The sequence below is a fragment of the Maylandia zebra genome, linkage group LG8, assembly GCF_041146795.1.
Source record: "Maylandia zebra isolate NMK-2024a linkage group LG8, Mzebra_GT3a, whole genome shotgun sequence".
In the NCBI taxonomy this organism is placed as follows: domain Eukaryota; kingdom Metazoa; phylum Chordata; class Actinopteri; order Cichliformes; family Cichlidae; genus Maylandia; species Maylandia zebra.
The window spans coordinates 17,879,135-17,949,442 of record NC_135174.1 but is presented as its reverse complement, the minus strand read 5'-3'; the positions used below and the strand labels follow the sequence as shown (position 1 = coordinate 17,949,442).

At 40.4% G+C, this 70,308-nt stretch overlaps 4 protein-coding genes across 9 annotated transcripts in view; 1 reads left to right on the top strand and 3 right to left on the bottom strand.

Annotated features, from left to right (window-relative positions):
* Nucleotides 1-12,997: 12,997 nt before the first annotated feature.
* On the bottom strand, nucleotides 12,998-38,129 carry LOC101470273 (BRCA1 DNA repair associated). 6 transcript variants are annotated; one of them, XM_023153819.3, is made up of 21 exons: nucleotides 37,855-38,129; nucleotides 36,794-36,882; nucleotides 36,610-36,663; nucleotides 36,447-36,527; nucleotides 36,277-36,365; nucleotides 36,151-36,187; nucleotides 35,935-36,059; nucleotides 33,121-35,673; nucleotides 32,868-32,944; nucleotides 31,422-31,557; nucleotides 30,963-31,020; nucleotides 28,157-28,260; nucleotides 27,715-27,917; nucleotides 27,537-27,624; nucleotides 25,210-25,287; nucleotides 24,997-25,037; nucleotides 24,366-24,449; nucleotides 20,442-20,499; nucleotides 17,536-17,609; nucleotides 16,700-16,760; nucleotides 12,998-13,241 (listed from the first exon to the last, which is right to left on the bottom strand). In XM_023153819.3, the coding sequence occupies exons 2-21, from the start codon at nucleotides 36,865-36,867 to the stop codon at nucleotides 13,147-13,149; spliced, it is 4,170 nt and encodes a 1,389-aa protein (XP_023009587.3). In that variant the 5' UTR covers nucleotides 36,868-36,882; nucleotides 37,855-38,129; the 3' UTR covers nucleotides 12,998-13,146. The 6 variants fall into 6 exon arrangements, with proteins under 6 accessions (XP_023009587.3, XP_023009589.3, XP_012779087.3 ...); XM_023153821.3 differs by having other exon boundaries at nucleotides 28,172-28,260; XM_012923633.4 differs by having other exon boundaries at nucleotides 27,715-27,920; nucleotides 28,172-28,260; nucleotides 37,855-38,128.
* Nucleotides 38,130-41,775: 3,646 nt separating this feature from the next.
* On the top strand, nucleotides 41,776-47,006 carry becn1 (beclin 1, autophagy related). Its single transcript, XM_004567479.3, has 12 exons — nucleotides 41,776-41,904; nucleotides 42,167-42,299; nucleotides 42,383-42,447; nucleotides 43,164-43,222; nucleotides 43,330-43,420; nucleotides 43,504-43,640; nucleotides 43,735-43,929; nucleotides 44,017-44,163; nucleotides 44,323-44,472; nucleotides 45,426-45,486; nucleotides 45,580-45,722; nucleotides 46,266-47,006. The coding sequence occupies exons 2-12, from the start codon at nucleotides 42,173-42,175 to the stop codon at nucleotides 46,432-46,434; spliced, it is 1,344 nt and encodes a 447-aa protein (XP_004567536.1). The 5' UTR covers nucleotides 41,776-41,904; nucleotides 42,167-42,172; the 3' UTR covers nucleotides 46,435-47,006.
* Nucleotides 47,007-47,126: 120 nt separating this feature from the next.
* Nucleotides 47,127-59,338, bottom strand: LOC101470965 (serine/threonine-protein kinase tousled-like 2). The gene is made up of 21 exons (XM_004567480.5): nucleotides 58,805-59,338; nucleotides 57,639-57,733; nucleotides 55,039-55,110; nucleotides 54,296-54,365; nucleotides 54,057-54,094; nucleotides 53,770-53,862; nucleotides 52,846-52,953; nucleotides 52,283-52,375; nucleotides 51,835-51,945; nucleotides 51,428-51,564; nucleotides 51,170-51,322; nucleotides 50,766-50,832; nucleotides 50,551-50,648; nucleotides 50,379-50,460; nucleotides 50,063-50,154; nucleotides 49,859-49,948; nucleotides 49,121-49,290; nucleotides 48,851-48,989; nucleotides 48,540-48,651; nucleotides 48,339-48,446; nucleotides 47,127-48,160 (listed from the first exon to the last, which is right to left on the bottom strand). The coding sequence occupies exons 2-21, from the start codon at nucleotides 57,729-57,731 to the stop codon at nucleotides 47,981-47,983; spliced, it is 2,106 nt and encodes a 701-aa protein (XP_004567537.2). The 5' UTR covers nucleotides 57,732-57,733; nucleotides 58,805-59,338; the 3' UTR covers nucleotides 47,127-47,980.
* A 3,873-nt stretch (nucleotides 59,339-63,211) lies between these two features.
* Nucleotides 63,212-70,308, bottom strand: part of itgb3b (integrin beta 3b) — a 19,707-nt gene continuing 12,610 nt past the window's right edge. The window contains exons 11-15 of the mRNA XM_004567481.4: nucleotides 67,168-67,390; nucleotides 66,993-67,093; nucleotides 66,742-66,861; nucleotides 64,106-64,272; nucleotides 63,212-63,561 (exon numbers count right to left, since the gene is read on the bottom strand). Coding sequence (XP_004567538.2) covers nucleotides 63,493-63,561; nucleotides 64,106-64,272; nucleotides 66,742-66,861; nucleotides 66,993-67,093; nucleotides 67,168-67,390 — 680 coding nt within the window. The 3' untranslated portion in view covers nucleotides 63,212-63,492. The remainder of the gene's footprint in view (nucleotides 63,562-64,105; nucleotides 64,273-66,741; nucleotides 66,862-66,992; nucleotides 67,094-67,167; nucleotides 67,391-70,308) is intronic.

Here is a 70,308-nt window from a genome sequence, read left to right as displayed (position 1 = left end):
GTGACCGAGACTCGGATAGAAGGCTTGTTAGAATAATAGCATAAAAAGCGAGTAGTTTCTTTTATAATAGAAGGACCATGAGTAAACAGGAACTAATTAGATTATAATTTCGACTACACCAGCGAAAGCACCCCTCAAGGATCAGTAAAATCAAGTGTCAGCCTTTTTCTGCTGTTTCTTTGATGCTGCACTCAATGTGAACGACGTCACGTAATAGGCTCTCCAACCTCTCGGCTGAAGTGAGTAAACATATTTAGCAAACAGTCATCTCTCCTGTCCTTGCAGCCTCACCTGGCTCTGTAACATTCCCAGAGGTGGGAAATAACAAAATGCAAATACTTTGTTACTATGCTTAAGCGAATTTTCAACCATCTGTACTTTACTTGGCTATTTATTTTTCAGATTTTTTTTTTACTTCCTAGATTTAAGAATAAATATTTTCTACTCATTATTTTTAAACACCTTGTTCCTTTAAATCCTTTCGGTGTAACACTACTTCCTGGACATACTTTCCAGTTCCTCCTGGGGAATCTCGAGGCATTTACAGGCCAGACAAAATACAAAATCTCTCCAGAGGGTTTTGGGTGTGCCTTGGGGTCTCCTCCCCTTTGATGCTGCCCAGAAAGGCTCCAAAGGGAGGAGCACAGGAAGCATCTGAACAAGATGTCCGAATCACCTCATGCTGCTCCTTTTTTTCCAAAAAAAGAGGAATGGCTCTACTTCAAGATCCCTCCGGATGTCAGAACTCCTCTATCTCCTCTGTCAGTGGTTTTATGTAAGACCATTATCAGCTGAAGATTTTAATTTGTGTAATGCTTTGGCTTACATCCAAGTTGCTGCTAAACACTCTTTGATATTTTACTAAAAAATAGAAATAAAAAAAATAGCTCTTTTTGCACTAGACAAAACAGAAAAAGTCATGAGATCACTAAAGTCAGCATGCTTTATCCTCTGGGAAACCACGCTGCTAACCTGGCTAAAGATTCCTGACTCGGGTGAAAATATCAGCTAAGCAAGCATCTGTTCTGCACACCAACCTGAATGGAAAAGGACAAAAAGCAGCATTTTCTTCTAATCTAAGGCGATGCAAATGGAAGCTGTGTGATAACAGAACAAGAGTGGCCTGCTTATGAGACCTAAATGTGTATCCCACCACTGCATGCACTGTTTTTGATGAAAGAGCACATTCAATAAAACAGAGTCCCAGTGGTTAAAGTCTGTATATGAGAAGCTCATGCTTTACAAACCTGTAGCTCATGCATGAAATGTGCAGAATCATCTTCAGAATGACAGAAATTATTCATTTATGTCTTCTTCCCGAAGGAGAAAATTCTCTTTTAGCCTGTTGTTCTAGTGACGGCTGAGCTGGTAGGCACCCGCCCTGTTGCACGCAAGATAAAAAGTAACTTTCTCAATTATGTTTAGGGGTTCTGGCGTCAGCGTGATTGAATTACAGCTCTCAGGTAGGAGGATGATTACAATTAGACAAGTGGTTCTCAGTCCTCCGTATTCAGAGGCCTGCTGTTTCCAATCTAACCGCCTAATCAAAAGGCATTTATCAACTGAAAGTGTTACACTGAGGTAAAAATGAACTCTACCAACAGCCTCTAGGTTTCGAGACGGCTTGCATTACACAAGTCCCTTGTGGAGTAAATTAGCCACATATAAAATAAAAATGTTTTTATACAGTTATGAAAACTGTGACATGTAAAATCCATTATGGTTTCATGGGAAAGTTTTTTCGTACACTTTTGAGCGAGACGGGAAACTGGTCGGGTGAATTGCTTCTCCTGCTTTATTATTATATGCACCATTATCTTGATACAAACACACTCTGCAGGGGGTCCATTTTTCATTTTAATTCTGCTATAAAGTAGCGCTGATCACTGACCACCGAGGCTCAACCCTTTTGCATCTTTAATGTCCTTCCTGCCTGCACAGTGTCAGTAGCCATAAAACTGCACCCTAATGCTCCGAGGGTGGGATGTGGCCGACAGGGCTGCTCTGTTATAAGTTCAGTTTTACTCAAATCTCTGCTTTTGAGACCACAAGGCTGGCAACAAGCATCGGCTACCTAATATAAGGCAACGCAATAACAACACTGGGGTAATGGCTGTCGTGTCAGCGGGATTCATTAAAAATGCAGGAGTCATTTAAACAGTATGTAAAATTGAGCAGATTAAAAATATATGTGCCCCGTGTCCACGAGCCGAAAGGCTGCATCTTTGCATCTCCGGCTCTGAGTGACAATGAAGGCAACGACTTTGTAAAAGCACACAGATATGCAATGCAATACATGCAGGGAGCAGGTTTACAGTAAAGACTGTGTACAGACTCGTAAAGGCATCATTAATAAATGGTCAATTGGTAGTTAATTAAATTTTAGGTAAGTCAATGAAATTATACTCACTTGGTTTGTAAAGAGAATCCAAATAATGTTCACAGAGCCTGTTAAGATATTTACTTTTGTTTTTGCTGCTTGTTTTTCATAACTTTTACAAGCTGTCTGGTTGGATTTAGATACCAAAAATATCCTTTTAACCCAAAGCAACGAGATTTCTGTTTGGACAAGTAATGAGGGAGACCTGCCAGGGACCGTTGCCAAAGGACAGCTTGTGCAGGAAGGAGGATCGTCTCACTGGTAAATAATAAAAGGCTTTATTGCAAAACAACAATAACCTTTCTTAATCATTAATGTATAGCAAGTTGTGCGCCAGTGTCACCAGCATGGAAATGTTCTTTGCTCTTATCAGCTATGCTATCATGGATATTACTAAACTCACTGACCACTGCATTAGGTATACCTGTTCAGCTGTTCATTATGAAAATATGCAAATATCAAATGATCCAATCACATGGCTGCCAATTAATACAAAAGTCTTGTAGACATAGATTGTGAAAATTAAACTGGATGAGCAATAAAAGTGGTTGAAAAGTGGTGTTGGTGACAGACTGTCAGACAGTTTGAGTGTTTCAGATCTACTGTGATTTCCCAAACAAACATTTCTAGGATTTACAGAGAATGGTTTGCAAAAGAAAAAGTGTCACTTTTCTGTATGACAATGTCATCTTGTCAGAAGTCAGAGGATGGCCAGACTCCTTTGACTTGCAACAGACATTCAAATGACTTGTTACAACCAAGATATGCAGAAGAGCACCTCTGAACACGCAACACATTGAACCACATACGTAACAGCAGCAGAAGACGCACTCGATGGCACTCCTGTCAGATAAGAACTGAGGGTACAGTCTGTGAAGGTTCTCAGTCATCCAGGTCATCGTAGTCAAAGGAGCTTGCAAAGAAAAGCGTCTGGACTTCTTTAAGCTGCTTGAAGACGTTTCACCTCTCATCCAAGAAGCTTCTTCAGTTCTAAGGTCAAATGGTGGAGAGTCCCAGATATAAACCTAGTGGGAGATAACCCCCCACAGAGGGACAAAAGGACCCCCTGATGATCCTCTAATCGCCTGAGCCAAGGTGTGAAACTGGGTGTGGGTCCCGATCAGCCAGAGTTTCGGGTGAGCTCATTGTGAAACCTGGCCCCACCTTATCATGCGAATTCCTGAGATCAGATGGCCCAGGATGTGAGTGGGCGTTAATCTCAAAACTGGATTATAGATGGCAGAGAGTTGGTGTCGTAAACCCCCGCCTCTGTTCAAAGACGGTCGCTCACAGTGGACATAGATGGCTTCTTTCACTCCTCTTTAAAACCATCTGTCCTCTCTGTCCAAAATGTGAACATTGGCATCCTCGAAAGAGTGTCCTTTATCCTTAAGATGCAGATGGACTGCTGAGTCTTGTCCTGTGGAGGTGGCTCTTCTGTGTTGTGCCATGCGCTTGTGAAGTGGCTGTTTGGTCTCTCCAATGTAGAGGTCTGAGCATTCCTCGCTGCACTGTACCGCATACACCACATTGTTAAGTCTGTGTTTTGTCTTTCGGGTGAACCAATTTTTGTCTGAGCGTGTTGCTGGGTCTGAAATGCACCGGGATGTCATGCTTGGAGAAAACTCTCCTGAGTTTTTCTGATACACCGGCTACATAGGGGATGACAATGTTGTTGCGTCTGTCCTTCTTATCCTCCCTCGCTGGTGTCTGGTCTTCGTTTTTGTGCCTCTTTGCTGACTTTAAGAACGCCCATTTAGGATAGCCGCACGTTTTGAGTGCTTCCTTTACATGTGTGTGTTCCTTCTTTTTTCCTTCAGGCTTAGAGGGAACATGTTCTGCCCGGTGGTGTAGGGTCCTAATTACTCCAAGTTTGTGTTCCAAAGGGTGATTGGAGTCAAAGAGGAGGTACTGGTCCGTGTGTGTGGGCTTCCGGTAAACTTCGATGTTGAGGTTGCCGTTCTCTTCAATGTGCACGGCGCAGTCCAGGAAAGGCAAACAGTTGTCCTTTGTGTCTTCCCTGGTGAACTTGATGTTTTTATCCACAGCGTTAATGTGCGCAGTGAAGGATTCCACTTCTTGTGTCTTGATTTTGACCCAGGTGTCGTCTACATATCTGTACCAATGGCTGGGTACTCTTCTCTTGAAATGGGTTCCCCCGTGTCACCTATTGTAGCCAACCTTTACATGGAGGAAGTGGAAAGGAAGGCTCTTGGCTCTTTCGACAACAGAAGAGAAAAACAAGAATTTAATGTAAAGCACATTAAAGCATGGATCCATCCTGTCTTGCATCAATGGTTTGAGGCAGTTGTGGTGATATAATGATATGAGGGATATTTGCTTGGTACACTTTGGGCTCCTTAATTCCAACTGAGCATCATCTGAAAACCCCATCCTACCCGAGTAGTATGTTGACCATCTCTATACCATCATGACCACAGATTGGAAGTAGTCATCAGAAGATTGGAACAAAATCTCTGAGGAATGTTTACAGCATCTTATTGAATCCATGGCATGAAGAATTAAGACAGTGCTGCAGGCAAAAGAGGGTCCAACTTTATTTCCAGTGAGTAGTGCTAATCACTGTCATTTTCACAGTTAACTATAAAATAATTATTTACTACTGTTTAAATAAATATGCTATAAATATTCCTTAAATTTATAGTAATAAAACATTTCATTGATGGTTACTATGAAGCTCTGTTGACTTCCCATTTGTGACACAGCTTTAAGGAGACAGTGTTTGTGCTGCAGCCAAGGGAGTCGGACCAAAATACAGTTTAAATGCTCTCGGAGCCAAGAGGTTAATGAGGATCACAGCGGCAAAGTGCAAAAGCAGACAGGACCATCACGGACAAGTGCGCTCGTTATTCACAGCAGCTTGACTGACATGGGAGCGCATGTAATGTGCACATGAACATCCGAATTACTAAAGCAGGTGAATTAAAGTCGATCCTGACAGGGTGCGTTACATTCACATTAGAGATCCCTGTCTGTGTCAGAGGTTCATTTTAGTGCATTAGCTCATTTGAATAAAAGCTTGAGTGAATCTTTTTAATTTGATTTTTCTTTTTAAAATCAGCTAACATGCTGTTGGTGGGTGAGTGTAATATCGGAGAACGTTAATCTAAGTTGTTGTGGTGGTTCTGCTGTTGTTTCTTTCACGACAGTGTACGTGAACAGAAGAATCTCACGCGACCACACGATCTCTTGCCACTTTAAAAATAAATAAATAAATAAAAAATAACAATACAAAAAGCAGGAACGATCTCTGCGCTTATGCCAAATTTGGCTGGGGGGTAAGTTATTGCCCTCAGGTGTTGGAAGCAAATGGAAGTCAGCTTGTACATGTTTGCACACATGCACACAGATGTGCAGTTTCACAAACAAATAAGCACACAGAAATATTCCAGATGGTCAGGCAGATTGTTTCGTGCTAATTTCCCCTGTGAAATAGGAATATCTTTCACAGCGGGATACCCTGAACTACAGTGATGCATTAAGACTCAACAACTGGATGCATTCAGAATCATCAGAATCAGAATCAGAATCAGAATCAGAAACTTTATTGTCATTGTCATGAGAACAACGAAATTAAGAATGGTCCCCGATCATTGCATCATCCCTAGCAATATCAAAATATAAATAAAACAATAAAATTCAATAAATAAAATAGATAGAATACTTAAAATACTAATAAGATATAACAGTAAAACATTCACATACATTCCCACACACATGCTTCAGACCGTGCATAGATTAACACAAGAGTGGCGTGATGGACATTTTTTTGTAGTATTCAGATGTGTTATTGCAGTTGGATAACAGCTGTGTTTGAGTCTATTAGGCCTTGCTCTGATTGCCCTGTACCGTCTGCCTGAGGGCAACAGTTCGAACAGGGAGTGGCCAGGATGTGAGGTGTCTTTTATGATGTTTTGGGCCTTTTTAAAACAGTGGGCGTTGTGTAGAACTTCCAGTGTGGGGAGAGGGCAGCCAGTGATCTTTTGGGCGGTGTTAATGATCCCTTGGAGTGCTTTCCTCTGAGCCCCTGTGCAGCTAGTGTACCAGATGCATATGCAGTAAGTTAGAACACTCTCAATGGTGGCTCTGTAGAAGGACACCAGCAGTCTCTGTGTGATGTTATTCCTCCTGAGAATTCTCAGGAAGTACAGTCTCTGTTGGGCCTTTTTCAGCAGCTCGGAGGTGTTCACACTCCAGGAAAGGTTCTCCTCTATATTGACTCCCAGGAAGCGGAAGCTTGCCACCCTTTCTACACAGTCCCCATTTATGAATAGTGGTTGGATCTCTGCCTTTTTCCTTCTGAAGTCTATTATGAGTTCTTTGGTTTTTGAAGTGTTGAGGAGGAGGTTATTGGCCTTACACCATGACGTCAGCTGCTCCACCTCGTCTCTGTACGTAGACTCGTCTCCCTTGGAAATGAGCCCCACCACTGTGGTGTCATCTGCAAATTTCACAAAGATGTTGCTGTGGTGGCGAGGAGTGCAGTCGTGTGTGTAGAGAGAGTAGAGCAGTGGACTGAGCACACAGCCCTGGGGTGAGCCAGTGCTGAGACTCAGGGCTGAGGATGTGTGATGGCCAACTCTGACTCTCTGTCTACGGCCCGAGAGGAAGCTATTGATCCACATGCAGGTGCTGTATGGAAGCCCCAGGTCTTGTAGCTTGGCCACCAGTTTGTGTGGAAGGATGGTGTTAAAAGCTGAGCAGTAATCCACGAAGAGCATCCGCACATAGCTACCATGCTCTTTCAGGTGAGTTAATGCAGCATGGAGTGCTGTGGCTACAGCGTCTTCCGTGGATCGGTTTGCTCTGTAGGCAAACTGGTGTGGATCCAGGCTGCGGGGCAGGGCTGCTGTGATGTGTCTGCGGACCAGCTTCTCAAAGCATTTCATTACCACTGGGGTGAGTGCCACCGGTCTGTAGTCATTCAGGCCGGTGATGTGGGGCTTCTTAGGCAAGGGGACTATGGTGGAGGACTTCAGGCAGAGTGGGACAGTCGCCTGTGCGAGGGATTTGTTGAAAATCCTGGTGAAGATCCCAGCCAGCTGTCCTGCACAATCCCTCAATATTCGACCTGGCACACCATCAGGACCCGCCGCCTTCCTCGGGTTAACAGCCTGCAGCATGCGCCTCACCTCGTGCTCTTCCAGGGTGAGGGTGGTGCTGCTATGGGTGGCGTGTTGCTGCTGTGGCTCCAATACCTCCGGTACCCTGGTCTCAAAGCGGGCAAAGAAGATATTCAGCTCCTCTGCCAGCTCCAGGTCACCGTCCGCAGCTCCGAGATTGATCTTATAGTTGGTTAGGTGCTGGATGCCTTGCCACACCTGCCGGCTGGTATTACTCTTCAAATGGTCCTCGATCCTCCTCCTATAGTCCCCCTTTGCCTCTCTGATGCCTCTCTTCAGGTTGGATCGGGCTGTGGTGTAGTAATCCCTGTTGCCAGACCTGAACGCAATGTTCCTCTCCTTCAGCAGCTGCCTGACCTCCCGGGTCATCCAGGGTTGGGATAAGCCCGGATCCGTTTGACTGCTGTAACAGTGTCTATGCAGTGTTTTATATAGCAGAGGACACCGTCTGTGAACATTTCCAAGTCCTGATGTTCAAAGATATCCCAGTTAGTCCTGTCAAAACAGTCCTGCAGCTGCTGAGAGGCACCCTCTGGCCATATGGTAATATTCTTTGTGATGGTAAGAGCAGTTTTCTTGAGGGGGGCATATGCAGGGATTAGAAACAGTGACAAGTGGTCAGACTGACCCAGATGTGGCAAAGGTCTGGCCCTGTAGCCCATTTTGATGTTGGAATAAACTTTGTCCAGAATCTTGTCACCCCTAGTGGCACACTTGACGTGCTGGTGGAATTTGGGGATTCGTAAAGCAACCTACTTTTTACACAAACACCTATTCACCCATGCATCCATAATTCACTGTTAAAGAGGCTTGAGCACAGAACTGCATGCTTACTATTTAATTCCTGTACTATAGTAACCTCAGCACCTGCTCTTCCAGTTCTTATTCAAAAACTGAGAATTCAAATTATGCTAATGTTCAACTAAAGGTTTTGCTTTTTTTTTTTTTTAAGTCTTGCACTTCGATGCCTTCTTGTCTGTTGGGCCACTATTGGGGCCTTGATTTAAATCTCTGGCCTGACATGGTGACTGCAGTCGGAGTGCAATCACTCTTTGCCAAACACCCTGAATGTTTCTGTCAGTAATGATGCCTCAAAATTTTATCCATCTCAACGCTGGGGAAACCGTGGCCTTTATGATTGGATGGTGGCCCACTCGCCAGAAGGACAAAGTCCACCACTAAGATTTTGGTAATGTTTTTAACCAGTATTTGCATTTTGAATCTCACAAGCTCATTTAGTTTCTTTCTTTCTTTCTTTCAACAAATTGCATTCGATTAGCAGCAATTAACTGCCACTTACTTCTTAATTCCTATGGAAGCAGTAAAGGTGTACTCACACACTGCTTCCACATCTTAGTTTAGTTTTCTTAAATAAATAATGTCACAGAATAACATGTCCTGTTGTGTAATTCACCCAAGCTTGCATTTTAATCATTTTAAGACCTAATTATTATTATATCCTTTGTCATGTCGGGTGCTGTGCAGCAGGCAGGATGAAAGACCCAAATGCAGGACTCAGAAATGAAAAGTTAAACTTAAATCACAGCTTTTATTGCTGGAAAAACTCTTCATTAACACAAGGAAACAAAACAAGAAACTCAAATCACTGAGGAAACAAGGGAAATCTAGAAAACTAAACTATGAACAGAGAACTGGAACCCTATCGTGACACAGCATGGTGAGGGTACAACACAACACAGAGCAAGGAAAACACAGGGCTTAAATACACACTGGAGCAATCAGGGAATGGGAGACAGGAGGGAAACACAGCTGGGAGAAATCAGAACTAAAAAGACAAGGGGAAGCAAAACCAGACACACTGCACACAGGACAGCGACTATCAAAATAAAACAGGAAGCACACAACAGGCACAGACTAGACTGAACAGAGGGGACAAGGAACCCTGACATCATTTTTTACCATTACTGTATAAAATCAGCCACTAACCTACAAAAATGTGCAAAAATCTAATATTTCTACTCTCGTTACCTCCTTTTTAAATGTATTATCCAGTCTTGCACAGCAAAGGGTGATTATTTCTTTTATTACCTTTTAATTAACTTCAGAATTAGTTTTACTAACACAATCCAAATTGTATTAATTAAGGACTTGCATCCCCCGTTCTTCCTGCCTTGTTCCATGGACACATGTACTTGTACAGATGTGTGCTGGTTTTTAAGTAAAATGTGAAGCACTTTATAATTTTATCAGAAAATGTACTATTAAGTTGTGAGAAGGTATCTCACAGAGAAGTAAGCATGACTGTACATTCTTAATATTGTTTTTAAAAATGCTAGAGGCTTGAATTAAATTACTAAACTAAACTTTACATTTTCAGTTAGTCAGTTAGTGGGTTCAGTTTACTGCTGACATGATACTGGAAAATCTACTTTTTGTCACCTGGCAGTCGATAAAGAGGATTAGCTTTTCTAAGTGCCACTGCCCCTTTGTCTGTCTATTAAACTGACAAGACACTAAGGCTGCAGTTATTCAGCCAGCTGTACACACAATGGCGGTAAACAGTGTCGCATTGTGTGAGCGTCTGCCGTGTGCCGTGCTGTAACCCCAGGTCCCACACAGGGAAACTGAGCTGAATGTACGCTCGGCTGCAGCTCTGCACTGAAAAATCAGCTGACTGGAGGAAAGCAGCGTCCTGGCACGCTGGCGTCTGGCACCACACATCTGGCATTTAAAAGGCCTCAGAGCAAACAAGCTGACATTATTGTTTCACGCAGGCTCCTTTTCTATTTTCAGCCACCTGGTTTTTGATATCTGTTGTTGTCATAGCGATGAATGTCAAGGAATTCAGTATTTTTATTCATTCTGCAACCAACCGAAAGTCACAAATTCGCAACACAATGCCGACGTTGGCATAAATATTCTTTTCTCGGATGATTTGTTATTAATGGAATATAAATTCAATTCAAGTTAAAGAACGCTATTACAGACTTTTGAGCCCAAAAACACCTATTATTAAGAAAACATAGGAAGGTACAATCACCACCACTTTGACCTTTAAGCAAACATCTATACGGGCTTGTTATATTGTGTAGCCGTTCAAGCAGACTCATGTCCTTGAGGCATAATTGTTTCCAGCTCAGAAAGTTGAGTGTGGCTGCAGGAGCTGAATAGGTTTTTTGTTATATCTCTGACCTTTAAACTCGCATGCCTATTTTCACGTTGATTACATTTTTCATCGGGCATGAGCTCTGGTTTGTTGTTACATCGATTACAATTGCCACAGTTAAGACCACCAACGCATCCTGATTAACTGTGAGCTAGTGGTACAAGTGCAATATTAGGGTGCTATGCTTTTCACACGGACTGCATATATCTATATATAATGGGAATTAATTAGCCTGTAAATCAACAGTTTATGCAGCTATTCAACTCCTTGAATTAAAGCTGAAAGTTTGCTTTTGATTTTCATCCTGAATGTTTAAGTCTAATTTGGTGGCCTACAGAGCTGAAATTATGTAAACTACATCAATGTGCCTGTATTTAATTTCATTCACCTTCTATTATGTTTACTACTTCTCTTGGTATTTCTCCCACATCCCAGGCAGCCTGAGATTTTTTTTACTAATATTTTAACAGCGCAAGCATATGTAACTTGTGTCCCCTGTCACTTATTGCTTTCCTCACACATCCTTGTTAAAGCATAGACGTACTGGTCCATAAGATGTTTGCCTCTGCACACCACCAGAGGGGATTTTAAATCCAGCAATTAAGAAGTGATTAAAGTCGGGACCTTCAACTTTAATTCAAGGGCTTTAACAAAAGTGTAGCATTCACTGTTACATTAGAGTCCCTGTTTTCAGAGGCTCAGAACTAATGAACAAACTAGTTACATGAAAAAGAACTGTTTTTAATAACGGGATGAATATTTTCTGAGCTCCGTCAGGCCTTTACAGCAGCCACCTTCAGTTGTTGCTTGTTTGTGGGCCTCACTGTCTTCAGTTTTGCATTTAATAACTGAAAAGCTCTCTTTTGGGTTGAGTTCAGGTGGCTGACGTGACCAATTAAGAAGTTTCCATTTCTTTCCCTTCACAACCTCTTGGGTTTCTTTTGCAGCATGCTTTGGATCGTTAGACATTTGCTCTGTGAAGTGCAGGCTGATCAGCTTTGCAGCGTTTGGCTGAATCTGAGCCGAGAGTAGAGTCCTGTGCACTTTATAATTCATCCTGCTACTCCCAATAGCACTCACATGATCAATAAACACCAGTGACCCAGTTCTACTGGCAGAAATATATGCACATGCCATCACCTTGGCTCCATCATGTTTGACAGATGATCTGGTACGCTTCGAATCATCATCTTCCTCTTTTCCCTGCATACTTTTTTCATTCTGGTACAAGTTCACTTTTGTCATTAATCTGAAGGGTGTTTGTTGTTTTAAGATGTTTTCTGTCAGATCTCTCCTTCCTGTTCTTGAGTGTAAAGAGTGGTTTGCTCCTTGTTGTAAAGCCTTTCTATTAACATTCACAAATGTCTCTCTTGATTGAAGACTTTTACAACAACGCGCCTACATGTTCAAAGTGTTCTTGACTTGGTTAGAAATTGCCAAAGAAAGAACTCCACAATAATGCACTTGAGTTGTCTTCTGTGGCTTTTCAGGCTTCTTGTTGTTGCTGAGTTGGTCAGTGTATTAATTCTTTTAAGAATGTACCAGATTATTGGTTTGGCACTCCTGAAGTTTTTGCCTCTCTGTGGTGGAGTTATGTCTTGTTTCTTTTAGCCCAGTGATGCCCTCCATCACTTGTAGTGGCATTTCTCTGGGCTTTCCGCATAAAATTACAGTGAAAAGTTTTTAAGAACTACATCGTTCAAAGTCCAACAACTTCAGGTATTCCGTATGCTTCATTTTTTCATGAACTAACGAGGGAGCAGGCCTCACCAGGTCATAAACTGCTCTTCAGTCCAATTAAAAATCCTCGAAAAACAGGGTACCATGTATAAAAACACCAAATTTTTGTAAGAAATGGAGAAGAAAGCAGGCTCATGAAGTCATCTGTGAAATGTTTGGTTTATACTTTTTTTCCTAAGCAATAAAATTTAATTAAAAGTTAACAAGTCAAGTTGGTGCGTCTATATTCCTTCACAAAACGCTGACACCACAGGAGTGAAGCGCAAAGCCGGCATCTATTTCCTTTAAATGCTTCGTCAGATTACTGTATCGTGGCAAATATTAGCACTTTAGTCTTTTTTATGTTAGTTTGCTGCTCCAAAATGGTACTAAATATTTTAGACTGTTGATAAGATTTGAAAAGGAAACAAAATATTTCCTGCCCTTATCTGATCCAGCACAGTAAATCTTTTGTGCCATTTTATTCCCACAGCGGCTGTTCAATAATGCAGAACATGTTGCAGTTTGCAAACCATGTTCAGGAAACTGAACAGGCATTGTATAGTCCTCATAGACAGCACTGACATTTGTGCTTTAAAACCGGAAGAAAAACTCAATTCAGGCCTCTTTAGTCGAGTACTTTATATACATCATACAATGAGAGACACAGAAATATGTATAACAGGTGGATATTTTGGAAAAACAAAAAATGGAACAGTTAAATTCCCCATAAGAGGTCATAGTGAAGCCGTGGGAAGATCTCTGGGTTCCTTGGGTTATGTTCTGTAGCTGCTGTAATTTTGAAGGGTGTAGGTCGCAACTGTATCCAACAACCAACCACGGGTTACAACAGTAGCTTGTTTGGAAAGACCTGCAGAGAGGACAGATGTTAATGCCTTCTAAAGATAAAGTATTGAAAGTGTGAACACGCATGAAACAGGACATGAGTGCGGTGTAGGTGTAGGGTTAGAGCAGGTGAAATTCCAACAAAAAGCCTTTGAGGGCTTATAATGTCTCCAACTTTTACATCTGTATGATTAATGCTCTAATAACAGTAAGAGCTAACAGTTGAAGGAGAACCAGTATTCATATTTTAATGCATGAGGCTTGTATTACTCTACATTATCTCCATTTTCAGCAAATGCCATGAAAAGATCTTCCTGCAGTGTAATAGTCCAGCTCTCAGGCCTTTCTGACTACCCTAGCCTTTCAGCGGCTAAGTCCCAAACCAGCTGCTACTGCTGAAAATATGGATCTAGAAAAACAAACAAACATGAATATATAATTTCATTTGTTGAAAGATGCCACATTCACTATTAGGAAAAAATAACACTGCATTTATCTGGGACTATTTTCAGCTGGGGAATAATTGTTAAGCTTTTATGAGGGGATGATGATGCACTTATTTGTGTGTAGCTCAAGTTTTTAATTGTATCCACGATATGTAAGGGGTTAGGTTCCAGCACACAAACCCTAACAGCTGTAGTCCTTTAGTGAAAGCATACACTTAGCGACCACCCTATTAGATACATCTTGCTAGTACTGAGTTACCTTCAGTTTTTTGCTCTCGGCTGACAGGAATTGCACTTGGTGCGGTCTTCTGCTTCTGTAGACTATCTGGTTCAAAGTTTTACACGATCAAAGATGCTCTTCTGCACACTTTGATTACAACCAGTTTGGCCATTCTCCTATGATCTGATATCAACAGGGGATTTTTCTCCAAAGACTGGACATTTTCTGTTTTTTTAACCATTCTCTGTAATTCCCAGAAATGGCGTGTGGGAAACTTCCAGTAGATCTGGGACTAACAACTCTGCCGCATTCAAAATCCCTTAAAATAACCCCCGCTCCCCAACCCTCAATTCTGATTCTCAGAAATCCGACAAAACAAAATAACAGTCCTTAAGTCAGTGTTCTGTACTTACATCTCCAGATAAGGTCTTTTATAACACATATCTATAAATGCTGCCTTTACACCCATGAATTATAAAGGATGGGTGACTGAGAAAGGCAGTGATTTCAATCAGTGGAGCCCAAGCAGAGGATAGCAGACGATACATAGCGGTGAACGAGTGGAGGAACTGCTCGTTTACCTGCTCTATAGGTGCCAGAGGACATGGAAGAGAAAAAGCTACATTAAATATGTAGCAGCGCAAATTAGGATGCTATGAGGAGGGAAACGAGGTGTTACTTGCTCCCCTTCTCTTTCAAACTGTCAGCTCTCCTCATGCAACATCAGCCCCTCTGTTCTGTGGCCAATTTGTTTTGACATTCCCCACGCTGCAATCTGAAATTTACTCTTGGCCATTTCTCTGCTGCTCAACTCCCTTCACACATGCTTCCCTGAAAAGTCACTCTCCTCGCTCTTGTTGGGGACCTGTCTCATTTTGGTTGGCAGCATCTGCCATTTTCACCGTTCTGTCGCTCTCCAATTGGTCCTTACGGAAAAAATGCATTCGAAACCGCGCACTGATGGACAGACAGGTGCGCTGACATGCACAGCAGCCCCGGATGTCTGTGCTTGTGGGGAATATTCGTTCATTACAGTCAGTTTAGATACAAAACCTCACCCTTAGATAATCTCATACCCAGTCATCAATGTAATAAATTGATTTAAATTCAAAATTTATTTGGGAGACTGAATAGGATAGCATCGCTGTTAAAATGAAGATATTTTGGGGGTGGCAAACCTGCAGTAAGATCCACCACCATGCGGGTACACAAAAAAAGTTTTTAAAAGCTGCAAAATTCCCCCAAACTGAGCTTTTCAGCAGGGCATGAGGATGCTTAAGACCAGAACTGTGTGAGAGACTAACAGTGCAACAAGCAATGGGTCCGTATTAGGATACTATATCCACGTAAATTAAACTAAAGCTTTTTGAAAGTATGAAACTTCTTTTACAGTGTAACGTGCATCATTCAGAGAGCTAATGTGTTTTTGCTTGTGACGACACCAACTATTTCCTCCTGTAGTGGGTGTCATTTACTCTGTCTCTGTGGTGCTTTCATGGGTTATTTTTAAAGCCTAACCCTTTTGGCGATCATCAGTAATGTAACAAGATAATAAATAGACCTTAGTAATGTGTACTGGCTAGCACTGGCTAACTAGACATCATCACCCTTTGTGTCTCTACAATCAGATTAAATCTTTAGTTAATATTCGGTTAACTGAATAAAATACTTTTATTTTGAAACAAACAAAAGCTCACTGGTAAAATCTACTGTAACTCGGTCACAATAGATTATAAGTAATCAACAAACAGCCGGTTCCCAAATGATTGCCTTACACTTTTTCACATCGGCAGTCAATTTCGAGTAGCGGCAACCAACTGGTTGCCCGTTTTCAATCACAAGCCAATTATATAGGTCGTTTAGTGCAAGGAAATATGTTTCCTACAACTTCAGATTGATTGATGAAGCTTTGCAAACAACTGCTATTTCATTTTTCTTTTCTTTTCTTTTTTTTCTTTTAAATGCAGCTAGATTGCCATCATGTTGTAATCCATCAGAGTCAATTTGCCCTGATGAACCAAACTCATCTGTGATATGTCTGGAATGGGACTCAGTTCCACTGGTTTCCATCGGTCCGGCTGCAACTACATCACTAATTTCTGATCAAAACGAAGTAACGCAGGTGGACTGTGAATGTAAGCAGCTATTGTGAATATAGCCGTTTCACACCCATTTCAAACCCAACAAGCTCTTTGCACACTGTTGTAATACACTGCAGAGACTAAATCATCAGCTAAATTAACTGGAATGCTAAATACTAGTTACAGAGAAAAGCCAACTTTCAATAAATCTATAAATAAAACTTTGTAATAATTAAGAACATTAAGAAAAAGAAAAATGTCTGTCTCCTTTTCTTTTTAGCATTTGAGCATAATATTAAAAAACAAAAACAACTGACTCCTTGGCACAAACTCATTTTGTAATGAAAAATCTTTTCCATCCATTATTTGCCTACAAAATGTGTCATCACTTGGTGTCACTTCTTTGTTGCACCATATCAAGGCTTATGAAATCTCATCTTATATAATAACACAAAACTATATTAGTACACTGTGTGTCACACACAATTCTTGTCTGTCTCTGTAGTAGCCCGAACCCCTCGGTGAGGCTGTGTATGAATATGTAACCCCTGTTACGGGGTCAGTCTAATCTCTGTCTTCACGACCTCTGCGTGTGGAAGCATGTAATAGACTATTTGCTTGTGAGAGAGACAGAAATAAGCCAATTAGGTTAAAATAAAGTGAGTTATGATCAGATATTAAAAAAATAAATTAATTAAAAGGTGAAAATTTATTTTTATTTCTAGCCAAGACTCACTGTTGTAAGTTGAAGATGATGACTCTGGTTTAGGCTGTACAATGACGAGCTGCCGGGACTTCTGCGGAACAAAAGGAGTAGAAAAAACAACAATTTCTCATCATAAAACGAAGCACAAATAGAACAAACAGTTTAGTACTTACAATCAGTCAAAATGTTAAAGCGCAGTATTTTTATCCTTGCCTGTCGATCGATCTTGTCTGGAACTTTCTAAATGACTCACGGCTGATTAAGCAGCGACTGTGATTACTGCATCTCTGACTGTCAGTAATAATAAATGTTGCCTTTTTAACCATAATTAGTGTCACGTCTGCTGAACAATTCAGCATTAATGTGTCATTTTCAAAAATGAAATTAAACCCAGGAGACAAATAAGAGGCACTAATGCAGCTTTGTGAGACAAAGAGTTGCTCTGGGAGGCATCTGCTTTACCGAATGCTGCCTGACTTGTACCCGTAATGGAGCGCATCGCGGGGATCGTAAGTGAAACAGAGACATTAACGCTGAAATTTCATATACAGGAATTTTTTGCCTTCTCCCTCCCCTCACCCCGAACCAGTCGTGGCAGATGGCTGCCCCTTTCCTGAGCCTGGTTCTGTTGGAGGTTTCTTCCTGTTAAAAGGGAGTTTTTCCTTCCCACTTTTGCCAAGTGCTTGCAGACAGGGTTTTTTCTCTATTATTGTAGCATCTTACCTTACAGTATAAAGTGTAAGTCATCCTAGATCTAGTTTTAAACCAATCTTAAGATACATTTTGAAGTAAGAGAGGAAAGCATGAATTTAGAACAGCAGTGGCTCTTTGTGGAGTTTATAAGTTGAGCGGCTGGACACTCTTACCTGTTTACCATCGAGTAGAAGTGGATCTTTCACTACAGCAGCTCCACAGAGCTCCACCATCCACTCCATTTTATCTGTCGGAAACACATGAAAATGTCTATTTCAGGAAAATAAAAGATGATCAGATCTGCTTTTACTGCCTCTAACCCCAAGGGGACACACAGCAGACCCATTTCAAGCTAAGCTTTACTTTGATCAGATGGACAAACACAGGTCAGAGATTCACTCGCTGCTCCAGATTCATTTGTGCAGTTCACTCGGTCAACACACATTTAACTTCATTCAGAAAACTGTGTTTATATTCCAGCAGCTCACAGGAAATACCACAAGTGCCATCAAAAAGATAAATCAACAACTCATCTTCCTGGGTACGTTCATTCATGTCAGGAAAACACTGATGAGCGTCTTCTGCGAGCTCTAGATAACATCAATATGTATCAACCCGAGTGGTTAAATAATGCATGAAATCCCAGAAGAAAACAGCTCCGTGTTTGTGCCATGTTAAAAAAAAGAAAAGAAAGTCTTTTAAACGACTCACGCGAGCTAGCAGATGTCAACCCATTAGCAAAGCTTCATCGATCCAGCAAGCAGCGGGGAGGATGCGGCAGGAGCACTTTTAGAGCCCCAGGAAGAAGGAAAATGAAGAATGCTGCCTTCAGGGGTTTTAAGCAACGAGGACCCCCCTGAGACCTTCAACCATGATCTCTCTCTCTCTCCATTCAACCATGTTGAAAGGGAAGAGCCAAGAATTATGCTGTATGAAGGGCAACCGAACTGCTTATAAGCTTGTGTTGGGAGGTCATAAACAGTTTAAATCCTTGGCACCAAAGTTATAAACCTCTTACAGAAACTGCAAGAGCATTCTGGAAAAGGAGTCTTGCAGACGACTTTGTCCATGGTTGGAAGCTCATTTCCACTTTCTGTTCAGAAATAATTTCCAGACTCCATAGCAACTGCTGTGCAATGTGACAAAACCACACCAAAAACATCTCACACGACTCCTAAGTACGTATTCAACCCACCCACACGCTGGAATCACTTGTCATTGTTCTCCAGTGCTGAAATGACAGAGGTTAAAAACAGCACAGGTTTCAAGCTATTCTCAGTGTCAGTCAAAAGCTGTGTGAGCTACTTTAACTGTCCCTCTCCTTATTGTCTTCTTTCTCCCGTGTGTCTATCAGAGTCTTGCAGGACGGAGGCATCAATAAGATGGAATAAGGGCGGTCGAGAACAGTATTTCTTGATTGAGAAAGCAACATTGCAAACAGCAAGATGGAAACAATGCAATAAAACACCACCTGAGGTTTTCAGACAACTATAAAAAAAGAAAGTTTTAAAATCTTTGTTTTTGCAGCCAGTAATTTGAGGCACCATGTGGGTGTTGCTTGCCCTGTGGTGTTTTAGAGCTTTGTTCCTGAATCAACTGGAAACAGAAAATAGAAATAGAAAAGTGGAGATGACAGTTAAAGTTTGCATAAATTTGAATGTGCAAAAGAAAAAAAAAAAAAAAAGATGCAGGTTCATTGCACAATGAAAATTCAAAGCAGAGTCAAAGTGTTTGTGTGTGTTTTTTCTATCCAGGTATGTTTTTACTGCATTGGCAGTGTGTTTAGGATCACTGTCATACTTAAAAATGAAGTACCGTATTTTTCGGAACATAAGGAGCACCGGGTTATAAGGAGCACTGTCGATTAACGGGTCTGTTTTCATACATAAGGTGCACTGGATTATAAGCGAAACAAAACAGAACTTTACTCAACTCATTCTTCTTGCTTCCTCCACTTCTGTACCATTGACTCGTTAATGTTGAATTCTATCACAGCTGCTCTATTCCCATGTTGTTGCAGTATATTAATGACCAACTTCGTATTGTGGATGAATTAACTCAGTTGTTCTCCTGACTGAAGTTTGGTCCGTTTACAGCATCCTGCCATGCGATTGCATTTGTCCCTAACCATCAGGAACCCTCACGTTAACTTTTATCGAGGGGAAAAAAGTTAGCGTTCATCCTCCAGCTTCACTGTGTTTATGTTATGCTAACACAGCTGCGTTGCTTGCGATCACGTAACACATCATTATATACCAGCTAGCCCAACTTCAGTAACCCTACAAACGTCACAGCTGTTTATTTTTTTGTCTTTATTTATGTTGGAAGTGACAGCAGAGCTGTACGTTTGAATTTTTTTCAGAAATCTCTCAGTCAGAACATGCTATATCATGTTTAGGTGGAAACTAGAGAGCTAACTTCCTGCTAATTTCTAACTCCATTAAATTGAATACATTCTGTTATCATGGGTGCCTGGATGTTAAACTTAATTGTTACACCTGGTAAAGATCATTTTATTAAAGATGAAAGAATTTAGACAGTTTTTAACTCTCTGTGATGCCGCAGTGTTTGTTTGACTTTGGGACCTGAAGAGGACGGAGTTTTGGACCCAGATTACTTTGAGTCCGCAAGGCTCCTGACTACGGTAAACGTAATGCTCCGACAATCCATCAAGCGGTGCGGCTTCGTAGCTTACCGAAGTCGTACTAAAACATTTTTGACAGATTTTTGAGCGCCCTGTGCGACATAAAATTGGTTCAAGGTCAGTAAGCAGAATTCATACATAAGGCGCACTGTCGATTTTGGAGAAAATTAAAGGATTGCAGAAGTGGAAGTGCGGAAAATACGGCCCCAAACCATCACAAAGCCTCCACCGTGCTCTTTGGCAGCAACTAATGAGGAGTGGTTTGACACTTCTGCACAGTACTGTGCTTTTTGGCCACTCTGGAGCATCTCTAACAGTGTAAGAGATATATATCATAACACTGCCTGGTTTGCATGTTCAATTTTAACCCTAAATTTACTGCAGTACACAATAAGCTTTCTTTCTGGAGATCTCATGTCACATCATGTTTCTTACCTGCAGTCATGTCTGTAAAAGGCCCCTGGAAGCAGATGCTGAAGCCCTTCATGAGCAGCTGAAAACAAAAGGAAGACTTAAAAGAAGGATAAAAAAGCTGCTTTAAAATGTTTTCAAAAATATGTAGAGTAAAGCAAGTAAAGAGGACATTTACTCAGTGGATTTAACCTTCAAACAATGCTCAACAACACTGGATGAGAGCAACCAACACTGCTATTACCATTACAGCTGAGTGTGTTTCTGAACTCTTCACCTGTGTAAAGGGTTACAGTGGTAGAGCTGAAACACCTCTCCAAGCATATCCTGCAATTTACAACATCTATTCCTCACTTACTGGGTAAAATAAAGCCTTGAGACCTCGTTGATTTTTTGCCCTCACTGTAATACAGTAAATGAAGTGATGAGTAAAAGAGAACCGTGCAAATAAAGCTACCGTCACCGAGGTAATATCACACTTAAAGGAGGCAAAGAAAAACGAGAGGCTCGACACCAGGGACGCTGTTTTATCACACTCAGGGTCAATAGGCTTGCTTGAAATGGGAATGTAAACTTGTTTCTTTGAACTATGATAACCACTGAAAGGAAACTCATGACACGGCCTCATCTACAGCGTGTGGCAGGATGGAAGTGTTTGAAAGATAAATGTCCGAGCGACAGGGGAGAGAAATACTCATTTCTCACGCTTCCCTGTACGTCCATAATCATCATTAGCCAGAGGTGCTCGGTGAGATGAAAAAGTGTTTCTGTTACAGATTTTTAATTTAGACAACAGCTAATGTCCTTCAGGAGGTATTAGAGTGTGATAACAAGCACACACAGGCACACACACTCACGCAGTTTCTTTGACTGATTTCCAGAGCGTTCTGGTGACAGACTCCCCGACTCTCCATTTCATCTGTTAGTCCGTTTGTCACACTAGTGCAGGTGACAGAAAGTGAATATGAACGGGACAATCTGCCTGGCTCCATCAAATTGCCGGCACGGTGCACATGCCACTTAAATAAGCCTGAAATTACTAGCTAATTCAATTAGCAGAGGTTCTTCAAAGGCAGTGATACGGCCAACATGACATCTAGCCATTTCTAATTTCCCCCCTCAGTGGCAACAGTAGTGGTCCTGCTGGCCTTACACCAAGGGGAAAATTACAATTAGCTCCTCACAACAGGGTCTGAGCTAAGAGGCTGGTGCAACAAGAGGAAACAAGTTCAAGTGCTGCTTGTAATTGGGCCATTTTATTTTATTTTCCTCTCTGAATCACAGACTATTCTTTGTGGACTAACACTGTGCTTTTAAAAAATACGAGCAGTGGTAACTGTTGATAACAGCAGGAATTAATGCGCCGATTTGCTGTTTTTGCTTTGTTTTCCTAAATAATTGTTGTGTTCTAAAACAAATTTGCTTCATCCAGTCAACATGTTGACATGCTGCAAAATCTCTATAAGCTACAGTAAAACAGACTGACAGAATGGAAAGGCATTGGTGGGCTAATGAACTGAACAGATGAAGAAGATGTGCATCTTCGTGGATATATAACTAATGAAGCTTTGAGTATTTTAAAGGCAGATTTAGGGAGGAGCAATATAAATGTGGCAGAGCCACGAATCCTGTGGTGCAGGATGAAGGTATAGCTTAGATTTTCAATGCTATGTAGATGATACCCAGCTTTATTTATCCATGAAGCCAGAATGCAGTGTGTCTTAAAGACATAAAAGCCTGATGACCTCTAAGTTTGTGCTTTCAAATTCAGATAAAACGGAGGTTATTGTACATCGTCCCTAAAAATCGTAGTAATCTGGTATCTTTACCTTTTCTAGACAGCATTATTGACCTCCAGTAACACTGTGAGGAAACTCAGAGTCTTTTTTAACAATGATATGTCCTTCAGTGTGCACCTTAAACAAATATGCAGAACTGGTTACTTGCATTTGTGCAAACATTAGAAAATAGAAATAGGGGAGGAGAGAACTCAGTAGGTAGAGTGTTTGCCCCATGATCGGAAGGTCGGGGGTTCAACTCCACCGAATAGCTCCCCTGAGGTACCCCTGAGCAAGGTACTGTCCCTACACACTGCTCCCCGGGCGCTGGATTGGTGGCTGCCCACTGCTTCACTGAGTGAATCTGTTAAATGCAGAGAGAAATTTCCCTACAGGCGATTAATAAAGTATACAAAAAAAAAAATAATACTGTCCCAGTTTGATGCTGAAAGACTTAATTCATGCATTTATTACTTCTAGGCTGAACTACTGTAACTCATTATAATCGGGCTGTCCTAAAAGCTCCCCAAAGACTCTTTAGTTGTTCCAAAATGCATCAGCTAGAGACTAACAGGGACTAGAAAGACAGCACCCATCTTATCTTGCAGACCTCATAGTACTGCATTACCCCAAGAGAGCACTTCGCTCTCAGACTGCTGGTTTACGTGTGGGTCCTAGGATATTAAAAAGTAGAATGGGAGGCAGAGCTTTAAGGCTTCAGGCCCCTCTTCTGTGGAACCAGCTCCCAGTTTGTTTGGGAGACAGACGGCATCTCTACTTTTAAGATTAGCCTTAAAACTTGGATTTTTAATAAAGATTACAGTTAGTGCTGAATCAGGTGACCCTTAGTTAAACTGCACTAAGTCTAAGCTGCTGCGGGACTTCTTATCACGTACTGTTTCTTCTTCTTTTTCTTATTCACTCAGAGAAATACCAATTCAATCTCTGGTTCTCTTCCATAGTGTGTCTCCCTCCCCTCACCGTAACTGGATCACAGCAGGTGGCTGCTCCTCCCAGAGCCTGGCTCTGCTGGATAATTTTTCCTGTTAAAAGGGAGTTTTTTCTTCCCACTGTTTCCAAGTGGGATTCACAGGGACTCATCCGATTGTTGGGTTTATTGCTCTATTCTTGTAGGTTCTTTACCTCAGAATATAAAGCGACTTGAGGTGATTTTGTGCTATACAAATCAAACTGAATTGAATGCATTGCAGTTTCAGTGAGCATGCAAATTATAATATCCAATAATTATACAGGTAATATGATATAATGATCATCCAAAAATAATCTACAACTAAAAAAATCCTGTGGAGCTATAAGGCTATGTTGTTAACAATCAAGCACACATAGTAAAAAGCTATTGTGCCATTCATCAATACCATTTCTCCTCAAAAGTAACAATAATGCAAAGCCACATACTTGACCCTACCTGAAATCTTTGTTATGCACCTCTTTAACTGTACCTTTTGTAGCTGTACCGCTCTTATCAAAGTTTCAGAGTACTTTTAGATTTTCTTTTAAGCCTCAAGCTAAAACATCCGTTTTAAAGCTATAATATTAATTTTATGTGGCATAGGACTGCACAATTAACTGAATTTTAATCTTAATCAAGATTTTAGCTTTCCACAATTAAATCAAGACGATCGACTGATATTGCTCCATCAATCGAATGCAAAGCACCGCCAGATCACTGCCTGATGATGTGGCTGCATATGCCAGTCACAGCTGTTCCCCTGGAGACTAAGGTTTTCTGGATAGAAAGTAGCACTATATTAAAAGACTGCTTTACAACACATAATAGTCCATTAAAACTAAATACGGATGTCTGGCACAGCTGAAACGAAGAGCTTGTCCCTCAAAGCAGATCATTGTGTGGAAACACTCCAAACACAGCAAATGACAAATAATATGCAAGAACTGCTGGACGAGGGTGCCTGCACTGCAAAGGAGCACAACTCACTGACTCAAGCCCCTGAAAACGCACCAAACAGTATAACAAATGTATGAATATTCATATTGTTGTCTTTTGTATTGAATTGTAAATAACTGGAGATGAGTTATTATTGTTTGTTGACAATCCATACCACACTTGATCTATGAAGCTTTATGATCAATTTCTATTTTTATTATATGAGTATATTTATCAGTCCCCTTCAGTTAATAAAGCACTCACATTACTGTCTTCAGTGGTCCGAGCTCTTGAGGGGCCCTGGTGGTTGGGCCCATTCACCACATCCCCTCTCACCTCAAACGGACTCTGGTTAAGAAGAAAGCAAAAAGACTCAAATAGGCAAACATGAAGCTCACAGTTAGCGTAAAAATTTTCGGCTCAGTTATTTTCTATTTTCATTTTCGTTTTAAAAACAGCCTAAGTGATTATTCAATCTCAGGACTGAATTTAAACACAGAGTCTGTTAAGAGTAATTAATTTCTTCCCAGAGTCAGGTATGCTCTTATGAGTACACTGAGCATTCTTCAATGTGACAGCAATCAACTTTTAATCGTAAAGAGTGCATTTCTGTGTTCATGATATAATGCTTTTTTTTTCTTCTTCTTAAAACTGCCCCAGTGATGGATAAAATAACTTGAAATACCGATACTAAATGTAGCCTGGCTGGATTACACTGGCCTATCACAGAAGCAGACTTGCTAAAACAAATGGATGGCTAATCATTTATGGTGGTATATCACAGCAAGCCACAGCCAGAGATTCATCATGTGGCCTTAATTCAACATCGGGACAAACACAGATGTGACTGTAAGCCACTGCTGCGCTGATTCAACGAGCACGCGGGCGAGCGTACCTCATCTAAGACTTTCTTTTGTTTGAAGCACTCAGAAATCCCTACAGAAAGAAAAAAAGAGCAAAAGATTGCGAGCTTATTATCTGACACACAAAAACTTTACTGTGTAAAACACCCTTTTATTCCAGCCTACCTTTTCATGCCATGCTGTTTTTTACATTTAAATTTAGACTAATTACTCTTTACTTATTAGTTAAGTTAAGTTATACTTACACTGGAAACTCAACACCCACTTCCTGCCTGCAATTCCCAGGAAGTATTTCAGTGTGCGCTCACATACCAGCTGTTCATCTGGCAGAGAGAGAAAAAGAGCAGACGCATGAAAGGAAATGCAAAATACGAGAGCTCTTTCATGAGGTGATTGTACAAATACACCTTATACACTGTAAAATTGACCAAGTATCTTTTAAGGCCTACAAGTCACAAACTTGCTAAGTGTGAGTCCATGGAGCTATACGAGGGGCTAGAGATGCTCAGCTGGCTCCTTACTACCAACTGAGCATCCTTTGAATACCATGGCCTACCTGAGCCTTGCTGACATGTCCATATCTTTATGACCGCAGTCTATCCATCTTCTGATGGCTGTTTCTAGCTGTATAATGTGCCATGTATCAAAGCTTAAATAATCTCACAGTGGTTCCTTGAACATGGCAGTTCACTGTGATCAAAAGCCCCCCCCACACTAACTAGATTGTAATCAAATAAAGCAATATGGCATGTGATGAAATGGGAGATTCACATCATACATGTGCTGCCAACCAATCTAACCCATGAAGAGTTCAGGCAGTTAAGAAGACAGAAGGAGGTTGAATGAAGAACCAGCGAGTTGTACCTAATAAATTGACCAGTGAGTATAAAGGTTATTATATGTTATTAAGGTTATTAACCGTCTGAGCTCTTGGACGCAACGCTAAAAGGTTTCTGTTGCAAAACAAAGGACAATATATGGTTATAACTTCTGCTCACTCTTGCCAGAAATTACTTTTTTAATATGTTATCATTTGCAGTATTATCATTATTACATTTAAATTTAATATGGAAATCCTGGTAAAGTGTTGTAAACAAAGTATAGTCATTCTTTTTCATTAAAAATAAGATTAACTGATGGCCTATAGTTGCAGTCACACAAGACTTATTATCTCAAAGCAAATGTAATCAGTAGCAGTGTTGCAGTGCAACTCAATAGACTTACAACACTTTGCGTTCCAAGTTATGAGTTATTTAGCTACTTTTTAATAAGCAATCAGTTAATTCTAACATTTTTCTCCTTTCCTCTGTTCTTTCTGTTGCCGCAAAAAGGATAAAGCCTGATGCAATCCAGCTGCTCTCCAACTAGTGTCAGTTACCATGTGGCTCTGCTCACGAGATTTGCAAGGAGCCATTTATTCTAATATTTCAGATTTACGAGTGAAAAGGACAAGAACAACACCACAGTGAAATTCAAATTGCGTCTGGGTGATAATAAGTCAATAAGTCTTTCAGGCTCACAAAGAGCTCACTTCAAGTTTGAAGTAGCACTTTCAAGCTAAGAGCATCTTCACAACAGCTCCAAAACATCAACAGTTAGGTTTTAGTTCAGCGGAGTCTGGTTAAGTGGCGAGACGAGATGCTCCCAGTCTGAACTGGGAACGAGGTAAAGTCAGTGTACTCAGAGGTAGATTCACAGTAGACTGCACACACAGTACAACCTAACATGTGCAAAATGACTTAAACACGTTTCTTTCCCCAGTCGAGAATAATATTATATAATTGCTATTAAATGGCATAAATCGGGAGACCTAACAACAAGAGGAAGCCAAGACAGATCAGAAGTCAGATGGTCTAACAGGTGAGTCAATACAATCGTGTCAGTGCATGCACAGGAAAAAATGTCCAACTCTGGCTCATTCTGATGATTTAAAGGAAATCAATCTGCATCTTTTCTTCTCTTTTCAAATCCGTGAAAGAGGCAGACAGAAACTTTTTAATCCAGGTAAGAGTCAAAAATGCCCATTACTGCCAGTTCTTCTGAGAAATGCATTTTAAAGGCTTTAAACTTATTTTCTACTAATGGCAGTAATATGAGACCTCCTGCTCCTTTCCCAAAATTTAACCATAAAGATCAAGAGGCCTACGATTCCTATTTTTAGTTGCCCAGGAAACCGCTGCAATTAAAAGAAAGAAAAACAAGAAAAAAAAGGAGGACTTCTTAAAATGTGACAGTTAATATGGTGCTTTGGAGACAGCGAGCTTTGAAATTAAAAATAATCTATCAGAGAGGGTAATTAGCAACTAGCGGATAAATGGAGGAGAGAGTGTGTGGGGTGGAGAGAAACAGAGAGCTTATCTCCGAGGAGCGCTTTAAAAGACGCACGAAACAAGCTGTAACTACACGTAGAAAGAAAATGTCCTTTTCTAATTGCAAATGTTCTTTTAGAAAAAAAACACAAGAGCTAGAAACAACTAAAGTACTAAAGGATTTAATTGCTCTGTTGCCTATCAAGCCAATTTGTCCAGTGGCTCCCTTTGACTCTAAAAGGAGAGCATGTGACTGTACTTACCTGTACGCATGATGACATGAGTCACTTCTGGTGTTACCTGGGAAACCACACGGGCACCAACTCTCTTGGCAAACTTTTTCACCATAATCTGTTGGCAACAGCGTCATATCAGTTTATTTATTCTAAAACTGACTAAGTTTAAAAAGCAAACAAACTGACTGATTGTCTAAAAGGTCACCTGCTCATTTGGGCCCAATCCTGATGACACAAGCACCAGCTTAGCTTTGCATGCGTCTTTTGGAGGGCTGTTATTTTCTTTGTCTTCTTGCCCATCGGACAGAGAACTGCTGTCCTTCTGAGTCTTAGCTGCTGAAGTTGAAGAAGGTGTTTTGGAGACTCCAGTGCCTTTGACACCGACCCCTTTATGCGCAGACTTCTGCGCTGCTGGAGAGAAAAAACATAGGACACACAGTCACCTGACCTGACCCATTCCTCTTTCACCACTTTTGGTGATCCTTCATCAGAGATTAACCTTATCAACCACAGTCAGGCTAAATCAAACCGACTCAAAAAAAACTGCAGTAATGTCAAATTGCTCCTTTATGTTCATGTGGTATTAAATGTGCAAATAGAATAATGAAGCTATCTGAAAAAACATGTTTCTACAGTTCACTTCATACCCATCTGTGTGTCACCTTCAGGCTCTGACGGGTTGGGTTCGGGAACACCTTTGCAATCAGATGGTTCTGGGTTTAGGTTCGGTCCCGCTTCTGGAACAGCTTTCCTGCAAAACAGATGTGTCTGTAAGCTTGGCATGCATTGGTTTTAACTTTACATTTCCTGGATTTTTGACCTGCATGTACAGACTGTGCAAAGGTTCTTTGTATTTCACTTCCAAAGAGCCAGATTCCATTCTAATATTTTAAGTGGTCTTCAGCAGTACTTTTCCAGACTTTCTAAAGGTCTATGAACATTTTTCTTTGGACCCTGGTTGCTATTTTTTCCATTCATTTTGCATTTGGTTTTTGTATCCAGTTGCGTATCCAGAAGATAATTGTTACACAATGTTGGATCTGTGGATCCCTGCATATTTGGGATGCACCGATTGTGAAAGTTTTGATTTCACAATCGGTGCGTCACAGAAGGTGTAACAAATTGTTACATTTGAAATTGTTACAAATTCAAATGTAACAGAAGGTGATTGTGTAACAAATTGTTGCACAATCACCTTCTGAATTTGTACAGTTCTTCCCCATAAAACTGTATTTCCATGTGAGTTTTCGTATGTTTCAATAAATCACTGCACTTTTTCCCCATCTCCTATAATATAATACACATACTACATATACACATATAAAGAAATTATAAAACTTTTGCACAAAACTGAATTAGTACCACAGGTCTCGAGTGCCTGTTCCCCTTTGAATAACACTCCAGTTCTAATTCCTAGCAACACTTTAAGTTTGCAGAGCGGGGCTGGGACAAAATATCAATATTTTCCTCATGTGATGAGACTATGATGGCAGCAAACATCAGTATTTTTATTAAAGCATGCAGGCGCTCTAAATGGATACCCAAGCCCATTTAAATGACCAGAGTCACTATTCATGTCTGCTGATGGTGAATCTTACCAAATGAATCAGGACAAAAATAAATAAATAAAAGAGCTAATGGGAGGGAAATGGTGAGAAGCGGGGCAGAGCTAAGTAACAGAACTGACATATCATTAAAACTGAACTCTTCTCCTTCAGTTAAACAGATATTGTGATATTTCATAGATGACTGCCTTGCAATGTATTGAGCAGAGCACTATATCATGCATGATGCATTAGAATATCATCAGTTATCATCAGGATTCCCAACTCAACTGCACGCTACAGCGTAAATGTTGATCCAGGACTTGACAAAGAAAGAAAGTTGATATCAGTGACACATTCTTATATAATTTTCGGCAGAGGTATGCTTTTATTCTCCAAAATGAATAAAGTTGGTAAAGTTTCCTTTCTTTGTTTTCTTTTGGGTTTATTTCTTCACTCAAAGTCTCTGGCAGAGTGCCTGCGTTTAAATTACCTGCACCAGCTCACTGAAAACTTAGACTGCAGTGCCAACTAATCTTTCCAATTTCACTACTGCAGTTCTGGAATATGTGCTTTTTCATTTAGAACTTGTATAACCAAACCCCTCTGTGTTCTCATCCGCCATTTCTCCCACTCTCTCGCCCAAAGGACAGCACGTAGAACTCTGGGAGGCGAGAGGTTGTATGTGTGTGTCTGTGTGCGCAATCAGTCGCAAGAGATAAATTACTGTGGCGATGCAAGTTTCCCGCTAAGTGCTCTAAATGACATATAAGATGCAGTCAGTAATGACTTTTTTATTCTCCACAGCATAAGCAGATTCTGGGTTCATTAGTGAGATTATCTGCCTGTCCTCTTGAGATGCATCACCCTCTGAGAACCACCAACACACACGTACACGTGCCCGCACACACACACTCGCCAAATTTCTCCTTCAGTTACAGACTGAAAGAGGCCAATTACATGCTACTTACTCCAGTTATTGTACTGGCTAATATAGATGTATTGAAATACGGCTCCTTTTAAAATCTATAAACAATATGTAGAACCCTCTAAGGAAAGACTGCAGCGCGGTGAGGCGGGCGTATTTAATTACTGAAGTCAGGTTTGAGTTCGAAGATTGTCACATGACTGGAGGCCAACATTAGGCGAGGTGATTGGTTAATTAGGCTGCTGAGCAAGCAAAGAAAACCTTCTGATGTTATGACTCATAATTCCTCCTGTGTCTTTCACAGACAGTGTTTTATTTATTTATTTATCTATCTATCTATCTATCTATCTATCTATCTAGTTATCCTTTTTCACTTGCCAGCAAAAAGTTACAGGAGCTGCTCAGACACAAAGAGACGTCAAAATGTTGCTTTAACGTTAACTTATAACACAAAGGTACTTACACTCACACAAATGACTGGTATAAAATCAGACCGTCTAAAGACTCGGCTGTTTTTAATCACCAGGTGAATACAACGGATTAAGACACCAGGAACTCAGGAAAACAAACAGTTAACATGTGGAACTGGTTTCTAGCTTTCTAAGAGTCATTTAGCTGTGATATTATCTGTTCCTCTAATCATTTCCTGTATTTCCTGTAAAGACGGACTTAATGTCTTTCAGCTTTCATGAGGTCATGGTGGACAGGGGTTAAAATAGTGTTTATTTGTGGTTTTTGCATCATGTCTATTGTTTCAAGGAATAAGTTTAAGGGTTTTTTTTCCATAGGTAAAAGAAACTGAGCAAAATAAATCAGAAACACTGACTTTTTCAATGCTATTGGGACTTATCTTACGACTTTTTGCCGATCTGTTTGTTTAGATCGAGGAGATCTTGTGAGGAGGGAGTAAAACTGATTGTGGGTATAGATATTTCTATGCAGCAGCACTGAGCAAGTCTATTTTTACAATCCTTTACTTGCCTGTCTGCGGCGTGCCCTGCGTCCTGGTCACGAGGAAGCTGTCTGTGAGCGTCTGGGCCTGCAAACACAATATTTATATTACATTTTATGACTTTCAATACTTCAAAAGACAGAAAAAAAGACTTTGTTTCGGGCATACTTCAAATTTTTGTGTTCATTCAGTTTCAATTTATCTACAGAATATTTCCTTTACAAATTGTCCAGCATGTTTTGGCCAATAAACGTCAGAAAAATTGTGAAAAATGCCCATCTTCATCTTACCAAACCTCAAATATATTTAGTTTACTACCAGGGGAAACTGACTCAGTCTTCATATGTATTTGCCTTTTGAGAGTCTGGAATTAATCAGTTTTGGATATTTTTCCTTCAGATGCTGTAAACACATAATTATCTACTCATCTTTTTTGTGAACTAATCTTTTCATCTCTGAAAATAAGCATCTGCTTATTATCTTCTTACCCATGTCTCTGGTGCTCTGATGGGTTTGTGGGGGGATTTCTTTGGAAGGACTGCTCTCTTTCTCCTGAAGCACCTCTGAGACCAGGGCCATCAGCTTCTCCAGCCTCACCAGCTCCTTCTGCATTTCTATCTTTTGCTAAAAAAGAAAAAAAAAAAAAGGGGGGGGAGAGAGATAAAGCATATCAGCTCATAATTACAATTAAGTGACGCATAGAGTGGTAATAAGAAGACAACAGAAATCTGCAATGCAGCATTTTACTGCATGAAATAAAGGAACACATGCTGGCGGCATATTTGACGTATTGCACTGATGCATGAAAAGAAGTGACAACTGTCAGTCAGTGACGAGGGACCCACGCGCAGTCATTCACATCAATTAAAGGGCATTGGTGGCTTTTGAGCCAGTGAGCATCTATTGACTGTCAAATGTTTTCATGAAGGAGCTCAAAAAGCAAAAGAGAAAGCAGGTGATGGAAGCTTTTACCACCAGGCCCCGTTTCCAACAGTGTCACTACGCTGTGCTTTTGTTATTTTAATTTCCTCCTGTGAGTTTACACAGCAAGTACATTGATTATGTAAAAAAGACGCACTGCTAAACAACAGAAAAGCTCTGTATCCTCTGATTTGCGTAATCCTGAGCCCCCCCCCCCCTTCTAAACCCCAGGGCGTCAAACTTGAACTCCCCAGTCAAATCCAGTCGACAGATAAAAGTGAGAGTGCTGGAAGATGGATGGGGTAGAAAACAAGAATCATCTTCTAGGCGGCATTTCCTCTAACGTAAATGAAATGCAATTTAGAAAGCTGCTGAGGGGGACATTTTTCACTGAGCGAGGTAGTCTGTCATCCAGGCGGCTGACAGTTCGGTGCGGGGAAAATGTGGTGGCTGCCCTCTATGGGACGTAACGTGAAGGTGCATCGCTGAAAGCACAACGAAGCCAGGTAAATGCTGAGCAAGCGGAAGAGATTAGAGTGTTTAAAATAATGTCAAATCTCATTTTGATGAGAATCACAAGTTTCACATACTTTTCTTTTTAACATCTGGCACATTCATGCAGATATATATGAAACCAGTGAAAGGAATGCAATGTAAATATTGTATATGTACCAAACAGTTTACATGATCGGTTTGGTTTTCGTGTTCGTTTAGTTGTTAGTCAAAAAAATGAACTGACCGGCAAGAAATTTCTACCAGAGGTGGAGCGTGGCTCAACTTAGAAGTCAACGTGTAGAGCTGATGTGGATCCAGATCTACAGCTCCACTTTTTGGGAGGACTTTCTTTTAATTTCCATTGTGACACACAGCAAAACTGCTTTTTTAACCAGATCTTCACAAAGTGTTTTTGATGTCTTAAACAAGAAGAAACTATAAGAACATAATCGAGATCCAGATCTCCTTCATGCATCCTGTGGAGAGAATTTTAAGATATTCTGGCCCTGCTCGTTTACCTGTGTAACAAGGACTTCGCTTGAAAACTGTGACGATTCTATGGTAACACTGGTGTCATTTACTGGAACGTCACCTGCTGGGAGAGAATAGGAGCTTTTTCACATCTTATAATGGAAAGATGTTTAACTTCTTGAAGCAGGAAACCACACAGCAAGCACTCACACACGTGCATTGGCTTATAGGCTACTTTGATGCAAGCATGAAAAAAATAAAACTTCAAAAAACTATTTCAGTTAAAGAGAATCGTCTTACATTCTTCTGGCGTGCCGAACAAGTCCACAGATGCTTGACTGGAATCAACGCAGTCGGGGCTGGGGCATGCAGGTGGTAACCGATCTGCTGCATCAGCTGTTCCCTCGCATCTGTCGTCTTCACCGGAGTCGCTCCGATTCTGAGCGGAAGGACGAGCTGATGTTCCAAAGATTTGTGTCAGAGTGGGTAATTCTTCTTTGGATCCACTGCTATCGGACTCGGATGAAGGCTCCAGTCTCTGAGCCTTTCTCTTCCTCCTCGGTTTCCTATTGATGGAGGAGTTGATGCTGACCTCTCCACTACCGTTGCTGTTAATCTCTGCTTTGTGGATAGTTTGGACCGGTGACGCGATAAGGTCATCAGGGGTCAAAGAAGACTCTGGAACTCCCCTATGTTCAGCTGTGTTGACTGAGGAACACTTTAAAGTGGCAGGTGCGTCATCTTTTATCCCCTTCACATCCTCACAGTCAGCCCGACTCTCTGTATTTTGAGAGGCTTCCTTTAGCTCGTCACATTCAACGGCTGTGAAGCGGAGACCAGAATCTACGACCTGAGGGACCACAGAAAGAGGAGGACTTTCTGCACCACGTTTTGCCTCCTTGTTAGGACTCAGTCCACTGCTAGGACTACTCCTGAAGCGACCTGAACAGTTTTGTTCAGAGATCAAGGCTTCCACTGCTGCCGGATCCCGTTTCTCAGAAACAGTTATTCTCGGCTGGACCGGTGAGTTGGAAGGAGAGATGAAATCATAAGAGGACTTGCTGGAGTCTCCTAAAGCCTTTTCTGCAGATTCAACACCAGAACAATCTTCATGTTTCTTCTCTGGTTCTTTGATGGCGTCTTTGTCTGAACCGCGGCTGCTTTTCACGTCTGGACTTCCAAGATAGAAAGATTTCCTTTTAGTTGCTTTGAAGCTCTTGAGAAGTTGCTCCGTGTCGAGCTCACTGTCGTTCCTGTCCTCCTCGTTTTCTGTTTCGGTACATTTAGTTTTACAAACCGAGGCCTGTGACTGAATACTGTTTTGATTGTCACTTTCAAGCGTTGGCCCTACCACGGCTGCATCATCTAGCTGAGCAGAGCCTGAGGCAGCATTTAACTCTTTAACAGCTTCTGTTGGCCTCAGATTCGATGTTCTCTCAGCACACTCTATGTTTTCAATCTCTCCTATGTCTTCATTATAAACACATCCATTTTTTTTAGCTGACTTTACCACCTTATTTACATCATCAAGCGCTTCGCCATTAGCATGTTCCGGCTGCTTTGCCACACTGCTGTTTCCTTCAGTTGCCTTAGCTTTCTCGCTCACCTGCTTGTGACCCTCCTGAACTTCCTCAGCAAACAGCTGAAGTCTTCTGCTTCTCCTACTGCTCTTAACGACAGGAGTTACTTGGTCCTCGCTGCTAGGGTAATTCTCAATTTGAACCTGAACTTCTTCTGCTCTCATTCTAATAACAGGGGTGGTTTCCCCATTCTGAACTCCAACGAGGACAAGGGGTTTCGGCACTCTGGAGGGCTTGCCTTTTTCGGATCTTGTGTTTCTACCTTTCCTTTTGTCAGTTTTCTTTTGCTCACCACCCTCTGATTTTGCCCGAGCTTGCTCTTGTAAGTCGCTGTCTACCTGTTGCAAAACATTGCACGTCCTTTTCCTCGTCTTCCTCCCCAGTTGTTGTTCTACATTATCAGGCACAACACTGGAAACGTCATCTCTGCCTCTGTTTTGGTGACTTTCTGGAAAGTTGTTGAACTCGTCCACATGCATGCCTGTATCAATTTCTGTCCCGATCTCCATCTGTTCTGCTGATTTACAAATGCCACTGCCATCATTTATTTCTTCTGTCATTTGCTGCTCACCCTCCACGTTACTTTTGTTTATTTTTGCAAAAGAAGCAAAACCGTTTTCCTCTCTAACACTGGAAGCATCTTCACTCTTCAATATTTCTTCAGCTATCGATGGCTCTGTAAAAACTTTAAGCGGAGGAGAGACGTTCCTGTTCACTCTTCGTCTGTAGACAGCCCCAAACACCTGCTCTTCGAGGGCTTTGGCCCGCCCTTCTTTCTTCGGATTCAGTTCACTGTTGCATTGCCTGATATCTATTGTCGAAGCGGAGGAACAGCTGTCAGAGTCATCAGAGTTTTCATCTGGTTTTTCTAACTCAAGACTTCCTTCAGCTGGAACTTTCATGAGCCACTCTGCAACCTTCTCTAAACTTTTCTTACGCTTATGGTCAAGGATCTTGTCGGGCACCACATCTTTTTTCTGCTTCTTCCTAGAGGACTTTCTTTGGGATTGGTCTTCGTTTTCATCTGGAATGAATGATGAATAAAGGGAGGCATTCTCCCGGCTCCTTTTGCCTCTATTCCTACGCGTTTTTGAAGTATTCGCCACAACGTCTGACATTTCAGCTTTCACTGGTTCCCCGTTGTCTGTGGGGCTGGACATTTTCTTGTCAGACGTTAGTGGAGCATCACCAAGCCCGCTATCCAGAGCTTCATTTTCTGTCGTCAAAGGAGCGGAATCTTCAAGCCCCATGAGTCTTGCAAATCCATTCCGGGCTGTTACAGAAAAAAAAACAGTATAAGAAAATCAGGTTCATTCGCAAGCTTTGATTAAGTCATATTCACTTCACATCCATCTCTTTACTCTGTCCTCTGTAAGGACTTTACACATATTTTTTTTCCCAACCCAAAGAAAAAGGTGGTAGAAATGCTGATATCACACTGTGGGCAGCAAATATACACCTTAGTAGTGTATGTTACACCAAAGCACTGGCAGTAATGTGAGTAATATGACAATTGATTTGAGGAAGATTTCACCTGCAATAGTTGAGGAGTGGGATTCTGGAAGATCACCAAAGAGTGCATTTTGTTCATTGTCAATGTCAGTGCCACATTCATCTCCAGATGTCAGAGCTCCTTTAGTAGTTTCTGCACCTGTGACACTGGATAGAAGAAAATACGCAACGCTGTATCTGAGCAGACTGAGTCAATAAATGACCATTACTGTGAAAAATAAATCTTAATTGTTCCAACCCTGCACATCGCCCTTGCTGGGATGTTCCAGTGAAGTCTGAAAATGTATAGATGTAATGTTAACAGGTGACATAATGCAAGCCAATTCCATGACATCATTTTAGAAAGTCTGTGATATAACCTTACAGTTTGTGCCAGTGTCATGCTCATATGCTTGGATCATGTCCTGCAAACCAGCGACAAGTTTCTGAAACCCAGGGCTCTCCTGTAAGCTCCTGTAAGCAGAAAAACAATTACAATGAGCTTTCACGTATTATAATACATGTTAAACCATCTGCATATATATTCTGTCCAACCTTTTGGTGACTGTGCTTTTACACACGGGGCAGTTGGCTTTGTTTTGTTTGGATTTGTCCAAAAGTTTCATCATGCAAAATCTGGTAGAAAAAGAGAGCTAAAGTCATAAGCATGAAGCCTGTGCATATTTAACAGAAGCTTTTCAGTTAAGAAGACACTTACTTGCAGAATTGATGGTCACACTTAGTAGATACCGGAGCAGTCATAAAATCCAAGCTATAGACAAAAGAACACCTACGTGAAAAAAACAATCTAAATCTTGTAAAAAAAATAAATCAATACTACAAAAGCAGAAGAATGATTTTATATATTATTAACACAGGCTCTTATTCTAAATAATGCTCACCAAATGGGACACTGCAGAGTCTCCCAAAGCGCCAAAATCCCTTTCTTGACATCTGAGACTTTTGGGGTTTTCATGGTGATTCTAAAAGACTAAGAGATAAAAATCTGTGTACACATTACTGTGATCAGCATCTATAACACATTAATATCAAGGTCAGTTGTATCTATCCCTGTGTCAGAGAGGCATTCTCGTGCAGGGTATACCCTGCTGCTCGCCCTGTGGCAGCTGGGATGGGCCCCAGCCCCCGCCACGAATGGATGGATGGCACAATGAGCAAGTCAGAGATGTACTGGGAGGTAATGAAGTAGCTTCAGTACTGGGGTAGCACGTTCAAGCTTCTATGCATGTGCAAGGAATTTGTCTGAGTCATTCTGAATGAGATGAAGTCCAAAGAGTTCTACCGATGACTCGGATGGTCCTGCAAATAAAATCCAACCTGCTTGGCATGAATGCATGGAGCCTACCTTTACAACCTATTGTTGACTGAATGTTTAACTATTCATTGCGTGTACTTTGCTCACTGTACACACAGCATGCACTGTTAGCTTGGCAGATATCTGGACAATAGGAGGATAGATTCGGTTATGTTGCAGAAAATCATGTTGTCTGAGACGCGATGTTTTATTTGTACTGGGCTCAGTGGAAACCGCACAACTATTTTCTCATCAATTGAATAAGTTATTATATAAATGGCACAAGTGCTTCAATTATACACAAAAAGTAGTCTGCCTGCTGATATTAAAGCATCATTACGTTGAAAACAGCGACCACGCAATGAAGCGGCATTGTGAAGTCAGTCAAAAGCCACTGATTACATATATTGGCAACTTTATAAAACACCGTTTAATGTTCGTACACGGTCGCTTAAAGTAGTTAAATCTCGACATCAGGCTGGCTAGCTGTCTCTGTTTTGGGGGTGTAACTTACATAACTAGCTCTGTTCTGAAACTTCTGAGACTCGGACAATCGACAAAAACACCCCGACAGACTAACATCTCATAAGAAGAAACAGATCGCGCAAGTAAATAACTGTACATATTCATAAATATTCCTAAAACTACCTGTTTTCTTGCAGTTTGGAGCCTCCAACATGAGAATCATCCGCTTCAGTTTTCCCGCAACTACCGTCTTCTTCTGCTTTGATTGAAAAGATGTTTTGTATTTAATGTAACAGCGCCCCCTATTTGACTGGAGAGTAAACCACACAAACGCACACAGCTGTGTTTCAGTTTTCCAGACTCCTGGACTGTTGGGACAGTATCATAGCTGGACTGGCCATCGGGCATACCGGGCATTTGCCCGGTGGGCCGCTGGCGATTTTTTGTTTTTATGGGCCGATGGATTTTTTTTTTTTTTAGGAAGGGTATATATAATGAAAGGTGTTGGATTGGCCAATTGGTCATGATCGACTCTGGGCTGGACCAATTACAGCCGAGGAGGCTGGATGCACCCTCCCCCTTGTTTAGCAATCACGTGATTTTCGCGCATTGCATGCCGGGAACTCGTGGCAAAACAATCCAAGTACCGCATCAAATGCAAGCGTTTGCAGCACCGCAAAACGTTCATTCTCCGGTTCCAATACCTTCTTGTTTTTTCTTTGCCGCACAAAAAAGGAATGTACAAAACAAAAGGAGAACAATGCCGGTCCATACAAAGACAGACTCGACGAAAAGACAAAGAAAAATATGAGGAAAAAATCAAAGGAGTGAAAGGGTCAGACCCTTAGGAGCACCCAGAGTGGACAAAAGACGTCAGCGTGCTGCTCAACTTTCACCACGCTCAGATTTATAATTATAAGGTTCTTGGAGTGAGTGCATACACTCGTGAAGTTTAGTAACTTCAGATCACTGCAACAAGCCCAGGTACAGTTTACCGACAGATGGGTGCAGGACCTTGAAATGCACCGTGTAGAACGAAAGACCATCGTACATATCATAAGTTTACCAGTCTCACAAATCGTCCTCATAAATACACATTCGTTAACCGTTTATTAATATAACCTTTGAGCTCAACGGTAATTAATTAGTAGTGGAAATAATTTCTGGTAGCATCACAGAAATGTAGCAGTGACAATAATATTGTATGCTGTAATCGCACTGGACAATTAGTGATACAAAACAACTGTTTTACCCTGTGAATAAAAGTATATGTTTTTGTCAATGTACCATAATAACAGAAGCGAAACGCAATATTGTGTCAGGACAATTCACTATTTATGCACAATAAACAAAGGAGCATAGCGCGACAATTTCTGTTCAGCGCCAGACTTGCTTGTAACCTATATCACCAATTATGTTAAGAAAAATGACGCATTAACTACAACAAAACTCTGACCTTTGTGGGAATGCTTGGAGCAGACTAACATGTGAGCTGGAGTGTTCTGAGACGTTATATTTGGTATATCCAGACCATCCGTCGGCTCTTACTTCGGAAACATGGCTTAAAAATTTTCTCTTCAACGACGTAATCCGATAAAAAAAAAACGATCTCTTTACCCGTCGGCTTCCCGTGGCTGTCATGCGACCAGCTATTGCAGTTAATAATACAACAGCTTCTTGGCATTTTTTGGGTTTCTTTTTATCGCTAGTACCTCTTGCCACAAGTTCCCAGAATCCTTTGCGGTTTTACCCCTGAATGACGTCACATTTTCAATCTTTATCCTGGTGGGCCGGTCTCTAGTCAAAATGCCCGGGCCGATTTTTTGTCCCAGTCCAGCCCTGGACAGTATTCAAGGCAAATGAATGTGGTCACTAAGGAAGGAAAAAGGCCTTATAACGGTTGGCTAGACAAAGAGCTGGAAAGGATGTGCAGCAGGTTAAGTGATTGAAGATAGAGATGGACATGTGCTAACCAGTGAAGAGAGCGTGCTGAGAAGATGGAAGGTGTACTTTGAGGAGATGAAAAGAGAAGAGAAAGAAAAAGAAAAAGGAGGATAGGTCAAGGACAGTTAATGAATCATGAAGCGAAGAGGATTAGTAAGTAGAAGGAAGGGCTGCATGATCGTCATCGTTGTATTTTTACTCAGTTGTATATAGTATTTGTATTTGTATTCTATTTTTATCTTATTGTATTTTTATTTTATTTTATTCTACTGTATATAGTATTTTATTCTATTCTGTACAGTTGTGTACTGTATTTATTCTTATTGTATTCTAATTTTTGCCTCATAACTTTTGCACTGTCCACTTCCTGCTGTGACAAAACAAATTTCCCACGTGTGGGACTAATAAAGGTTATCTTATCTTATCTTATCTTATGATGAGTAGAAAGGCATTTGTCCTGATGTCATAGCTGTAGAAGTATGGAGCTATCTAAGAGAACGGGAAGTGCCTGGAGTTATGTACTAATCCCGAGTTTCAAGAACAAGAATGTTGTGCAGAGTTGTAGCTGATGATCCATACGCTGAATCTCTGGGAAAGAATTGTTGAAGCTAAGTTAAGAGGACAGCTGACGATCAGTGAGCAGCAGCATGGCTTCATGTTGAGAAAGAGCACTACAGATGCAATGTTTATTTTGAGAGTATTGATGGACAAGTACCTAAAGGTCAGAAGGAGCTGCGCTGAGGATTTGTGTACCTAAAGAAGGCATATGATAGTTTGCCGAATATAAAAAATGATACTGCATGAGGAAGCCGGGAGTAGCTGAGAAGTATGTGTGATGCAGGACATGTATGAGGACAGTGAGACAGTGATGAAGAGTGACAGATGGATTCAAGATGGGGGATCACATGACATTGTGATCTGTATTGAGAGCAGGGAGCAGGTGAAAGAGAGTCTAGAGAGGACAAGGTATGCTCTGGACAGATGTTGGATGAAAATTAGAGAATGCTAGGGACAGGATGAGGAATCAGGAGTCAGATTATGTGCTGTGGCCAAAAGACGTTTCCATTGAAAAACAATGTGTTTGTAACTTGCATGCTTTGGCTTTGAAAAACAGACTCTTAAATGCTATATAATATATTGTTGTGTAAAAGAGGGGTAGATGACAATCAGTTAAATTACCTGAGCAGAAGTGTTTCTCAGCAGGTGGCTAAAAGCAGCAGCTTTTTATCCCTCATTCATTTACTTTCACTGGGTGATATAATCTGATTTGCTGTATTTTCTATTTACCAGTATTGAAATGTACACTTTTTAGTAATGCTAAAAGCACATGTTATGTTAAATAACAGTTGACAGTGTTAATAAAATTACCATGCGCACGCAAAGCAAATAAAGTAGATTTGCTTTGGTGTATCTATATAACCTTGATGAAAAAATGGTTACAGCGGGGGTCTGTCTCCTTTTGTCTGCATTTATAGGATCCCATTTTTTTGGTAGCCGGGAGTGATCAAATCAAATATTTGCAGTGGCAATGAAATGTCTTAATCAGATATTAGTTTGTGACCATCAGATTGAGCTGTAACAAGACTGCAATATAAGAATGATATATTCTATAGAGAATTATATAATTTTATATTAGTTATTAACTATCTTTGAAGTAAACCTTTCAGTGACAGGCTCCTGCATCCACGGTGTGTAAAGGTCTTTCCTCCCAGCCACCGTTAGACCACATATATACTTACATATGTTAATACAAACATACACACATTGGGGACTGATAAACAAATCTGCACTGGTATCCAGTCAGTAATATTCAACTCTCCTCTCTCTCTCTCTCTCTCTCTCTCTCTCTCTCTCTCTCTCTCTCTCTATGTGTATGTCTTTGTGGTTAAAATTGTACTTATAGTACTGTATAGTGTACATTTTTCTGTTGTTGTGTAGTATTCTTGGGATTGCTCAAGCTGCATCTATCTATTATCAATTTTTATCAATCTATATCTATTTATTCTACTCTGTCCAGCAATAAATGCGAAATAATAAACAATAAAACATTACAGCTGTAATAATGTGAATATGGCAACAACGGGACTGATAAAGTATATCTTAATATTAATACGTTTACTAATGATAAATCACAGTAACACAAGGGCTCTTGCTTTCTCACGTGACTAACTTTTAACATGACGTCAAAACCGCCGTAAACAACAATAAGGAAGTGGAGGCGGGATGGAGTCCCTTTAGGACGCAGCATTAGGATTATAATGCTGTAGCGTTTAATTATCACACACGACAGTGAGTCTCTTTTGTGCTTTTACACCCTGGTTGTATGCTACACAAAAACTACCTGCCAAACTTATGGTTTGGCTGTACCCAACCTGCTGTTAGCAAGTGTTTAGCCAAACAGCTAACTAGCTAGCAAGTAAACGGTGACTAGACAAGTGTTTATGCGCTGCTTTTAACCTTCGTCACTAGTCGAAGCGTTCCTACATGAGGAGATAGTCGTTAATTTAAAATGAAACGTGGTTTTACTTATTAACTTGTTTTTTGTTTTTAGCCAGCGATGGAGGGCTCCAAAACGTCGAGCACCACCATGCAGGTGAGCTTTGTGTGTCAGCGCTGCTCCCAGCCGCTGAAACTGGACACATCCTTCAATGTTCTCGATCGGGTCACCATCCAGGAGCTTATTGGTATGTTTAATCGCCGTATTTGATGTTGAACCTGCTCCATTTGTCGCCCTATGTATGACCTCTTTCCTCCTCTTCCTCGTCAGCTCCAATAGTCTCAGTGACCCCCAGCAAACAGTCTGACAACAGCGGAGTGGAGACGGCACCAGAGGTAGGTTAATGCCGAGCTGGAAACTGCTCTGTGTAATACATTATTAAAAAGAAAAAGTAAAGGATTTTTAATCAAAGTATAATCAAAGCCAATGAAACTTCAGACTTTCTGATCTATTTGTGGGAGGAGCAGTCTAACTTCGTCAGGCATTCATTGGAGCAGATGGGGACTATATAAACTGAGTACCATTAAGAGTTGCTGCAAATAAATTTAAGCAAAATGGACTAGCTCATGCTACTTTTTTCAGTTTGATTTTCATGTGTTTTTGAAATCAGGCCTCTGAAGAATACCAGATAATTTTCATTTACGTAAAAAGGTGTGGCATGATTATATCCAGTTATTTTCCTCCATTGAAATCTGATATGTTTTCAAAGTTTTCCTTTTTTTTGCGCAGTGTATAAAGGCTGTATTAGCTCTCTGTCTCTCCTGGAATAACTTATAAATGGACTTGAGAGTCTCATTGCTGTTTACTGTGTGTAGAGGATGTACTACTGAATAGTGTGATTGCTTTTAGTGTTGTGTTGTCTCATTTGTATTCCCTCAGTTACAGATACAGATGTATCTGGTGGTGCTGTTTGTTATAACTGTATTAAGTGCTATTCTGGCCCTGTCACTCTTGGTTTTCAAAGATGAAAAACAAATAATTATTTCAGTTTTATGTGAAAATATGCTGTTGAAAAATTTGTTTGACTCTTAGACTTGGATTCTTTTCACAGGAAACATTTGTTGAAAACAAGCAGGATGGAGTTTCGAGAAAATACATCCCTCCTGCACGGTGAGCACCCAACTCTTTTTTTTTTTTTTTTTTTTTTTTTTTTTTTACTTGCATGTCCAACAAAGCTGACAGAATTGCTTAATCTTGAATGGCGTGCTTTTCCTCAGAATGATGTCAACAGAGAGCGCCAACAGCTTCACACTCATTGGAGATGCATCTGATGGCGGCACCATGGAAAACCTCAGTCGTAGACTGAAGGTGACAAACATGCATTGATTTCACGGTGTATTATCTGTGTGACAAAACCAAATAAGCTTTGCCTCTGATCATATCCCACCAAGGTAACCAGTGACCTGTTCGACATCATGTCGGGCCAGACAGATGTGGACCACCCACTGTGCGAGGAATGTACCGACACTCTGCTGGACCACCTAGACACGCAGCTCAACATCACAGAGAACGAATGCCAGAATTACAAGTGAGCACAAGAATGAGGATCCAGCCTAAGCAGCTGCCCAGTACTGAGAACCACTTAAAGTGCTGATTCCAAATGTTTGTGAATGTATTTCTAGGCAGTGTCTGGAGCTGCTATCGCACCTGCAGGTGGAGGATGAGGAGACCCTATTGGCAGAGCTACAGCAGCTCAAAGAGGATGAGGAAAAACTGGTTCAGGAGCTGGAGGCTGTGGAGGAGCAGAGGGCTACTGTGGCCCAAGACCTGGCCCAGAGCAGGATCCAAGCTCAGCAGCTTGACACAGAGGAGCTACAGTGAGTGAGCTAGCAATGGTGTAGACAGGTGATGGGTGTATTTTAAATGATACAGCACCTAACTCCTCTGTCTTCCCCTTTCTAAAGATACCAGAAGGAGTACAGCGAGTTTAAACGGCAGCAGCTAGAGCTGGATGATGAGCTCAAGAGTGTTGATAACCAGATGCGCTACTGCCAGATTCAGCTAGACCGCCTGAAAAAGACCAACGTTTTCAATGCTACATTTCACATCTGGTACACACACACACACAAACACACGGTGGCAAACACATTGTTGTGTATGCTAAGAAATAATTTAGGTCCTTAAATCAATGTTGACTTTCAAATCTTTAACACAGACTATGAGACGAGCCTATTGGCTGAGAATCCGACTCGTTTCTCCTCTTTTTCCAGGCACAGCGGCCAGTTTGGTACCATCAACAACTTCCGCCTGGGCCGACTCCCCAGCGTCCCGGTGGAGTGGAACGAGATCAACGCAGCCTGGGGACAGACGGTGCTTCTGCTGCACGCTCTCGCCAACAAAATGGGGCTGCGCTTTCAGAGGTACACGCTTAATTTAACTTGCTTTCTTCACCATTTGCTGTTGAGCTTAAAACACACTCGCCAGCCCCTTTATTAGGTACAGATTGTCAGTATAATGTTGGACCCTCTTTTTTGTGGCATAGATTCAACAAGGTACTGGTAACATTCATTGGCTATTTTGGTCCATATTGACATGATAGCGTCACATGGTTCCTGTTGCTTGTCGGCTACATGATGGAAGTCTTCTTGGATGATCTTTGATTACGATCTGGTGACTGTGGAGGCCATTTGTGTACAGTGAACTCATTGATATGTTTAAGATTATTTGAGGTTTTCACATGGAGCTTTATGCTGATGGAAGCAGCTGTCAGTAACTGTGGATATAGTCAGCAACAGTGGAGCGTTGAAAAGGATATACCAAACACCTCAAGGACAGTGCTGCAGCAGCTTGAGAGAGAGAGAGATGGAGAGATGGGATGAATTTTTAATTTTGTCTTTTTAAAACCAACCATAGAGATGGTGATCTGGGACGAAAATCTCAGTAGATCAGCAGTTTCTAAAATAGTCAGACTAGGCTGTCTGGCACCAAGAAGCACATCACGTTTAAAGTCTCTTAAATCACTTTTCTTTCTAATTCTGATGCTCAGCGAGAACTTCGCCAGGTTTTCTTTACCATATCTACATGCCTACATAGCTTTATTACATCACTTACTTGGTTTCTTACAGATTTACATTCTCTCAATAATGTTTGCAAATCATGTTTTAGTTGACAAGATTGAATTATTCGCTATTATTTTGTCCTGGAATGATAATTTTCTTGTAATTTGCTGTGCTCATTGTCTGTCTAAATGTCTTAGTTCTGTAACCTTAATGAATCCCAGCCTCGAATCACTAAAATTTAGTGCGGTTTCCAGTTAATCTTCTGTTAGTCTGAAGTGCAATAAACTAGCTCAAACTCTTCTTTGTCCCCTCAGATATCGTCTTGTCCCATATGGAAACCACTCATACTTGGAGTCACTGACAGACAAGTCAAAGGTAGTTCATTCTTACACCCGGCTCTCCTGTGCTTATTTAAACAGTTGTCCAGGTTCTTATTCTGCCATTTTTTGTCTACCATTGTGTTTTCAGGAGCTCCCACTGTACTGCTCAGGTGGACTGAGGTTCTTCTGGGACAATAAGTTCGATCATGCCATGGTGGCCTTCCTGGACTGTGTCCAACAGTTCAAAGAGGAGGTGGAAAAAGGAGACACTGGCTTCTGCCTCCCCTACAGGTCAGATATCAGCATTATGTGTGTATTGTAAATTTCTGTGTGCTCATTGTGTAGCACATCTATGGGCCATTTAAAATGAATTTATAAATATACATGTACCGGTAGTTTGAATGTAAATTCTGGTCCAATGTCAGCCCTATTCTACACAAGTGAACCTTTATTATTAGCATCTTAGTCAAATAAGCAAGTTTAGGCAAGCTTCGACCCCACACTCGGAACCAACGTGAAAATCTACACTTTAGTTGTTCCCTGCTAGTACATCAAGGTTGGAATATCCCAAATCATATTCATTCTTTAACAGACTGATCCTTCATAAACTTAAACTCTGTACTGTGAATACAGACATGTGGCCTTTGGTTCAATGTAAGCAAATCGGGGAAACTTTGGATACTCTGGTGTAATAAGCATTTCAGCCTCTGTGAACATATTAAATTTGTGACTCAGGAATGTTACATTTCCCAGGTTTTTGATTTAAGTTCAGATTCAGTGTTATATTTATAAACTTAGAAACTAGTCTTGACTTTTTTCTCCCTCATACCTCAGAATGGATGTGGAGAAGGGCAAGATCGAAGATACGGGTGGCAGCGGAGGCTCCTACTCCATCAAAACTCAGTTTAACTCTGAGGAGCAGTGGACGAAAGCGCTCAAGTTTATGTTAACCAATCTGAAGTGGGGACTGGCTTGGGTTACCTCACAGTTCTACAACAGATAAAGCAGCTGGACAGTGTCAATATTTGATTAGTCACATTCACATCTGTTGAAGGAATATCATGCAATATATATTTGGATACTTTAGCCAAAGGAAAAGAATGGTTAAGTCTGCACTATACAGCAAAAAGCTTTGAGTGATATCGAGCCCTTTTTTTTTTTTTTTTTTTTAAACAAGTTACAGAAAATCCATTAAAGTCTATTTTGCTGCAACAGGGAGATTTAAAATTGTTGGTTCACTAAAAATAAAGAAAATTAATACAGTTGTAGATATCCCCCTCAAATTAAGCAGGATGATGTTTCATTTAGTTCTTGCCTGCTTTGTTAATACCACGATATGCTTTCAATATTTGTAAGTTTGATGTATTGTCCACTTCCTGTTGCCCCTCACCTATTAAAATTTAAAGGCTGTGTGATAGTTGGAGTAGATTTTAGTATTCAACAAGTCAGTATTTCATTAACATTGAATGCAATTACCAGATTTATCATACACATAACTGCTGGAGGTGCACTGATGCTTCAGCCTTGTGTTCATACTCTGTACCAAATGACTTAATAAAACTGTTTGGAAGAAAATATCTGGAGCTTTTTTTTTTTTAAGATTGCATATATTAAATCACATTGATGTTTGAACTTAATATAAAAAAGTTTGCACAATTTCCCAAAATGAAGCGAGACACCACACAGTTAACCAAATATTCTTTTGTTTTTTTAATGGTTTCATCAATTCAGTTTAATCTTACCTCGCATCACAACAATCACTCAGTCACCACCCACACACCATTCAAGTTTAACAGCGTTAGAGGTGGGGGTGAATCTCATGGAAAAATATGGACTTAACAATTAAAATAAGCTGAATTCCAGTTATCAAGTAAAATATTTCAAATTGGTCAAACAAGTCAGTCTTCTAGAGTCAGCCCTCTTCTATGTCAAGTCATTTATGACCTTTTAAAGAAGCCACGTCATGACGACAGGCCTCGAACTTTGGTCATCAGTCACTCCTCATCACTCGGAGCCCTTCCTAAAAAAAAAGTTCCAGGTTCAATTCTATCAGAACACATTTAAAACGGACAACTATTAATCTGAAAATACTTTGATAGACGATGTATTTCAAGCAGTATGGGGTGACATTTAATTTATGCTTCCTCTTCAAAGCCTTTTAGGAGTATAGGCAAGAGATTTTCCACACATAGCATACCTCTGAGCCTGTCACAGTTATGCAATTTTTCAGGTGCTTCATATATTCGTCATGTAAAAAAGCCTCTTGAAATGAGCCAAAGTTTTGTTAGTGCATGCATATGGGCAATTCTTTGGGTTCTACTGAGCCCGCAGCCAGAGGCTGGCACATTTACACCACTTGAATAACAGTGGTGGGCACATATTCTACTACAACGCCACACCATAGATTATTTTGGTTCCATTCACTCTTTTAAGATGCCTCCTTCCCATCATGCGCTCTGCTTTCTTGCCATGAAGAGAGCAAAGGAGGAGCTCCATCAAGGGTGTAACGTCTCCATGTGGCTTTGGGGTTTTGTTCTAGTTTCTTTCAGCTAGCTCGAATTGGAGGCACTGCTGCTGTAGCAGCTGGAGGTGGAAGGAATGGGAGGTGCTGGAGGTGTGCTGCTGCCCAGGGCTTTTCGGATGTGGGGCATGAGGAAGGGGTCACTGGCCAACTGCAGCACATCCACCCTGTCCTCTTTGTGGTAAGCCAAGCAACGTCGAATGAAGGCCTGTAAAGGGAAACCGTGACAAAAAGTGACTCATTATAGCTGAACACACTTTTTTTTTTATTTTAAATTCTCAGGCTAACTGCTGTTCTGTTAATGCAACATATGTAATGCACTGTGCAGATAGTTATGCCAACTGGTCAACAAGTTTGTTGCAGTTTCAAAGAAATGAATACCAGACCTTTGCTTCTGTGGTGACTGCAGGTTTGGGGGGAAACTGCACCTCGGTGGCTTTTAGTATCGTGTTTTCTTGCAGGATATCCTGCTGCGACTGGTTATGACCAAACGGCTTGAAAAAGATCAAGTTACAGACTTGTTAAGTTCATTTATTCAAAAACAAAACAGAAACCTGACAACTACTGTAATATAGATTAGTGGTTACCTTGCGTCCATACAAGCTCTGGTAGAAGATGACCCCTACTGACCAAACGTCCACTTTGTTGGATATTTTAGGGGGCTCCTTGCCCACTACAAAGCACTCAGGTGGTAGATACCTGTAAGCAAGACAAACAAAAATAACAAATCAGAGAAAAAAGTTTTTTTCTGATCTTTCTTTATTCTCAAACTGCTTGCTGAATACAGAATTAAAATTGAGTTAGCAGCATTACTGTGAAACCGTTGCACATCTGCTAAACCTGCGTAGTCATCCTGGTTGCTTGGTGACTAAATACAGTGCAAAGTGTCTATGTGTACCAGTAGGTCCCTGCTCCCTGTGAGGTCAGCTCCATGCCATCTGCAGAGTTGTAGCTGTCATCGTCCATGATCTTGGAGAGACCAAAATCTGTGATCTTTATCTCTCCGCAAGCTGTGCCGTTGACCAACAGGATGTTCCCTGGTGACAGAACACGTAAAATGAGGGTTCACAAGCATCACGAGTCCTACACTGTAAACATAGCCAGAGATCTTTTATGTTTAGAATAGAAAACACATTTGTGTGTTGCCCATAAAACTCAGTGAGATTACCAGGCTTGAGGTCGTAGTGTATGATGGGTGGCCGAATCTGATTGAGGTACTTGAGGGCATTGACGAGCTGCATGACGATGGAGCGGCCCTCCTTCTCCGTCATCGATTTGTTCTGCTTCAAGTAGAAATCCAGGTCATTGCCTTCACAGTACTCGAGTACTGTGCAGAACCTGCACCAGATTAGATAACACATGGGTTAACTGTGAAGGCGTCAATGATCACCTACACGTTCAAACATATTCTAAGATGCCTGATGTGATAAAAAGTGATAATATCAGCAACACTTTCCAAGTTTACAAAAGACATGAACAAAAAAAAGATCATGTGCATCTGCCAAATTATTATTACTGGAAATCTATAGATTCATTTTATGGTATTCAAATATTCAAAGCTTCTGCTTTCCATTTCTTTTCATCAAACAAAGCAGTTTTAACATTTTCTAGTATTTACTATGAAAAAAGAAGAAAAAAAAAAAAAAGTATCATTGTTAATAAGTAATTCTTAAATATTGTCACCTAAGGCTCTCATCACCTCCATAGCCACTGCCACAGACTACAAACTACACAGAACAAACTTCCAACTGAAACCCAAGCTCTTAAACATCCATAATAACTACAGATGAGAAAATAAAAATTGAAGTTTTTGCCCTGAACACTACCGAATAACAAACACTTATAAATAATCATCGCATTCGCATTAGTGCCACATCGTGAGCTTTATGTGAAATGAAGCACTTACGAGTCTGTGTTGAGCGAGAAATAGTCGTAAAGTTTCACTATTCTAGGATGATCGAGTTCTTTGTGGATTCTGTATTCTCTACAGGCGTGTCTGCAACGAAAAAAAATTAATGAGTCCGAATTAATCACTTGAGTATAAATAAAAGAAATATTTCCGATCACACAGTAACACGTAGAGAGCACATTTACAGAGCGGCAGACTCACTTGTGGTAGTTTTCCTTCTTCTCTTCCCTCCAGTTCTTGTTGAGTTGATGGATTTTAATGGCCACGTACCTCTGCTCTGTGAAATCAAAAGCCTGTAAAAAAAAAAAGAAAAAAAAAAAAAAGGTACATTTCACATCAATACAAAGCAGCTTGAATAGCCTGAATTTCCCATTGAATTCTCTACAGTAGCTGTTTACTGCATACAGAAGTGTTGCAAGACTTATCTTCCTGTACGTCACTCAAAGTTTAGAAAACAAAGAAGGAACAAAAAAGGTATTCATGAGGAATGGAAACCAAGTAAATAGCACTGGCTTACCTTAAAAACTTCACTAAAGCCACCTCTTCCAAGGAGCTGTAACAGCAGATATCGGTCATTCAGTGTGGGGTGGTCTTTAAATCTACAAAGGAACACGTTGTTAAAGTATTTGTTGCTTTAAAAAGACACCACAGAGCTTGAGTAGGGCATGTTAAACTGGGATGATACATACTGCGAGTTGTCCTCATTATGGATTCTCTTAAGCTCTCGAATGTGCAGATTTCTCACACGCTCCAACTGGTCCAGCTCTGCATGGATCTCTGCTTCTTCCTGCATACAAGTGCAGAGATTTATCACCTACCTCATCGTTTGAACGGGTGACTCCAAAAGAAAGAAAGAAAAAAAAGTGGGAAAAACAACAACAAAAGCGAAAAGAAACATTGGCACCTTTTTAAGATGACCGATTCGAAGTTTGAAGATCTCCTCTTGCTCGCGATACTCTGCCAGTGACAACCTGTGAGAGATCAGAGAGCCAGAAATGCATTATTACATAAACAAGATATTAAAAACAGAAAGCAAAGAAAACGTGAGATTTTACTGAAGAAAATATGTTAAATGTCTAAATAATTGTGATCTACAGAGTTAAATATACAGCATTTGACCTCTTACTAAATTTTTTTTCACCCAATGCTGGTTCAGGTTAACGGCTTACTGACAGCCATCAATACCACTCACCACAAAACTGCATGACTGGCCCCCCACAGACCAGTAAACCTCATTATATTCAGGCTACAAGCTTATTAATCCACCATTTATTACACAATAAAGTGATCTGCTCCTTGTAACCGTACGTATCACTCTCTTGGCCGTTGCTTCTGCTTTTTCGTTTGTTGTGCTCCAGGTTGGGTGGAAACGTTTGGGCCATGGAGGGAGGTTTCCTCTTCCCCAGCAGCTTCCTCTGCCTCTCAATGTCCTCCCGCTGAGAGTTGATTCGCTCTTGCTGCCTACAACATGCAGGGACAATCTGGCGTAAGCATTTCTGTATGCTGAATAGAAAAAATAAATAAATAACAATTTAAATGTACGCTTGTGCCCATTTGTGTTCTGACTTGATGAGATTCTGGAAGGCATATCCATCTGTCCACTGCTCAGTGAAGGAAGCTCCGTGGCGTACGGTGGTGAAGTGACCCAGGCGTAGACGGTCCTGCATGCTCTTGTCCCTGCATGCCATCTTCTCCTGTCTTGACTTCAAACACAAATAAAGAAATAAATGAGTAAAACATTGTAGGCACAAAAAAACAAAACAAAGCAAAAAAAAAAAACCTAGATATGAAGTATCAAATATTATTATCAAATAATACTATTCAGTTCCACCTTAAATCACCATAAAGCCTTTTACAAGTTACATTCAGGCAATGCTTACATGCATAAACTGACTTCTTTGGTTTTCACATTGTACTACAGAGGTGTCCCAAATCAGGTAAACATACTTGTGCAAATTCATATTCACACCGACCCTCTCAATTAGCAGCTTCTTGCTCATGGTCACACACTTGTTTAGTCTCTCCTTGTAGCGCTCCAGCATCTTCTGCTGCTCGTCCACCTGCCGCCTCAAGTCACAGTTTGCCTGCCAAAACACGCATCATCACTCTGACAACCAATTCTCATTACAGCAAGGATTCAAGGCCGCTTATTAAACTGACACGATGGGGAAAAACTGCCAGAATTTCAGTTTGTAGCTTAAATGAAAGTGGTGTAAATGTCAGCAAACTAGTGGCGTTTAAAAGTTAACGAGCGTGATGAGCTGTAAGCGGACTGGTGAAGGTTAATTACTGAGAGATTTGTCATTGTTAGCCAAATAAACAAAGCAACAGATTTGGACAATAATGACTCGTCTCACAGTTGTATTTTCAATGGTCCAAGCTATCTGTTAAGAGAAACATTTGAGTAACTGCTGATTTTACCCTCAACAGGTCATCTATCCTCCCTTCCTTCTTCTCCAGGTCAGAGTTCTTGCTCTTCTCCAGTGCTGTCAGTTTCAGGATCGTCAGGTCCGACTGAGGAAGGAGATCAAAAGGTAGCGAGCCCACAGTAAGCATCTCGTTCAAAAGGTGGACAAACCTCTTGGGTCACTAACAAAGAAGTCCATCATTTTAAATTTACATCAAAATCAGCCACTGGTATCGCAAATATTAGAAGTGACTTTTAAGTGCTGACCTTTAAATCAGGCCAATTAGTGTAATTTACAAGAACAGCTGGATGTGTTGCAACTATTATGTCAGAAAACCAGCAGTGTGAGACCTTTAATGCCCTTTTAATTCTAGCATCCACATCCCAACTGTACTGTACTTTTTTAATGGCATAACAAGGTGTGCAGTGTTGCAACCTTACAAGTTTTGTCAGACTCTACAGAACACTTAAACCAGGGACGTGCTTCAACATGACTGAGATTATAATGAAGAAAAAAAAAAAGAGAAAAGAAGAAAAGTCAAGGTGTCAAGCAGTGATTTGGGTCAGTCTCAGTTACCTGGATGGCTTTATGGGAATAGGAGTGTGTGGGGGCTGTTTTAACAGAGCTGCAAGATGAAGAGTCTGTGTGGGCTGATCCTGTGGACGAAGGACTGTTGTGCTGAAGCTGTATTTCAGTGAAAGAAAGAAAAAGTAGAGGAACATGGGGGACAAAATATCAGACCCAGATTCACAGACAGCATCAGTTTATAGAGAAGCTCAAAGGCATTAAAAGGAAAACATAATGTGGAGAGAATTTTATTTACAAAAAAAAAAAAAAAAGAATGAGAAAGAAATGTTTTGACAGTCCATAGTAGTTTTATTACAACTTTCCTTGGAGACATAATGGGACTAAATGCTGGTGAAGGTCTGGATATGCTCCGGATCCAGAAAAGCTCTACTCTGGCAGATAGTGGTGAGCATTGGCCTGCTGAAACAGCTGCAGATAGCGGTCTGCCGAGTTGAGGATAACGCTGCTAATCCACATTGAAAGGAGCCAATTGAGGTGGTTCAGGCATCTGACTAGGATGCCACAGAAAGTCAATTATTGCTCCTTTCATTTAGAACCCCAACGCCATAAATTACTGCTTACAGGGCTGTTGGTTGCTGGGGGGAAAGTTATGGCATGTAACCAAGTTATCAATTATATAATGCAGCCATCAGAGAAGCTTACACATTTAGTGCGAGCAAATGTTTCGTGTAATGTACACATTGATCTTCCGGACTGTTCCCTGCTTTAAATCCCAGCCAGTTAAGCCCAAAACTGAAGGCATGACACCAGCACTAGAAAAGTTAGCTCCCATTTCACTAAAACCACTGACTTAAGTGATGCAGACAAACCAAAGATGTGCCAGTTAGTCCTCCCAGAAAAGAAGAAAACTCACAACCATCGGTTGACTTTGACACTGGCTAAAGGTGCAACAGAGACGAATGCTGTGCTCACCATAGGATTAGACAGTGAATGTTGAGGAGACGAGCGCACCAGCATAGGGATGCTTCGAGCAGGACTTGTGCCAGAGCCGCTGCTACCAGCAAACTGACCACAGGACAAAGAGAAGAAACAAAGAGGACAGAGTGGTTATTTAGCAAAGGATCAATGAAGGGCAGTACTGATATAACCAGGACAAGAGTATGAAAGAGGAAAGCTTCAGAACTGAAAACAATGAGCATCAATGAAACCATGCATTCAACAAATCTAAAGCATCTTATGTCCTTTCAGTTTGTACTCACATCGCAGTAATCGCTCATTTTTTGCACTCTTCCCTTTCCTGTAAACAAAAACAGCCTTTTATAGTAAAGGAAACGTAAATGTGACTCTTACAACTTTGTATTTTAAGACTCCAGTTTTTTTAAACAATTATTTAACACCAAACTTAAAGTGGTGCAACACTTTAAAGTTGAGCAGCTGATCATTTCCCAATACAGAGAGGCATTTCTGCTTTAAACACATAAGATGTATGTGGACTTGCCTTGGCTGTTGTTGTCATAGGTGTCTCCTTTCCTCTTCCTGCTTCTGTCATTGGGCTTCTTCTCTGGTGTCTGACAAACACAAAAAAGCAGCTTAGAATTGATCAATTAACCACATTAACAGCAAAGAAACTGTATAAATGTAAGTCTTAGAGCTTTAAGTTCGAGTCTCTTAGTTAAAATAAACTTTTGAAAAAATATAATAACATTAACAGCAGTTTTTTTTATTCGAGTTTAGTATTTAGTAAACTTTGTAGTGCTTCCAGTCATATTATAGTCATACCAGGTTTTTAAATTTGCCTATGAGGTGGTATGCTGGCTTATTGCTGTGCCTCATTGCGTCACAGCAAGAGGGTTCAGGATTAAGTCTGGATAATGATTCTTTCTCTGAGGGCTTTACATGTTTTCCCATGTTTGTGTGAGTTTCTTTAAGCCAGCTAGGTTCCCCATTTATCCATAAGCATGAACTAAAATTTACAAAAGCATTTTTTCCTCTCTCTCTGGGTTAATTATTGGTTTTCTTTCAATTTCTTTTAAACACATTAAATATTAAATTCTGTTACTATTTAATTAAAGTGTAAAAAAACAAAACAAAAAAAACCCAGGTTGATAAATTATTCACAAAACTCCACCATACCAAAGTGTTTCCATACACTACTGCATGTACTACACAAAATACATAACTAATTCGAAACAACTAATACTGAAAACCTGCGAGCTGCACACACAAAAATCAAAAACCAACCTCCAGTTCCTTGTCACTGAGTGATCCTGCACTGCACAAAGACTGGTTGGATGATTCGCTGTTGGCCGAACTCTACAGCAAAGAAGAGAGACAAAGACCCGATTGGTTAATCATTAACTACTCTTATGGACAGAACTGAAAATGTGTGATACGGGATATTTAAATGATCTGCATGCATGAGATAAAGCAAAAGACGTCTGTGGCCTGTTTAGAGTCTGTCAGCATTACTCTCCAATTCATTTCATTGCAGATTTCTACAGTGCAGTATTATTTTTTAAAAACAAAAAAACAAAAACAATAAATAAAACACCAACCACTATGGCAGAATTCACAACTGTCACACTATGACCCTTGTGAGTGCGCATTACACACATCACCTTGCTAATCTTCACTTGACTTCCAGTTGGCTGAATTGGTTAGGGTCATTAAAGGCCAGACTCTGCACAGCCTGATGGGACTAAGAAGAAACAGCAGGCTTTCTGGGGCAGGAGGCTAATGCTTTTTAAGGCCTGCTAGCTTAACGCTTTTCAAGGTCACAACTATAGCAGACAACTCCTCTCATTCCTTTATATTAACATCTACAGTTTGACTGCAACGTCCTAAATAGCACTCAAAGACATACAGTGGATATCTATAATGTCAAAAAATATATATATCCATCCATTCATTTCCAAACTTTAATGTGACCTATAACATGTGTCATTTAATTGAAGACAAAAAAAAAAGCAAAAAACAAAAGTACAATAACCAGCATTAGTGTCCACACATTTAAACTAATGCTTTCTTAAAGCACCTTTTGATTAGATCACAGCAATCAATCTTCTTGGGTACACAGCTGCCATTAATTAAGGGCAGGGATAGCTCAGTAGGTAGAGTGGTGGCCCCATGATCGGAAGGTCGGGGGTTCGACTCCACTGAACGGCTACCCTGAGGTACCCCTGAGCAAGGTACCGACCCTACACACTGCTCCCCGGGGGCTGCACTGGTGGCTGCCCACTGCTTCACTGGGTGAATGGGTTAAATGCAGAGGAACTATTTCCCTATGGGGACTAACACGCACACTTTACTTTAAAAGAAACCCTGATTAACCCCAAATAAAGTTCAGCTGCCCTAGTAGGATTTTCCCAACATTTACTCCGTTGCAAACTAGAGCAAAAGCCAAGCATCAAAGAGATGTTATCATTGAAAGGCATCAGTCAAGAGAAAGGTTTATAATAAATAAATAAATAAGTGTCCACAGCATTGGATGTAGCATGGAACACAGTGAAGCCAGTCATTAAAAAAAATAAAAAGGCAGAAATATGGGACAACAGTGATGAAAAGACAAGATGAAAACTGGTCAGGGAGGCTACCAAGTGACCTACAGCAACACTGAAGGAGCTGCAGGAAATTCTGGCGGTGAGGACTATGGGGTAGGGTTGCAAGACGGAAGCCATTTCTGACAAAGAAAAATGTCCAAGACCAGCTACAATTTGCTAAATCATCAAGTTTAAAATTAAGAAGGGTGGAAAATTTACATTGATCTGAGGAGACTGGCCACACATGCATACAGAAAGCCCCAAACAAAAAAAAACAAAAAAAAAAAAGGGGGAAAGAAAACAACAAAACAAACCTAAAAATCAACAACACAAATAAATAAGTGGCATAATGCAATATCCATGTTGAAGCATGGTGGCAGCAGTATCATGCTTTTAAAACCTTAAGACATCTGCCAGAAAGCTGTAGATGAAGACGAATTTCACCTTTCAACACGAGAATCACCTGAAGCATATATCTAAATCAATATTTAGACGAATATTGAATCTTTGGATCAAAACAGTACTTCAACAAAGTGTAGGGTGTACTATCTAATATTTGTTTTTCAGTTGAGTTAAGTAAGGTAAAGGTGGGAAAAGTGGGGAAAATGACTTATGGTATCACTGTTAACATCACAAAAACCTGCAATTTTAACAGGGATGTGTAAACTTTTTATATCCACTGTATACCACTGGTATCATACCCACAGCCTTACATCATTTATCCTCCTATACCACAGCAAGCAGTCCTGACAATAAATTTAAGAGTGAAATATAGGTAAGAGCATTTAAAATATAAATAAATAAAAATGGCTGCTTTCTTAGGAGCTGCCATTTTCTCAGATGTGCACCCTCACTTATTAATACCCAGTTCAACAGCAGGGTACAGCAAAGCACAGCCAATACTGTGAACTTCAGCTGCTGTGCCATTTAAGTGTCACTATCCTCCACTGAAACAAAGAGCTGCCGGCCAGCTCCTGTGTCAGCCAAAACAGAGCTTGTCTTGTTGTACCTTTAGCTCATGAAAACAGATCACAGCACTGAAGAAACCTCCTGAACAGAGGGCACACTGTAAACAGAGAGGACTTCTAAGCATACCTCAACTGAAAGACTAACACAAGAGTTCTAACCAATTGCACTCACAGTGGGGTTGTGGGATGAATTCCAGGAATTAATTCAGCAAGAATTGCAAAATTTAGCAAAAACAACATGCATCAAGTCCAGCATCCACAGAAATGACCTGTACCTGCAACTGTTGTCATTTTAAGCAACAAAACAACCATTACAATGTTAAAATGTTCCAACCTTGGCCACACCGACTCCAGTGAACCGAGCCTCAAGCAGCTCCTGCCTTCGTGGATCCAGGCTGATAGCCTGGCTATGAAGTCCTTCCATCATGCCTAGAAAGTAAGACATAAACAGTAAATGGACTGGTACTTGTATAGCAATTTTCTAGTTAATTTGGGCACTCTCTTATTACAAGTCTCATTCACACAAGTTGTTTTTACCTAGGCACTTTTAATCTAACGTCCCAGATTTCACATTGGAGGAACCAGGAATTGAACTACTGACCTCCTGATTGGTGGATGACCTGCTTTACCTCCTGAGCCACAAATATTTAACTTATGTGGAAGACCTGGTTTGAGTTAGAATGACATACACTGAATTGTGTGGCACTTTCTGATTTAGGGAAGTGACCCAACAAGCTTGAGGTCTGACTGGGAAAATGTAACACCTTTTGTCACATTTGCATGGTAACCTAGGCAATTATTTGATCAGTAAACGTCACAGCCTGCTGCTCAAAGGAACGCTTTCCTCAAAACACAAACACCAGGGAAAATTTGCTTAAAGTGACACTCTGAAATTAATTTCAAGAAATAGGTTTAAAAAAAATAAAAATAATAATAATAATAATAATAATAATAATAATAATAATAATAGAAAAAGGAAATTAAATCTGAGAGCACATATGAGACGTGTCATAGCTCAAAAACCACCAAAGAATATAATAATAAAATAATGATATTCATTTCTGAGCAGGCAGCCCAGCAAGCCCGTTCACTTGTGTATCAAAACAATCCTAGAAAGCACAAGTTCCCTAAACAGAAATACTATCTAGCTCAATCTCAACATCAAAAGCAATCCCATGGGCTCATAGCTCCCCAATTCGAGCAGCCTTTCAGCAAAACCATCTTGATAATAGTGGGTGAAAAAAACCGTTTCGATACTGTTGACCGATCGAGTGGACGAGGAATGCCAAACTTGGCTAAAGCTAAAGGTGCTAATCAAAATCCTGGTAACAACAACACAAAAGCGATGCGCTCCCATCAACTGTCAGCTTATCCTATGCCAATCGGCAGAACGACTCAAACTTTGCCTATAAAATGTAGGATTTGAACCTATTACACAGCCCAAACTAGCTAGGGTCAAGTGATGAATCGAGCTAACGCCAGCTACAGTAGAAGTCTTACCTGGAGAACCTTTTGCAGTTTTCACAGCACTCACAACCCCAGAAAGGATGTTATCCGTCCAACCGGCGACAGCAAACTCCTTAACACCCCCGAGCTCCCCGCATCTCAAATAAAGTTGTCTGTATTAAGTTATCCATTTACAATTATTTCGAAATCAGGGAAGACATTTGTTAGCTTAGCTAATGCTAGCTATAAAGACCAGTGTGGCTGGCTCCTGTCGGTGTCATCCGGACAGGAGGCCGTGATCCTCGGGGTTTCCTCGTCCGTGTTGGTGCCCCTGCACGGGCAAACCGGGAGCTGTCAGTGCTCTGAAGTCTCCTGACAAGTGCTGTCACATTTCTGCTTCACTCGTTCTTCTTTTTATCGTTACAGAGCGATGCTTGCACCGGGAGGAGTCATCTCGTTACAGTCCATTATTTTAATGCTTAAGAAAAGATCATAACCTCCCGCAGCAAGGCCGCAGTGAGCTCCCAGGAGACCTTTTACAGTGATGCTTCCAGTGCGCCGGTTTACCACATAATGTACGCTCCCCCAAAACGGACTCAGTACTGTACTCAAGGTTAGATTACAACCGGGTGAAATCGATAACTTCCCACGCCACAAGGGGCCCTAAAAAGCTTCCCTGAGAGCTGCTTTTTAAATCTGGATTTCAACCACTACAGTTAAACTATGTCCTGCATGTACAACATGTTTTTGTTAGCTTATAGGATAATTTAATGCATTTAGTCGTTTGCCTGAACTGTGCATGGATTCCTAGAATAAACAGATGCATTAAATCACCACAAATTAAATTACACCAAAGACATCTGTTGCTGTTTTTTAAACTTGATGAATGAAGTTAGTAAATGTTTAACACTGTATTTGTGTGAGCTTAAGTCCTTGTCATCACTGCTATGCAAGCTACTTCACTGAACATATTATGTATTCAGATATTTTATGCTCTGGTAATTTTTTTTTTTTTTTACTTTTCACATAAAACAGCGGTGTTAAAAGGAGTTTTCTCGTGAAGCTTTACCATCAGTTGAAAAAATGAAGTACACCCGATTGCTTGTAGGTTATAACTTGTAGAATTTAGCAGAAGTAAATGCAATGTTGCTTCAATTCCTTCAGGTTTCTGGACTTCACCCACCACAGCATTTAGTCAGATTGAGGTCTGGACTTTGACTGGTTCATTGCAACACCATCATCTTTTCTTTTTCTGTCATTCTGTTGCAGATTTGCAGCAGTGCAATTGATCATTGTCAAATTTCAACAAGGTTTTAACTGTCTGACAGATGGCCTCACATTTGACTCTAGAATACATTGGTTTACGGAAGAGTTAATGGTTGACTCAATGATTCCAAAGTGTCCAGACCCTTCTACTGCAAAACAATCCCAAATCATCACCCTTCCATCACTGTGCTCCCACATGGTATGAACTTTCTGCGCTGATATGTTGTGTTTGGTTTTCACCAAATGTAGTGCTGTACATCATGATCAAATATTTCCATTATGGTCTTGTTGCTCCAAAGGACATTGTTCCAGAAGTCTGGTGGTTTGTTCAGATGCAGCTTTGCAAACCTAAGCTGTACTGGCATGATCTTTTTAGACAGAAGACACTTTTTTCTAACAGCACTTCCAAAAGAGCAATACTTTATTAGTCTTTTTCTAATTGTGCTTTATGAACTTTTTTTCCCCCTTTCATGAACTTTAACATTTAACATGCTGTCCAAGGCCTGTAGAGTCCGAGGTGTATCTCTTGGGTTTTTGGTAATGTCACTGAGCATGGCATGGTCTAACCTTTGGTGGGATATCCACTCCTGGGAAAATTGTGGCATTGTGTTAACATACCTTCAAACTGCACAAACACTAATGTGAACACTGAGGGGCTTTTGATTTTTTATTAGCGTTACTCTATTTTAAGTTGTAGTTTAAACCAAACCTGTGGTTTGATTTAAACCAGTGTTTCCTTAAATTGCGGAGCACAGATCTTCTGCTGGGCAGACAGAATGACTACTGGGGCCATCTGAGAAAACTTTGGAAAGCAACTGATCAAAATGAAGCATTAACCTCCAGAGGTGAAAAACAAAGCCAGAAATGTTAAAAAATGAAAATGCAACTGTGCTTTCATTGATGCACCTTGCTAACCATGCTCGATAACCTTAGCTGATAGCTTAGCATTTAACCCCCCAAACCTGGTTACGGGCCAAAATGCTAAAGTTGAGGCTTTGAAATGCATAGTCCAAAGACAACAGGTGACATGATGGTGTATACATCCATCTTTTATCTACAGTCTGTGCTGTGGGATGTACTCTAACGGAGGCTTAAATTTAATAAGGCCAGCTTGACGTCATATCTCTACATGTGAATTAGTTTCATTCTATTAATCTTTTTTTTAACCACCTCACAGGTTGTTTTCTCTTTCTTCCACTTGGTGGAGCTAAATAGCTTTACTGGCTTTGTCAGAGCCAGTGAGCTGGGACGTGTTTTTTACCTATTTTCTTTCTCTGTGTCTCCATATTGTGTTCCGTTGAGCTGATGAACTGTACTGTGCACACAAACGAGCAAATTAAACCTGCAGTTTAAGTCCAGGAGATGCGAGTAGTCCGCTGCATTCAAAAAATCCTGCACAGCCAAGAGAGAGTTGAGGATGACTTAATTACACTAATAATTATGATAAAAGGTTTATCATAATTATTATCATAAAAAAAGAAAATATTATCCTTTTAAGCTGATGCATGCACAGACTGAGTGTACAGCAAAATGGGCTCATGGACAATATTTTAATAAAGACTAATTAAAGGGTTACACGGTCGACTGTAAATCAAATGTATTTTGCAGAAAAGCAGATCTCTGATTGTCTGTTTTATGTGTTTTTCATTCATCACATTTTTAACATTCAAAACATAAACTCAGCAGGAGTTAGTCAGTGTTCTCAAAGGGTGGTTTCAGACAGTTTTTTTTCTACTTTTGAATCAATATTACAATATTAATGAGAATGGATATCGTTAATACAATAATCACGAGTGCTGTGAGCACACAAGCCCCACTGACCTATAGTTGACTTAGTAGACTAGACTTAGTATAGTAGACTTTTTCTTTTCTTTAAACACCATGCTTTAACTTTAATGTCTCAAATTATGTGGTTATAACATCCAGTGTATTATAAAGAATAACTAAAAAATCATGTTTCATATCTTCAAAGAAAATGATATTAACACACTAGAAATTTTCAATTTACTCCAAACCACATGATGGCAGTTTATCTTTGTGGTTTTCCACTGGGTGTCACAAACAGGAAATTCTGTGCCCTCTACTGGCTTATAGGAACTGAGTTCACCCATATTACTTTTTAAAATATAATTTTTATCATTTTGCCACAGTGATATGCAGTCATGTGGATCCTTTTGGTTTTATTTTAATAAGCAAAACATTTCCTTTGCTGCCAAGAGTTTTCTATTCAATGTTAATGTTGATGTTATGTTTGAATGCCTGACTACCTTTACACTGGGAAGTATATAGCACTTCTCAAATATTAAATATATTCTTATTGCCTCTGCCAAAAAGGTTATGTTGTTGGTAGCGCTTGGGTGCATCTTTTTTCTGTAAACATGATTGCTAGAAAAGTTTTGAATGCATTCTGATCAAGCTTTGTAGGGGTGTAAAATTTGTCAATGTAATGATTTATTGGTGGAAAATTGACAAATCCGTTTTATAAATTAGAAACTATGATTCTTACAAGTGTGGTGTTTATGGTCAACATATAGAGAGTACCATATCTGAAGACTTAAACCTCTTTTTGACTTCTGACATTACCTTAAAGCTCGACAGAGTGATCTTAAGGTCAAAGTGGTAATAATGCTATGTAGAGCTATTTACAACGATGTTTCTTACTACCATTGTCTGTATTTACAACATATAGGTATATAAGAAATGACATATGATGATATATTGGGATTTCTGATCTTATTTGACTTCTTCAAGGTCAAATAAGATGAAACTTTCATAAAATAACTAGCTTCAAAAGTTGATTCAGTTCATCTAGATGTAGCGTTTTCAGTGGGTGAAACGTTTCGTTACTCATCCAAATGACTATCCTTGTATTGGCAACATTTAAGATAAAATACTGGTATATGGGGTTTCTAAATATCACCTTAACATCTGCATCCAACTATCCTGTCACATATGACCTCACTTTCACATTTCACATTTTCATATTGACCCCAAAATGTGTTATAAACTGCAAACATCTTAAAGTACGATTAAAAAGAACAAAGATAACAAAATTAATATGCACAAAACACAAAACTATCCCCTTAAAAGTGCCTCGGTGAAGGTTTGCACTCTCTTTGTGCTTCTCGTTAAATTTTGTGCTCTTGATTTCAACTTTTACGATTTCAGTGGGCTCTCAACGGATGGACAAAAAGCTGCTTTTGGAGATCTAAACCTTTATTATGGGCTGCACAACAAAACAATTCTCATTCAAAACAAAAAAACAAACACCTTATCTAACATCGTAGTACAGGTGGGTGTTTTGTCTCAAATCCCTGATAAAATGTCTCCTCGGAATGATTTCTACATATTTACAAGCAAATAATTATTAGTTATTGCGTGACAGTAGAGGCCTGCACATGATTCGCTGCCTTCTCAGAGAGGATTGTCGAAGTGCATTATTTCCATCCTTTATTCTTCAGCTTTGTTCAGTAGCGTCAGTCTTTTCCTCTGTATGTGATGTTCGTAAAGGTTGATGTCGCTCCCTTGTAAAGAGGATTGTGCCCCTGTTAGTCAAACACACACGAGGAGATACGAGTCAAGGGGCGGTTTATGGTAATGACACAATAGAAAAGTCCACATTTAAAACAGCTATTTCATGTCATCATTTAAGCAGACATGCTAACTTGAGTGTGTGGTTTTGTGTTACTTGTGAGCAACTTAAACCTACTGTGATTCCTTGTGGTTTAAGGCCTGTGGGATTTAGTTGTGTTCTTTAGGCCACAAACAGGCTTATTACCAGTAAAGGCTGATTAGCGCTGGCTAATTTAAACCCAGCCCTTCCGTTGGCTGCTTTTTTGTTCTGTTGGTAGTAACAGCATGTAACAGAAATAATAAAAAACATCTTCAGACAACGGGAGCAAGACACTGCGTGTGTGGGCTCTTTGTGTGTGTGTGTGTGAGTATGTGTGTATAGGAAGGTGCAGGCATGTTTGCATACTTGAGTGTGTGCAAAGACTGCATTGAATCCTCAGTGCTTTCTATGATAATATTAAACAAATGCTGCACTTGCAGTTTCCCAATTCACTACTTCAGAGTCCGTTCACTTACTGTTTCCCACTTGGCGCGAGCGCGTTCTTCCTCAAATTTGGCAAACTCCCGTCTGTCGTGGATGGTAACCAGCAGCTTCCAGATAAGCAGAGCGGCCAAGCCCAGGAACAAAATGGCTCCTGCCACTGACAGAAGCACTACCAAAATGTCTGGACCCTTGGGGCAGTCTAAACAGAAGGAGGAAGTGATAAAGGAATGAGCAGATAAGCCAGAGGTCAGGCCAGAGGAAATGATTTTATAACTGTGTTTCATCTCTGGTTCTTATTGATTTAATCTCGCTAATATCGCAACGTAGTCCCCTACTAACTGCAGTGAGTTTTCAGAGTCAGCGGTTATAACGCCTGTTATAAAGGCAGATGTACAGCTTTAAACTTAATAGCATGGTTCTTTTTAGCATGGCTGACAGTTTTCTAATTGCCATCAGGTTTTTAAGTGACGGAAGAGAACAAGGGAAGCGTAACAGTCCTGAACAGGATGTTAAAGACCAGAGAGAAGAGTGGAAGATGGCCCAAAGTGGAAAACGGTAACATCTTACAGCAAGGCCACAATCCTCTCCTCCCTCACTGCGGTCAGGCAAAACTCTCCAGTACTCTGATTTGCACAATGTCGCACAATGACGGGCATTACGCTCCTTCAAAGAGTCACGGACATGAACCACTTCAAAAGTGGAACAACTCATCACATTTGCTAGCCTTGTTCGCATGACTAATTTCTCTTCAATAATTCCCCCAAGTTTTACAGTCAAGTAGAGGGACTGCGAAAGTTTAAGTTGCTTGTAAGGTTTGGGAATTTGAGGAGCAAAAGTGTCTTTTATATCTCTCACAATCTCTTACAGTAGTTCACTAATGTTTTGGCTACAAGTTTTGAGGCTTAATTAGTCCCCAGAGTGCAATCTTGCTCCAAAAAAGGTCTGCAGAAGTTCCTACAGTATGAGTTATTTCACATGAGAAACTTCTAGATCTTTATTTTTCCACTGCGGTCTACTTGGTCAATTAAAGCGTATGTGACTCAATCAAAAAAGCTGATGAACTGAAAAATATTTGAGCCAAAATGTGATGACAGATATGAGGTAATCAAATATTATTCAACCACCCCCATATGGTCCTAAATTTAGAGTTCTCAGCATAAAGAAAATGACATTTTAAAGTTTTTTCTTAAGCTTCTCAAAAATGTGTAATGAATTAATACTAATCACACGTAGAAAGCATCAGCATTATGTGAATTTCTCCCTGAGGATGAATAAAGCATCCATACATCATTATTAACTTATTTTCTGGTCACCAGATGAGTCTCAGTGTGATATTTAGCTTGAACTTTTTATTTTTAATGCAATCTGATGCAAGCCTACTATGAAGTTTTGTCATTAAAAAAGTGTTATGGTGCTGCAGTGAATAAATATGTGGTACGCATGTATACACCGGACAACCAAATGATGAGGCGAAAGATGCCAACGTGTTAAACAGTAAGAATGCTCCTAGAGCTGTAATGCTCTATGGGTTCCTCATAATGTCGGTATATCTGTGTGGCGTGTGGTTACATGCACATATGCACGTGAAAAGCGGTGTTGGGCAACCAAAGCAACGAGGGCGAACTTTTACAGCCAACATCAAAGCTGCTCTCATCTTCCTCCTTCTATCATTAAAAATTAGCTCTACTTCCTGCTCTTCAGCCGACCCTTTAATGCTCATAGCCCATCAAAGTCTACATGGAAATCAGTCTTGGCTGACACTATTGATTAATGTGATTTACCAACTTTTTCTTATGTTGTCTCGATTTTTTTTTTTAAAGCTTAGACAGCTTTGAAGGGTGAGTGATACAGCTTCACATTTCCTTCGCTGTTCTTTTGGTTACTTATTTTCTTCCATATCCTCAAGAGGAGAGCACGAGAGGGCTTTCTCTCTGCGATATGTATAGTCAGCATGTTCCCAGAGGAGCTGGGCAGCTATTTACAGCCCTCTTTGACACGGCAGGGTGCCCCGTGTTCAAGGCAAATTGTGGTGTATTTCTCTGATACCCAGTTGTGCTTAAATTAAACACACACATTCATTAAAAGTAGACCCAAGTACAGATTTTCTCTGAGGGCAGAAAGCTATTTTACTGCCCCACACTTTTTCTATTTGGCCACTTAACAAGTGAGAGAGCAGGCATCGGGGAAGTGACAGCTTGTAGTTGGGTGAACACAAAGCACTAAAAAGTTTTGCCAGAAATTTAAAAAATGCAGATGATGGTGAAAGATTGTTATTGCAGGTTTATCCTCATCTATTCAGCATTTGTGTTGATTACATCTGGTAAAAAAAGCAACAGATTCATATTTATAACCCATAATATTAAATTACATTAAATTAGCAATTAAAAGTAGAGATGAATCTATTGACTGGCTAGGGAATGGAATCAGATTACTCCCTTTCATGCACGTACAACACGTACACAGTGGCGCAGGCAAATAGTTGCACGTGTACTCACAGTCATACACTAACATGAGTGAAGACGCAAGTTTGCCACAGTAAACCATGGGGGGGAGTCACTATGAAAACATTTTTAACAAAAAACCTAATCACATACTTAAAACAACCATACCCAGCTATAATGGACATTTTAAAGAAGCTAACACCGGCAAAGCACTTAATGTTTCTTACCTGGCTCTTTGACAACAAAGAGGATGGATTTGCCACTGGCATCTTCATAATACTGAAAACGCTCCACGCAATCGTTCTCATCTTTGTAGGTGCAATTCACCGCATTTGTGTCATGGAGCTCTGTGTGGAAAAATGTTGACGTTACATTACAAGTTAGACAAAATGACCCCTTTAATGGATTGTTCCACCTTGTGCATTTATGGAATTATTATTAACATTAACCAGCAGTGCCAAAATACAAATCATCTCACCTAATTCATCCACAAGAACAATCTCATCCTTGCAGATTCGAGAGCAGGTTTTGTCCTCAATCAGTTTGCCCCTCTTGAAGTGCTTACACTCCACACACTCCCTGTTAAAATGTAAAATATCAACAATCAGTTGATTTAAAGGAGCTAAATTGAATATCTCTGTATGTAAACTCACTTCTTCATGGTACAGGCGTCGGGGCAGGTGGGACACTTGTCACACGTGGCTCCGTAGGCACCTGGTTGCGTGCACTCGCAGGCTCCGCACACGCACTGACCCCTCCCACTGCACAGGAGGCCCAGGCTGGACATACAAGTGTCTGTACGTCTGGAGCAGTTACAGTTCTCACCCTGCCAGTCTGGTGCGCACTGGCAGAAGCCACAGTTACAGACACCGTGCCCTGAGAATAAACAAAAAACAAGAGGAGGACAATGTGACAAGAAATTTTATGTGAAAAAGAGGGCGCAGCACGAGTTGGGGAAGAAGGACGCTTTTGGCATCTGGGATGGTTGTAACGTCAATCATTTGGCATCACATAGTTTACACACTGTCTTACACAAACATATTTATTTTGTTGCAAGTTTTGACAAAAGCTTATACACATGCTCATTATTTTCATGACTTTATTATTAAAGAAATTAATGTTATGTACCATTTTATAATCTGCTGGGCGTAAGGTACCTTTACAAACTCTCAAATTTAAAATAAATGCAATTGGGTAGTCCTTTTTTAGGTGGTCAGCATGAGTTAGTAATGGCTGGCCACTGCTTATTAAATGGTTATGACTGAACTAACCACAAACCTGTGTCATACAATTCTTTTTGCCCTATTTACGGGCTCTTCTCTGTACCTTGAAAAAGATTTACCATGTTGCTTAGCCTTCAAACACTTCAAACCCAGCATCTACAGCCATGCTGAAGTCAAGCTAGCATTTCATGGCAATAATAATAGCCAGAAATCTAACCCAAATTAAATTTAAAGGTTTAATTCAATTCAGTTTTATTTATAAAGCACTAAATTCCAACAAAAGATGCCACAATAATCCAGCAAAAACCCAACAATTAGAAGACTTTTTAATTGTAGCTAGTTAAAAATAAGTATTATTTCTTGCAGACATTCAGTGGTCCTGTAAGTTCATGACTTTACACTGGAAACACTGGAAACCAGAAGCGGAATATTAAACTGCTAGAGGTTAAAAACCTATTTCACTGTTTGTCTGCGGTGACTGCATTGCTTTTATATTTGGCTGCGTGATGAAGCGCATATCTGAGCAAATTTGTACACATTGTCTTTTTGTTATTCCACGAAACTCTGTGTGAATGTGAGTGTACATGCCAGTAAGAGAGACGGGGCAAAAACATTGTGGCTTTCCACCACAAAAAACAATGCCCAGATAAACAATGACACAGGAAGCTGCTTGGCACAGTCTAACTGGATAAAGGATGATCCACGGATAAACTGTCATTATCACATGGCCACAAGACCTCTAGCTTTTAATTAGATCATTCTGTGGAGGAAAATACAATGGTCCACACACTGAATAAGATATTTCAAGACAACAGAAGACTATGTGTGTTCTGCACACACATAGTCTCTGAACATTTCCAGTACTCTCCCTCTTGGCCAAACATGAGTTTATTTTTAGCGTCATTACACCACACTAGCCAATGAGTAAGAATAAAGGTATTTTCATGTTACTCTATGGACTTTGGGGTGCACAGGAAAACATTTCCTTGTGAGACCGGCTGAGATGGATGTGGATAGTTTTTAGTGGCATATGAGCTCTACTTAAAAACTACCTAATACAAGCTGCTTAGCAAATAAATTCAACCTAAATAGCATCAGGAGGTACTAGTGCATAAGTGTAATAACACTATGTCTACATGATATGAAAAGTTGCATTTGTATCAAAATATCTGTCATATAATTAAAAACAAAACAAAAACAAACCAAGAAACAAAACTGAACTATAAAAACGAAACTGAACTGATTGAACTCATGCTGGAAACTAAATTAAACTAAACAGAATATATAAAAATGTAATGTAACATTGTGAAAGCTGTTCACCAGATGTGGAGTTCAGGGTCAATTAGCTTAGTTAGCTTAGCTTCCTTGTTAGCAAAAAGCAAAGAAATAAAGCTAGCCTGGTTATCCTTGCAGCTGTTGTTTTTAATTTTCTTTTGGCACAAATTAAAAATGGGAAAAATAAAACAGTAAGTTTTTAAGTAAGTTTGTGATCTCTGCACTTGGATAACATTTCCCCCTGCGTTCAGTGTTTATGCTAAGCTAGCTGCGAACAATAGTAAGAACGTTAAAAAAAACAAAGAAAACTTTATTCTTACTTTGTTGCTGTTACAAGACTGCAACAGACAGTCATAAAAAACACCTCACCGATCTTATCAAAGCATTCAAATGAAATAGTAAAGACATTAAATGCTGGTAATGTTGGGTTTAGTTTAAGGGAAAGTGGCAAAAACTGATTACATGTTGGATTTTTACTAATCGGGTCCTCATTAATGGGGTTTGGAATTAACAACACGCAAGCACTGCATTAATGACACGAGATTGATCATTTCATCAAACTTCTAAAGCAATAAACTTTTTTATTTTTTTACCATTACCTCTATTCTAACATGAGCCAAAATGTCTTGCCAGCAAACCCAATGATGCTTAGTCTCACGTGCATAATAGTTTTTCTTGAACATGTAGGCATTTTTTACATGACAGCATGTGATGTCATTCTGATACTTTCATGGTTTTGACACAGCAGCATGGTTTTTATTTAAAAGCACTAAAACATTGAAAGTAATAAAAAGTAAAGTGATAACCTCACCTCACTGTTTGAAAATCTCAACCACAACAAAGACACAAAATCTCTTGCGTAGAAGAAAATCACCATCAGTATGTTTTGTTGTGTGTTCATGAATCCCTTCAAATTCTTTAGTACAAAAGGTTTGGATGACACAAACATATAACCTGAGCTGACACTCACACGTAGTGCACATACACCAAACCAGATGTTTATTGTGAATGTAGCCCATATCCAGAGGGGAGAGTTTTTACTGTATATAATTCTTCCCAGATGAGGTGGGTGGCAAGTCAGTGTGGTGAAAGGGACAAACGACCTCAGCTATAAAAGTGCGCGCATTCTACAAAACTCTACCACAACCATACAGAAAAATCAAGATAGAAGTCAGTGGGTCATTTCGACCCACTACAGCTTTCGGGGGGGAACAGCTAAGGTTGGGCTATCTCTTGGCTGGGTATATCTCAGTTGTTTGCCAGCAACTTCACAGACCACTGTGGCCGGCCAAAAAT

Excerpts from the sequence above, each read along its gene's own strand:
- becn1 (XM_004567479.3), top strand. The coding sequence starts at position 42,173 with ATGGAGGGCTCCAAAACGTCGAGCACCACCATGCAGGTGAGCTTTGTG. Across the intron at positions 42,300-42,382 it reads CACCATCCAGGAGCTTATTG|CTCCAATAGTCTCAGTGACC; the intron begins GTATGTTTAATC and ends CTTCCTCGTCAG. Across the intron at positions 43,641-43,734 it reads AACGAATGCCAGAATTACAA|GCAGTGTCTGGAGCTGCTAT; the intron begins GTGAGCACAAGA and ends ATGTATTTCTAG.
- LOC101470273 (XM_012923632.4), bottom strand. The coding sequence starts at position 36,867 with ATGAAAACCCCAAAAGTCTCAGATGTCAAGAAAGGGATTTTGGCGCTT. Across the intron at positions 32,945-33,120 it reads GTTCGGCACGCCAGAAGAAT|CAGGTGACGTTCCAGTAAAT; the intron begins GTAAGACGATTC and ends ATTCTCTCCCAG. Across the intron at positions 25,288-27,536 it reads TCATGTCATCATGCGTACAG|ATGAACAGCTGGTATGTGAG; the intron begins GTAAGTACAGTC and ends TCTCTCTGCCAG.
- LOC101470965 (XM_004567480.5), bottom strand. The coding sequence starts at position 57,731 with ATGATGGAAGGACTTCATAGCCAGGCTATCAGCCTGGATCCACGAAGG. Across the intron at positions 52,954-53,769 it reads ATTCACTGTCTAATCCTATG|CTTCAGCACAACAGTCCTTC; the intron begins GTGAGCACAGCA and ends ACTGAAATACAG. Across the intron at positions 48,161-48,338 it reads CAGTCACCACAGAAGCAAAG|GCCTTCATTCGACGTTGCTT; the intron begins GTCTGGTATTCA and ends TTCCCTTTACAG.